Genomic DNA, 72,089 nt, shown 5'->3' on the forward strand with positions numbered 1-72,089 from the left:
TTTCTATGGGCCCTGTTATTTGTCTGAGCACCCATCTTATACTTTGTTCTGGTGTATTCCCCATGTATACCCTCTGAACAGAGCAGTGACCCCAGTGCCTTTTCAGTAATTTGGCCTCTGGCTTTGTCACCTTGGGAAAGGAGCCCAATGCAGTGCCAAGGAGCTTCCCTTCCCATAGGAGGAGGGACATGTTGCAGGCTTTCCCATGTTTGTCGCGTCTTTTGTGTAAGCTTGATTTTCACAGGTGTATTTGCATCGGGAAGGTCCAGTACTACAGATAAAGGTCAAATGCTTTTCAGTGGAAACTTTTCCCCAGAGACTGCAGCATCAAACTTTCCTGCATGAAAAAATACATCTTTCCTCACGGGAATATCCCGCACACAGAAGCACGATATTTTCGTCCTTTGCAATATAATGTAACTAAAGACATGCCACATCCGACACGAGGCCACAAAAGAGGGCTGCTTTATCTTATTCCCAGATTTTTAAGCTCACAGTGTTAGGAAATTCAGCCGCAAGAGAGGATTGCTCGGAAAACCACCTCTTGATGAACGGCATCTCAGTACTGCGACGGCCCCGAGACCGCGCGGTCGGGATGCTCCGTGGGGACTTACGCGTGGCCCCACTGCCCTCGCAGCCCCCCGGCCACCGCCCCGCCCCGGCCACCACCATCCCCCGCGCACCGGCGGCAGCGGCGACGCTCTGCCACCGCCCCGGCCCCGGGAGCCGCGCACCCGCGGGCTGCGCTGAGCTGAGCTGAGCTGAGCTGAGCTGTGCTGTGCCGTGCTGTGCTGTGCTGTGTTGAGCTGAGCTGAGCTGTGCTGAGCTGTGCTGTGCTGTGCTGTGCTGTGCTGTGCCGTGTTGAGCTGAGCTGTGCTGAGCTGAGCTGTGCTGAGCTGTGCTGAGCTGTGCTGAGCTGAGCTGTGCTGTGCCGTGCTGAGCTGTGCTGTGCTGTGCTGAGCTGTGCTGAGCTGAGCTGTGTTGAGCTGTGCTGTGCTGAGCTGTGATGTGCTGAGCTGTGCTGTGCTGAGCTGTGATGTGCTGAGCTGAGCTGTGCTGAGCTGAGCTGTGTTGAGCTGTGCTGTGCTGAGCTGAGCTGTGCTGAGCTGTGCTGTGCTGAGCTGAGCTGTGCTGAGCTGTGTTGAGCTGTGCTGTGCTGTGCTGAGCTGTGATGTGCTGTGCCGTGCTGTGTTGAGCTGCGCGGGGATCGGCGGCGCAGCGCGGCGGGCGCGCTCCCGAGCCGTGAGCGGGCGCGGGCCCGAGCGGGCGCGCGCAAGGCGGGGCCGCGCAGCAGGCAGCCCCCGGCCGGCTGGTGCCGTCTGCGAGCCGGGGCGTGGAGAGGAGGAGGGCGCGGGAGGGGGGCACGAGCATCCTCCAGGCCGAGGATCCGTTCGGCTTTCCGGGCTCCGTGCCGGCGGGCGGGAAGCGCTTCGGCTGCAGTACCGGCGAAGTACCTGCGGATCGGCTTTCGTCCTCCTCGCTGGCTTTTTTTAGTTTGGTGGTGCCTTTTTATTTTTTTTTCCCCAACCCTCCCTCAAACCCAGGGAGACGCTCCTGAAGTGGGGCGAGCGCTGATCTTACGTAAATGGTGCTGCTCCGGGGAGGGCATCTCCCCTGCCAGCCGCGGGCCAGGGGAGCACCCCCGGGCGCCGCTCGCCCTGCCTAGCGACCGGGCTCCTCGCTACCGCCCTGCCCGAGATCCGCACCGGCGGCGGCACCGGCGGGGGCGGGCGGTGAGCAGCAAGCCGGCAGCCCGCAGCCCCGTTCCCGGCGGGTTTCGGCGCCTCCGCGGACCGGCTGCGGGGATGATGCGGCGCGTTGGACCCCGCGGCGGGGAGGGCGCTATGTCAGAGAGATAACGCGCCTCCGCCAGCAGCCCGGGGGCAGTCTCGGTTCCAGCCCCCCCCCGGGACCTGGGAGCCCGGGAGCCGCTCGCATCTCGGCGGACGGACCGGCCGCGGCGGCGGGGCCGGGGAGCGGCGGGGCGAGGCCCGGCGGGGCGGGGAGCGGCGGCCGGCCGTGCCGGGGCACCCCGCCTCCGGGGGGCAAGCGGCCGGGAGGCTGAGGAGCGCAGGCAGCAGAGCCGGGGAGGAGGAGGAGGGCAGCGCCATGACTCATTTGCAGGCAGGTCTCTCCCCGGAGACTCTGGAGAAAGCCCGGCTGGAGCTTAACGAGAACCCCGACACCTTGCACCAGGACATCCAGGAGGTGCGGGACATGGTCATCACCCGGCCGGACATCGGCTTCCTCCGCACCGACGATGCCTTCATCCTGCGGTTTCTGCGGGCCAGGAAGTTTCAGCACTTCGAGGCGTTTCGCCTCCTGGCCCAATACTTCGAATATCGCCAGCAGAACCTGGACATGTTTAAGAGCTTCAAGGCCACAGACCCGGGCATCAAGCAAGCGCTGAAGGACGGTTTCCCCGGCGGGCTGGCCAACCTGGACCACTACGGCAGGAAGATTCTCGTCCTTTTTGCTGCCAACTGGGACCAGAGCAGGTAAAAGCAGAGCCACTCGCCCACCTCAACCACTTCTCCCACCCCGGCAATGCGTGGGAAAGCCGTGCCAGAGAAGAGGGAGAGAGGGTGGGCAGCAGGGACACACCCGGCGCTGCCACAGGGGGCTGGGCAGCAGCCTGGAAGGCAGAGGGAGAGAATAAAGAAGTAATAACGTTTTGTGGCTTAGGGCCTTTTCAACCAGCTCATCCTTTGGGGTGTGAATTTTGGGGAGGCAAGTAGACACTGCTGGGGTGCTCTTCTCAACTGTCTGCTAGCAGGTTTACACCCTTCTGCCTCCGCTCAGCTGAAGTGAGCTGGCACATAGATGATGTGCTTATCCCCCAGACAAAGGCTGATTGCACTCTTGGCTGGTCTTTCTGCTTCAGCAGACACGGAGCTGCTCAGGTGCCATGGGAGAAAGTGGGAGATGCTGTGTGTAGAACAGGAGTATCCATCATGCATTTTGAGCTGAAAAGTTTGCCTGTGCAGGTAGCTAAGACTCTGAATCCTTTCCCTCAGCTGAAGGAAGCTCTTCCTGAGCCACCTGGAAATGCCAGGATGGAAGTTTCTGTAACCACTTCTTTTTCTACGCATGCTGCTCCAAATGTCAATTCTCTGCATAATAAGATTGAAGTAAACAAAGCTTTGATAGCAAATTGAAGACTAGTCTCCAGAACAGTTTCTGATCTTTTTCTGGGGACTACTCTAGCCTGAAGATAATTTAGTAGAATGACCCAAGAGCTGTTTCCATCAAAGCCCTTTTTAGAAACTGGCTTAATATTATGTGACACTATTTGTTTATTCTAAATACATTGTGGGGGTGTCATACTCAGTTTCTCCTGCAGTCTAAAATTACATCCACAAAATGGCTTAATTTCAGTACATTTAAACTCTCTAAAACCTTCTTCTGCATGTACTGCATTGTTTTCTTTGGCTCCTAACCTGAGTGCGGGTTTAGGATCCGAAGCAGTTTTTAGTGAGAAGACTTAGAATCTTGTAAGTTGCCATCCTTGTTGTAGTCAACATAGTGCTGAGTGCTCAGGGCAGACACCCTCAGTTCATCTGCTTTGAAACTTTGGGGGGACTCAAACAGCTGTCAGTGTGGATAGAAAGGACAAAATCTGTGGGATATGCATGTTTAAGTTTGCCCTTTAAGTGTTTGTTTAGCTGTCCTCTTGTGGGCTGTGTGGATTGCCATGTCAGGGAGCATTCTCAGTGCTCCCTGCCCCCGTTGGTGTTACAGCTAGGGACAGGTCTCTGTCCAGAGGGATGCTGGCCCACCTTGGCTTCCCTCTCCTCCAGATATGGCAGCCACACCCACACTGTCTATGGGAGAAGTTTTCTGTCCTTGCTAATCCACGGATCAAGCCTAGGGACTAGGAGAAAGCTGTCTGGCGCAAATAAAAACGGCCCACAGCCAGGGTAGTGACTAGAAAGGGTGGATGAATATATGCACAGCTGGGGCCAGCGTCCTTTTCTCCTTTGCTTTTCTAGCAGATGGAGCATAAAGGCTGAGTGAAGAGCAGTGGTGATGAGGCTAAGGACTTGCTGAGTGTATTTCCTTCCCCAGATAAGGACTTTGCTTGTTTCCCACATAAGCAGCAGGTCAACTTTTTATTTTATAAACAACTCCACAAACTCTTAAAAATCCCTGAAGGAAGAGTTAGCAGAGAAATGGATGTTTAGGATTTTTATTAAGTTATATGTCTATGATGAAGAAGTTTCCTTGTTAAAGGTAGTGTGACCTACTGTATACTGTTGTTTCTTATAAACGAAAGGATCCTAAAGCTTTGTGTGACATTTGCTGTATCACTTGACTTGATCCTAGTCAAAATAATACCAAGAATTCAAGTGCAGAGATAAAGTAGCATTAAAAATAATAATTGCCATGTAGAAAGAATAGATTTATTTTCTTCTTGATGTTGGATATACTGGTATTTAAAGTACATGAGCTCAGCTGACACAGCAATAAATTTATTGTTTTTTTTCATTAATTCCTGTTGGTATGATTAATATTATTTATGCTGTGATGGTGAAGTGGCTGGGGTACACTAGAGTACTTAATGGACGTGTTTGCAATTGGTTGCCTACTGCTTTTGAGCACTGCATGCTCACGGCATGCCTCTCCTCCAGAGCGAGGGATTTGTTTTCACACAGACCACTCAAACAAAGCAGAGAGAGCTGAAGCCCAGCTGCGGGGAGTGGCTTGCTCCAAGGCACATGACAAGTCAGTGACACATCTGGGAATGGAGCTAGGTCACTTTCTTTTCTAATTAATTTAGTGCCTTCCATTATCTGATGCTCAGTGGCTGAACCTGAGGAGCATTGTGGAACTTATGCCATGGCTGCTATGCAATATGTCTCAAGCCTATGCCTTAACTGACTTGAGATCTTGCAGTACATAAACCAGTGCTCCTCTTACAGCAGCAATAGGAGGGTTACTTACTGAAGCCTGTCTTGTTAGGCCCTCTTTGTGTGCTTCACAAACTAACAGCAAGCCTCCACATTTATCATATATGTGCAACTTGTTATGGCCAGGATGTAACAATTAGAAATAAGAAGTTCCAATTTGTTATTTAAATGAATATCAGACATACTAGAGATAATTTATATAGCGCTGTCAGCCTATGACTTACATAGTTCCAATTAGAAAGAAAAGTGTGGGAGGCAAAATATTCCTGTCGTAAAACAACCCTGTGTACTAGATGTTAAATCATTAAATTAAAGCAGGGCCTGAAAACGGTACCAGATGTCCTGCCATCTGAACAACCCAATCAGACATGTATTTAAAACAAACAAACAAAAAAAGGAAAGGTGAAAGATAATGTGCTCAGCAGCCCCACAATTTTTCAGTGGGATGTAGCCTAACTCTCCACCCTGTCTGTGCTATGAGGAAAATGAAGGTCAGTGGCTTTCCTGCCAGGAAGCTGGATAGCACTCAGGGAGGGATCAGCCTTGTCTATTAGCCTCCAGATTGTTGATTCTTAGCTACATTTGGCTTGTAGGTGTCTATGTGCATTTGAAGACTCCCTTTTTCTTAATGTGTCCAGCTGGCGAAGTTTTTTTCAGTAAATAGTGCAATTAACTTCAGCTCTCAGCTGCAAGGGATCTGTTGTCATGCATGGTCTTATTTATGCTTCCTGGCACCTGGACACACATTCCCCAGGAATATCACTCCATTTTGATGCTATGTGTTTGAAACCTTTCCGGTATTAATTATCTCAGGTTTTTCCCCAGAAAGAGCATTAGAAAAGTGCAATGATGCCTAGTTCTGTCGATGTCACAGTGACCCAGTCAGCTCACACCATCCTCAGTGAATGTGGAAATCCCCTGCACTCATTTACTGCTGGCTCTGCTGTTGCATCAGACAGCTTACAGCAGGGCAAAGACGGAGTCCACCGGTTTGCTTTCAAAACCAGGCTTTCATGTGCACAAGCGCTGGAAACTTTTCCTCCTGTTAAAAGAAAATGTAACTTCTGTAGCTGTGAGGAGGCTGGTCAGCTCCTTAGCTCACCATGAACAACAGGCAAGATGGCAAGGTATTTTTCAAGCTCTGATGGAGGCAGTATGACAAAGTAAATAACAATGCTAATAGCAGTAACATATTAACAGTAAAATAACTGCTTAACAGAGTCAATTTTTTGTTTGGAAGTTACATCTTCCAAATGATCACTATTAATTAGTGTAAACACTGTTATTTTTTTTCTACAGTTACTCCTGCTGACTGATGCTGTTTTATTGTTTCCTAATTTCCCCCAGGTAACCCTATCTGCCTATCATCACCTGTATTTTGACTGAAGGGATTTTGGCTGGGCAGCTTTTTGATCAATGTAAAATTCAGATCAGTGAATCTTCATCTGTGGCTGTGACTGTTAGATACTGGGCTAATATGTAGCATAATGAATGGTACTAAATATTAATCTAAGAGATAAACTGGTAAAATATTTGAAACTATTTCTATTTTTTCTATGCATTTGTTTTAACAGTGCTTTTTGTTTTTAGAATAAGGTATCCTCAGGGCATGCTGTCACTATTTAAGCAGAATAGCCCTAAGAGAACTTTAAATCCCCTATCTCTTCATAATTCAAATCTGTATCCAAACTGACAAACCAAGGAGATGTGAAGCATCATTTTTAAGTACCTCTTGGTGTATTTTGAGAGCTCTTGTTTTGGTGAAATTCTAAAAATATTAAACCCAGACAATATCTTAGAGATGGGATGATGGCTCAGAGACTTAACCAGCTTTCCCTTTTAAATCACAGTGGCACAAGAGCTCATTTGACATAAGCCTTTTCTTGTCCAAATGGTGGGGAGTTTAAAACACAGATTATACGCTTTCTGTGTTTTGGACCTTCACGAGGCATATGGCTCCAATTTAGGCAAAGGAGACTTACCATTTATCTCTTCTAGTTCACATCCTGAGGGGCAGATTCATGCCATTCAGTCTTAATTCTCAACATTGCTTCAAAAATTTCTTTCTTTTAGGGAGGAGATGACAAATAGCCATAGAGATAGTAGGGCAACCCTGCTAAATCAGATTATCTGTTATTCAGGGCAAAAGTGAATTGACTGGAACCAGAATCTGGTTAAACAGAAGATATGGTGGATGCCACTCATCATCAAGAGCATAAAGTATGAAAACAGCTGACACAGCTGAGTTTGACGTGAGACATCTGTACCCTGATTTCTCCTTGTCTCTTCTCTTTATATTGGCCTGGTGGATATCACAGTGGATGCATACAAGAGGATGTGTAGACCACATAACTTAGAGGTAAAGGTGAAAGGTCCTGGTGAAGTATTACCAACAGTTGATAGCCATATCTGCCAGATGGTTTTTCCCAATAAATCCTTGGAAATACATTGAATCTGTTCATGTCCCACCAAACAAAAAAAAAAAACAAAAAACAAACAAAAAAAAAAAAAAAAAAAAAAAAAAAGAAAAAACAAAACCCAGAAAACTCATATAAGTTTTTGGTTTTTTTTGGTTTTTTTTGTTTTTTTGTAAAGGGGGAATTGCTGCCACTGTTAAATTACAAGTGAATAGGGTGCTCAGTAAATTGTTTGAGGTCTTTTTCGCTTGACAAATAAAAACCCCAGTGATGCATTTCCCTCCAAAACTCTGTCACTGTTGGGATAGAAATGGTAGCCAAAAGCTACCAAAGCATTTGAAAGATTCACTATCAGTGTGGCTGTTAACTTGTCACACCTTTTCAGGTTCTATTGCTTTCAAGTCAACCTGAATAAAAAATTTCAAGATGTAGCAGAGTGTGTCTTGCGCACCTGTCCCTCTTTCTGTCATTCTCGAATTAAGGCTCACATGAAAAAGGAACATTTAAGAGTGCATTATATATGTGATAACATATTTCCACCATTTGTTACACACATTAATAACTGGACTAAAAAACTTGTCCAAGTTTTCCAGTGAATTAAGCATGGTTCTATAAATGGAAGGCATTAAATACATTTAAATTAACTGTGAGTTCTTGATTATCCTAGCAATTAGTAATATCTTGCTAGCTACAATATGTCCCTTAAGAGTCTGTTTAAACAAGTGAATGCAACTGGATTTAGCCATAAATAAATTAGGATTTATTTATTCACAGCCTAAATTCCAGCCTCTACAGAACATGCACTGCAGCCCATTGGGTCCAGCACACCCTACATATCTGACAGCACTGGGGCCAGTCATTAAAAGACTGTGCCAGGGCAAAATGAGTGGCTTGCTTTTCCTTAAATACACGTTTTTACTTAGCACAGATTTGTAAGAATAAAACAGTACCATCTTCCCCTCAGACTGTACACCATAGTCTCTTCAAATTAAGGGCTAATATTTTCTTTTATTTTATTTTCCTTCAAATTAGAAAGGCAGGACCAAATATATTTTACACTCACTAGCTTGGCCTGTTTTTCTCACTTTTGACTCGTTGAATTTCTGTATCTATATAGAAAGTAATTTCAGTGTGAAATAAAAGCTTCAGCAACAAAATACAGAGCAATTTTTCACAACTTTTTTTTTACATAGGATTTTGATTTCCCTGAAGTCAGACGGGGTGGAGTGTATTTTATGGCAGAGCCTGTGCATCCTACTGCTGGCGCACACAGTAGTAGCAGTGAGGTGAAATGCTGGACAATATGGGGCTGGAGTGGATTAAAGATGAGTCTTTACACAATTAACTCTATGCTGTGTGAAAGCTTCCATGCAGTTTCTTCAATCATGTTTTTTTGGGTTTTTTTTTTTTTTTTATTTGCTTGGCCTGCGCAACTGATACTTTCAATACTTAGTGTTTTGTACCATCTAAGATTTCATCTGCCAAAACAGGTCTACATTTATGGATTGCCTTAGCATGTATTCACAGCAAAAGCTGCTTTAAATACTCGCTGATGGATTTGTCTGTCTTTTGTCTGTACTGTCCTTAAGTAAGGTATTGAAACCAAGAGAAGAGATCCAGTACAGAAGGAAGAATAGCTCCTATCTTTATCTAATTGCCCTGAAGGGTATTTGAGGTGGGAAGCTTGATTATTACTGACATGTCCCTGCATACTCCTGATGTAGCTTTTTAGACTTTAAGAATACTTTGGTTACGTCCCTCTGGCAGAAAGCGTTCTTGCTTGCTTTTAGCCAGACCTGTTTTGTGCAGGACTTCTGTCTTATTTTCAGTGACTAAACATAAATATTATTGTTGTTGTGGACTGTATTTCTTACACTAGCAGACCTATAATAGGAATTATGGTGGTGGTGAATATACCACAGATTTGTGGAGACCCATCCCTGTGAGTGCTATTTACTCTCTGTGGCAGCTGAAATCCTGTTCTCATTGCTGCCTGACAGTTTTCCTGTGGACTTAAATGAATTCAACACATAATTAGGTGCATTTCTGTTTACGTGTATACATCTTGTATTTAACACTTAGGTATATGTAAAAAAAGCATTTTATAGTCAGTCTTAGCTGACTGGCTTCATAAGTGAAGAATCTTTATGTCTGATGCACTGGATTTCTAGCAACCTTGTGCCACTGGGAAGCTCTTAATCCAAGGCATTTGATGTCTCCTTAAACTCCTTAGGGAGGACATTAGAGATGTACATCAGGAATTTGGGACCCTTATTATGGGACTGAATGTAGGGCTCTGCATTGTGGAGCCCTTCTGCAGAATGAGATCTTTTGAATGGGACAACCTAAATGTCAAGTAGGGTTGAGGCTAATTTTAGAGTTTCAACATTTTCAATGTCTATTCCTTGTGAGAACTGTAGTCAAAATCATCCTCAGACCAAGGCATTCCAAACTTCCTGTAAACCTTAGATCTCAGAAAAGTAAAGCATTAGAAAATAGATAATTCTCAGAAAAGTTCAAAGGAGAGGAGTGAATATGAAAAATAAAATAAAAAGAAGATGGAAAGATGTGAGGAGTCAGCTACAACAGATTAATTTCATTTGTTATTTCCTTTTGCAGATATTTTGAAAATACAGTTATGTCCACAACAGAACAGTGTACTCATTGTATTAAAGCAAGTTGAATTGAGTATTATTTAATGTAATTTCTGAGTAGGCACACATGTGCTTTGCTACACAGAATGGTGAAGAATTTTCTAGGGACTCACAATTTTGAAAACTTCTGTTTGATGCCATCATGGGGGGCATTTAAAGGGCCTTGCTTAAAAATATCTGTATACTGAATATTTACCTCTTTAATTTCTGGAATATTTGTATTTCTGGTAGTTTTCAGGTTTAACTTCCTAATGCTTCATTTGATATTGTGGTGTGGGCTGACAAATTTATGTCTGTTTTGGTAACTGTTTATAAAATCCTACAATCCTCGAATGGTTTGGGTTGGAAGGGACCTCAAAGTTAATCTAGTTGTAACTCTGCTGCCATGAGCAGGGGCACCTTAAATAGACAAGCACCTCAAAGCCCTATTGTGTGTTACTTTCTGCTTTCAAGATCCTTGAGTAATCAGCCTTCTGTAATTGTGAATTTAAGAGAAAAAAATAGACAGAGAGTGGGAAAAGGAGAGCATGTTGAAATTCCACATGATTTTAGTTGATAATTTTGTAGGACCTGTTCATTTGCTTAGAAAACTATAGGAGGAAACTTTGGATCTACGCCTCTGGTATTAGTCTTGTTTTTTGGTATCATTATGATTTTAGAAAAATACAGTTTGTGTAGAAGCTCTTATACAGACATGTAATTACCCATAAAGATACTAAAGCAGCTTAGGATATTACAGAAGAGTTCAAATTTGTTTTTGATGTGTTGATGCCTTGGGTTCTAGCTTTTATATTTTTCGGATTCTCTGCTGCTTGGTATGTAACTCTGAAACTTCATGTTAGGTGCTAGTGAGTTCTCTTCACAGGGCGGTTAGACAAAACAATCTCTTCCTAGCTAGAAGATCAAGGACAGCTGGTACCCAAAAGCATAAACAATGGTGAAGGGAAGGGGCAGTCAGGGGGCTGATATTTCATAACCTGAAGTTGTGGTTGGACAATTGACCCCAATACATAGATGAACCAGAACTTATAAAAGTGTAAAAACTTGTGACCGGGATCCATCTTGGGTTTGATTTGGGTGTAGCCCCAGCCAGGCTCTTCCACTGCCCAAGATGTATCCTTTCAATAAATACCTATATTATTCCTTTTGCTCTGTCTAGTCTCTGTTCCAGGTCAGCCTTTCCAGGTATCATGTTACATTCTTGTGGTTTGTTCTGGCTGGCTAATGGTCTATAGGTACATAATCCTGCCCCAGAAGATAAGCTCAACTAATTAAACTTTTGAGGATTTCCCAGCTTTAGGTGCTTCTGAGGACACATTTGCATGCTTTGATTCCAACTTTTGACAAAAGCTCTGTGGTTGTTGCTCCTTTCCTAACTGCATTTCCTCTTCCCATTCTCAGGTACACACTGGTGGATATTTTGCGTGCCATACTTCTTTCTTTAGAAGCCATGATTGAAGACCCTGAGCTGCAGGTGAATGGATTTGTTTTGATTATAGACTGGAGCAACTTCACCTTCAAGCAAGCCTCCAAGCTCACACCAAGCATGCTTAGATTAGCCATAGAGGGCCTTCAGGTAACATTATTATTTTCTTTCTTTTTCTCATTGTACTTCATTTTGCAGTTCATTACAAATATAGGTTGATAAAAAAGACCGAAACAAAACAAAATTCCAACAGCTTATGAATTGCAAGGCTATTAACACCTTAGGGTGTGGGTGTACAGGCAAGCTACTTGTGAGAAAAGTGTGAATTCAGTCAGCTAACTTCAGCATCTCCTGATGTGTAGGCTCCTTCCTTGCTATAAATATGAGGTAACTTTTTTGTCTTTATTCCAAAGTGACTGGCTTTCTGTAAATTCAGATGGTAGTTTCTGCAACAGGAAGTTAGAAGTAATCAGTTTATGTTGTTATGCACAGGGCTGATGACATAGGGGTTGCTGCTGCCATGCCATGGTGGTTTTTTTTATTATTCTTTTGGAGACAGGCTCTACATCATTTGTCATGAAAGTGTGGGGCCCTGTGATTAGACAGCTGGGATTATTTATTTACTCAAGGTTCAACATGTGCTTGGCTCTTTTTCTGGGTCAAGATTAATCTAAGCAGCAGCTTCTGGGACTGAGTACACAGTGATTTAAATTTCTTTCAGCTCATTGTAAATGCACTTTACACAGCACAGGCACATTGGTGAAAGGATACTGCATAACTTGCATCTGTTTCCTGTGGTATTTTATCCTTGTTAAAATGAGAAACTAAAATTGTTGAAGTGGTTGTTTTCTGCACAAGCCTGAGTTGCCATGTTAAAATATCTGTAATTCACTCCTGTGGCAGTGTGCCTTGATTTTAGAAGGACATATATTCTTCTTCTGTGATGTTTCTAACACTTATACATTTTTATTACTCATAAAGCGACATAACAGCCTTGCCTTTGAACTTTTTTTCACTGTGATAGTGTGATTTTTGAAGAAACTTGTATAGGAGTAATACGGAGTTTTGATCTAAGTGATGAAATGGCTCAACTAGTATTCAGCCTGCTGTTGCACACAGAAGGGTAGGGACATGAGAAAAAGATCTCAGTTCTCATTTTGTTGTGTTTCCTTATGCAACAGTGTGATTTCATTGTTGTCACAACTATATTAGAAGGCAGCAGTGAGACCTGTGCAGCAGTGCTGCATTTCCTTTTATTGCTTTCAAAGTTGTTTTCTTTTCTGTGCTTTTTTCAAAGTTAGCCATAGTTTTCTGATTTAGAGCACGAATAAATACTTCAGTAGTCTTTATTTTCAAGGGTGATGTTTCTTCTTGGCCATTATCCAGAGATGGTTATTTTGAGGAGAGCTGCAGTGAATTATTGCATCTTAAAATATGAGGGGTGACCTACCAAGCTTCAGGTGGGCTCTGAGACTCTGCATTTTTCTGCCATGGATTGGTTCATGACTGAACTGAGGAGAAGTCCATTGGCTTAGTTAACTTACCTGTTGCCTCAGCTTTGTAGTTTTGAATATTCAAAATCTGATGATTGCCAGCACCTAAAGCATCATTTTGTGGCCACTGCCTTCAGTGCTGTTTATTGCAGAGATGCAAAAGTGGGCATGAAATGCTCCAGAAGAGATAAGGAAAAGGCATTTTAATTACTGCCTTTTATTTTGGAGGAAAATGCATAGAGAAAACATCATTCTGAATGATGTAAAAGTAAAAAGTGCTTAGTCAGGTAGAATGAAAAAGAACAACTCACACACACTGTTTATTTATGATCTTTGTAAATACTTTCTATTTAATCAGAGAAATGAAATTTACTTTGGCTTATAAGATTTAACAGGGCTCAAGATGCTGAACTTTACCATTTGGAGAAATTAAATATTTGAGTTGCTTAGGTGGAAGAGGACAGTGAGAGTGGGATTGGTGACCACTGAGTTTGATGTTAACCAAATCCCTTTGCCTCCTGAATGAAATCTACTGAATTTGCATTATATTTGCTTACCTTCCACAGTGAACAGAATACTTACTATGCTATGTAGCAAAGACTATACTAACTATGGCATTTTTTGGCTTTTCACAATGGCTTAATGTTTAGGAAATTGCTCTTGAAAGTAATATTAAGTAAATATACAATTTTCTACTGTATAGAAGAATATGAGTTTTGGTATGTACTTTGTCTGCATATGTGTTAAACAGGAGTGTGAAAAGAATCAAACCCTAAACTTACTTGTATAAATTAGAAAAACTTCCTAGGAAGCTGTTTCCAGGAAAAGAGACTTCCGATTTCCGAGACTTCCATTTACAGGACAGTGATTATTTGTAATCTCATGTAAAATTCTGGCATACCCATCACAACAATGCTGTACCAAAAACATTGGTGCAGTATAGGTCAGTGCTGATTTGTAGGAGAAATGGTTTTGCTAGACAAGAAGAAAACTTCATGTGGAGATGGGAGCACTCGGCTGGGACTCTTGGTGCTCCAGTCCTTGCTCATACACTGACTGTGTGCTTTTGGAAAAAAGGAGCAACACTCTTCATTGCAGATGCTTGTGCCTACAACACGCCTGTTGCTCCTCATCAAGGAGAAGGAGGATTTGCTCTCAGAGCTCCTACACCTTCCCTAGGGTAAAGTCAGAAGGAAAACATTTTTTGAGAGCTGAAACACATGCCTCAACTTTAGGACTTTGTGTTGACTCTCCCTACTGTATTCAGTGTGTGGATGTTTGGGAGGGCCAGTCTTTAGGTACCCACTTTTCCCCATTTTTTGATTTCTGTAAGCAGTCACTGATTTTGGGCTTGTGAAGAAACTCATGTTACTCAGCAGCTGTGTTCCTGAAAGCAGGGAGTGCTACAGCATTGTGTGCTTCAATACTTGAGAGCCCTGATAAGGTCTCTTTCAAAAACTTTACAAAATTTTGCCTCCTTCACCAGTAATGGCTTGCAATCTGTGTGCTTCAGCTATTTTTCCCATAGAAGAGAGAATTTTTGAGAGCTCTGAAGAAAACCAGTCCTAAATTTCCATAGAAAGTGATGAACTCTGAGTGAAAAGCCCAAAATGCATCAGATGGTTTCTGTATAAATAACAATTAAATTGGCTGGAATTCATCTGGATGGAAGAAAAAAAACTGCAGAGGGAAAGTACAGAAATCTATAAATCCATAGAATCATAGGATAATTCAGATTGAAAAAGACCTCAGGAGCTTCACAAATCTAACTTCCTCCTTAAAGCAGGGTCCCTCGTGAGGTCAGACATGGATGGCTGGATAGAGTGGACAAGCTGCAGATGTTATTTGTTATTTACATTTTAAGAAATGGCTATCATCAGGTGATGCTAGGAGGAGGCCTGGCTCTTTATAAAACACCTTTGTACAACACCTGGGTGACTTGTGGAACTCTATGCCACGAGGATTTCTGGATGCTTAAATTTTAGCTATGTTTAGGGAAAATGAAAAGAGAAATGAACTGAGGATTAGCAAACATATAAAAACCAAATCAAAGTTCAGAATTCCTTAGGCTATACAAAGCTGGAGATTAGGTGGATGCTGAGTGGAAGTAATCACATATGTAGTTCAAGTTGCAGCTGCTCTAGGCTCTCTTCTTTTGGCCTCTGTTAAGGACAGGATATAAGGCTAGGAGGACTTCTGGCATGGTTTAATTAAGTCAAGTGTTGTATATTCCACTCGTCTTCCCCCATTCTGAAAACTTGCCTTTCATTTTACTGCTTCTGGCACTGCCCTAACCCTTGCTACCAAAACACCTAGCTGAGGACACTTGGGCAGAAAGAGAGAGGAGGTTCTGGGTATAGTTATTTTCTTGGTGATAGTCCTTTTTTACATAAGCCCCTATATGGACTTTATAGACTTTTTTTTTTTAATTATTAAGACAACATTGTTTTCATAAGGCAGGTGAAAACAGTTTCAAAGACTGAAAATTCAATTTGAAAATTATATTGAAAGTTGGGGTTATTGTTAATTCTGACAGACAGCTTTGGGGGTAATTATAATTGAGTTTTGCAAAATGGAACACTCTAGGTATGCATGAATCGCTTTAACTTACTAACTGATATTTAGTATTTTAAAACTTGGGCCACTAATTCCTTCTGAAATATTAATTTCTATTTAGTGCATAATAGTAGTTGCATGCATGACAGATTTTTCTTCCTGCGTGTTTTCACTCAGGCACATCCTTGTTCACTCAGGTACATCCTAATGCTTTGCGAAAGTGTTTTTGGTGGCTGAGTGTGAATGCTTTTGCTCTAGTTAAAAAGCTGGTGGAAGAGAGATGATGCACATTTAAATATGGAACTGAGCATATGTGGACAGTCAGCATTGTTGCAGAAGACAGAAGATTCTTGCTTCTGGGACAAGGGTGTTTGGGAGTAACAGTGGTAGTGTTATGGGGGACAAGGCAGGGCTTTTAACGCTGTCTTTTTTTTTTTTTTTTTTTTTTTTTTTTTTTTTTTTTTTTTTTTTTTGCGTAACAGAGGAAGGCTTTATAAGCTGAAACAAATTCACTCCTGTAAGAATGAAAGCAAACTGGGAAGTAAATGAAGGCAACATCCTTGCAGCTACAATTACTTTCAAAAACGTCTTTCACACAGCTGTTCTTGTGAGCTGTAAGAACAACATCCCCAATCAGATTTGCTGCAGCAAAGTGCAAGGTGGAAGTACCAGACACAGACCATGTACAGTCTGGTGATGAAAGTGACAGGACTTCCTACTCCCATTTTCTCTAAATGTGAACTCAGTGTCTTGCAGGGAATCTTGCTGAACATCAGGGCTGGTTCAACAAGCACAGAGAGTGCTTAAATTTTGCCCCCTGGTTCTGGACTGCATCTGTGCAACCAGCATGTTGCAGTGCCAAGGATTCCTAAGACAGGAACTTCCAGAACTAAGGATGCCTCCGAAAACAGCATCGTGACTCCATATAATTACATGGTCACATGCTCTGTGCCATGCATAAGATTGTTAATAATGAGCTGAAGGAACAGTTAGTACTAGCAGTGAGAAGCAGTGAGCTGAAAAACCACAAAATAGAGCTTTAAATGTTTCTTCATCCAGACTTAAAACCATACACCCCTTTCACTCAGTGCTTGAATTTTCCACCATTTTTTGAGAACAGGATCCTGACACTTTGCATATTGCTTAAGAGAATATTAAAAAGTAGCAGACTCAAGCTTTTAATGGAAGTATCTTCCATTTTCAGGAAGCCTAATAAATAATTTAATTTAGGGTTGTTTGTTTGTTTGTGGGGGCTTTTTTTTTTGGGGGGGGGTTATGTTTTTTTGGGTTTTTTTTAATCAAAGGATTAAGTTGTTTGTAATGCTAGTGTCCCCTGAGCCCAGGACTTCCCAGAGAACAGAGTGATGTCCTTGAAAACAGTGTAATTTCATACCAGTTCAACTCATGTTCTGTAGCAACAGCAGTTAAATGGGATATTTTTCCTCAGAGCTTGTTATTTTCAAGAGCTTACTTACACTTGGTTTTCCTCACTTGTAAAAAGGCCATAAAAATGCTTAGCAGCAATTTACTGTAGAAACAGGGTGGACTGGAAGTGATTGTTATTTCTAGCTCCTCACCTGCTGTCTGGATGGGCTTAACCTGCTGGGTGAGAAAGGACTTTATGACTAGAGCTCGAGTTCAGCTACAGGCAGGGATGTCTATATAGACACAGCCATTATTCAGTGTGGTTCCAGCTGTTAACCTGTTATCTGAAGACAGAATAATTAATTTCATTGCTAGAGTCTCTTATGATGCTCATTAAAAAATGTGGAATGCCTTTGGACTGTTGATTTATGTATTCCCACAAACACACTTTTAAGATGAGGGGATATCATCATCTTTTTTTATGTTTATTTTCCTATCCCCTACCGAGAATAATTCAACTGAAAGATTACTGTTAAGTGTTTTTTAATTTGGGGTGCCCACTGCGACAGGCTATGGTCTGATTTCCAGTCACTTTTTATATATTTGGACTCCACTGACATTTACTTTTGATCAGGAGGATTCAAGGCTTTAGATTTTTTGATCTTGAGCCCCCAAGCCAGGAGCCTGAGTTCTAGCATGGCTAGATTAAGCGCTTCTCATTGGGTTCTCTTCGAATGCACATAGTGCCACGTGGGCTGCCATCTCTGAAACAAATGAGAAGAAGCAGCAAACTAAACTACTCTTTCCCCTTACCCCCAGAAATTCTGCTCTGTGCCATCTTACTGAAAACTGCAAGGAAGCTTATTGGAGTTAAACACCCACCTTCCAAACACTGCTACTGGAGCTAGTGGAGTATCTGCCTGCTGTGGGTTGTCATCCTCCATGAGAACCTGAACAAGAAAGATGAGGGCACTTTGCCAGTGGTTTGCAGATATTTGCTGTAAGCAAGGCGTGATTAGTTGTGGGGAGCTTGGCTTTTGTTCAGGCACTTTGATCTAACTGGCACAGACTTTTCTGCTCTTTCCTCCTGCCCTTCTTGCTCTGAGCAGGCTTTGCCACAGTCCTGCTGTTTCCTCAGTTCCTCAGCCCTCTCCTGCTGACATTGTCTTGCTTTGTACTAGTCTTCACTAATGTGCTTTTTTCTGTCTCTATTCCAATGGCATCCTCCAAAACCTCAGTCAGCATAGATGACTTCATGGCACATTAAGTTCATCTTAGACTCCTTAGGATATTTCAGCCTTTTGTGATCTCACTGGCTAAATGATCTTGACATGTGCCTTCCAATCACCTTCAAACTTCCCATCTCCAGGTCTTCTCTTAACTGGTGTTCCCATTGCTCTTCATACTAGTCATGAAAGTAGCACTGGAGAGTGAGTTGTGGTCTGTTCGTATACCAAGTGAGTCCTTTAAGTACCAGGCTGTTAAGGAAACTCTGCTTTTAGTTCCTCACACTGGAGCTGGCCTGCTTGGTGCATGTGACTTGGTGCTCATGGGACCAGGCAGGAGACATTGAGAGCTTCTGAGGATGTTGCTGGAATGACATGCCATGATCTAGGAAAAGAAGAATTTTTTTTTTTAATCTGTTGTTTTCTTCTACTCAACAAAGTATATGTGGTTAGTGTGGAAACCAATGAAAATGCTCATAGTTGACATTTTTCCATCAGTTCTGTCAACAAAGAAAAATATCCAAATGAAATTACTGCATCCTGAGAGAAAAAAATAGAAGAGACTTGTACATGCTGGCTGCTTCTTTCTTGAGCTTTTGCTATTTTTCTGTTTTTCTTCTCTTTATCAGGAAACTGAATCTACGTGCATTTACTAAAGAGAGTGACTAAATTGCTCTGATTAGGCTGAAAAGCTAATACAATACTAAGGTGACACAAACATGAAGGGCTTGTAGCACAAACTCAGTACAGACAAATAATTCTTGTCACTGTGAACGACTTTCTGTTGTCTCTGGTGGACCACAGTTCAACAACTATATGGTTATAACAATTCCTCAGCTTCAAAATATCTCTTTGTTTTTGAAAGTGATTTTTCTCAGTGAAGGTCTAAATATGTCTCATTTCTTCAGTATCTTAAGGCCATAAAGGGAATAAATAGTAGTCTTCCTTGTAAGGTCATTCAGAAATAAAACTAATTTGTTGTAAATTGTAATGTTAGAGACAGAAGACATGTTTTAAGATCATAGTTCACCTTCCTGCTAAGGCAAGATTATCCTGTGCATTATATTTTCTAGTGCTTCTCACAGTTTAATTTAAAAGCTTGAAGGCAGGTCTGGCACATTCTTTGGAAACCTCTCTACGACTTCTTGCTCTTCAGATTTCCTCTCGGCATTAATCCTAATTTTTCTATTTCAAAATGTCAACTCCTATAAAACCCTTTGCTATTTCACTGTGTGCTGTTGGGTCCAAAGCAGGGATTGGTTTGTGACTCTCAGTAACCTATAGAAATGAATTGTTTTGATGCAGTACCTATCTGCAGCAGCAGTGATTTGGAATCACGACCTGGAGATGTTCCTCCTGACTTGTTTGGTACTGGAGATAGTGAGATGTGAAAATCTGTGGGATCCTCTTTATTTGGAGAGCCTAAATCTATTTCTTTATAGTGTTCAATTTGTCTGTGTTATCAATCTATTATATATATGCATTTCCCATTTTATTATTATATATATTTGTTAATTATATATATATATATATATATAATATATGCATTTCATTGTATACTCAAAAGTATACACTGGATCATTTTGTAATTATTTTCTGAAACCAGTCTGAAACCTTTATTTTCCATGATGCTAATAAATCCCCTGTGATCTTATTTGGCTGTACACAGTTGTCTTTATGTTACTGTCTTCAGCACTTACTGCCCATGCATATAGTGCCTCTGCCAGCAAAGCCTTACAGCACTCCATCCACAAAAGAATACAATGAGGGTTTTTTTTTTTGTGATTTTGGTTTATATTCCTTACAAGTGCTCACCTCCTTTGACAATTATATTTTATGAATACAATTTGCCTTTGGTTATAAGCAAAATTTTGACTTTGTTACAAGTGATTGCTGTGCAAGAAGAACACTGCTGTCATAATTCACTAATGTTTAAAAACAACTGTGGGAAAATTCTCTGGGGGAAGCACCATAAAAAATGTGAAATTATATGGCTGGTGATGGTTTCTCTCATCTCATGTTTCCTAATCATAAAACAATTTAGAAAATTCAACTTTTGTGTGTTTTAATGGGCATAACTGTTTAAATAAGTGGCATTTTAGTGTTCAGGAGCTGAAAGTTTAGATATACAACAAATGAAGAAATTTGTATTTCTGAAGAAAAAATTAAGTATTAATTCTTTCTAAAGTATCATACTCCAGTGTGGATGATACACTTTACAAAAGCTCCCTTCTTATTATGTGGAATATGAAAATAGTGCTTGTAATCTTTTCCAGTCTTTTCTGTAATGAAAAGGATTGGGTAGTAATGTTTTGTTTATACATAATGAATATCCAAACATGGATATGGACTGAAATCTGAGATGGCTGAACATATCATCCTTTTTGAGGAAAATAAATTTACATTCAATCAAAAAAAAAAAAAAGCCAAAAATCCCAACAATTTCACTCCAGTGCCTGACACTGAGAGAGCCTCATGTCAGCATCTCCCCCAGCACAGTTCTGGCAGTGCTGAGGTACTTGCTTGTTCTTTTGGGTTACATGTTACATTTTTCCTCACAGTATAGGTTTTTACTATGAAATATGTATTCCCATCCCTGATTTTATAGGACTGACTCTAATATCACACAGTGTCATTGGAAAATGCACTCTTTAATCAGTGATTAAATATTGTGTTTTCAGATGTATTTGTTATTTCCCTGCTCTTTTTAGTTGGTTCTCATGAATCCTTTATAGGTGTTAGAATCTTTTGGGGTAGGACTTCCTTTCTGAGAAGACCTGGATTTCAACCCTTGGCTACTTCCACCACTGAAGACATTTTCTGGAAGGAGAAAGTGCTTCTTATGTGCTTCAGAGGAGGGTCTCCCTAAAGGTGTGTTTCAGCTGCAGTTTTCATTAATTCTTACCTGACGTTGCGCTGAATGCGCCTTATTACCCACAAAAGCTTCTGAGTTTGTTGGGGCGTGCCTTAATATGGTGCTAAGGTATTTGACTGAAAGTATAATTTAGAGCACTGCCTCTTCTGGCTGAAGGCCACCATGGAAAGTATAAAGAATCTGGGGCAAATTATCAAGTACTGGTAGTCCTCCAGCATTCTCTTCAGAAAAGGCTTTGCAAGGTACAGCCAGTCTTCTGAAATCTGCAGTGGATCTTTCTGGTCTTCACGGAGCAACCTCATTGATTATGCTTCGGACACAGTGAGTCCATGTAGAAACACTAGATACATTCATTAATTCAAGTGCACTTATAAACCCAACCTTTGCAATAGGGATTTTCAACCTGCAGAAGAGTATATGGTGAAAATGTAGATTCTTTTTGTGAGGAAGATGGAAAATGTTTTGAAGGATAATGCTTTGCAGAGGGAAAAAGAGGATGCTAAGAATGTCAGGGGAAGACGGGATAATTACAAAAGGATAGAGCAAGGTGTTCAGCACAAGACAGACCTAAAACCTGCCCTTCCGTTTATATTTTGAAATGTTTCAAAAGAGACAATTATATTTCATAATTTACAGCTGTTATCAATCTCATTGAGTAAAATGTCATCTCTAAAACAAGTTTTTTAAAAGCTATACTGATGTACCATTGGAAAATAAAGATTAACGTTTTTGAAATCATGGCTGTCACACATCTGCTGCAGTAACTAACCCTTACCAGATAATCTAATTCTCCTCTAGTTTTAGTCAGTGAGCCCACCACCATTACATGGTGACTTTGAAAGGCACCAGACATGCCTTGAGACTGTGTTCTTCCACAAATTCTCAATTCATTTTCCTGAAGAATTATATGGGATAACTGCATACTTCCAGCAACATGTTTCCTTTATGAGGGGATGCAGTTAAACAGTTGTGCTAGATGAGGGATTATGTATCAATGAGAAGCTGCCTGAGGCTCTTAACCACTTATTTTCTTATCCTGTATTTTTCAGTGGTTTACAGATGCAGAACTGCAAGCTAGTTTGACATATGTTTTGGGCATTAGCTGAGATTTATTGGGTCATGCTTTATAAAGCATTTTGTTAGTAATATTGAACAATTGATTTTCTCTGGAAAACCCTAGGACGTCTTCATACTATTGCTATCAGTATGATCCAATTCTGTTCTCCAAAGAAATTCAGCAGGAGTGCAATTTAATGAGACCAGTGAAAGGAATCTGACTGCTCTATTTATAGCACACTAATTGATCAGGGTAGCCATGATAGGAGGAAACTTCAGAGAAAATCAATGCAGTATCAAATGAAAATAGCACACAGGCCTTTAAGGACAGCTGTGTGAAAGCCAGTTAAAAATGAATTTATTTGAAGATCCATGGGAGCATCTTGGACCATGTGTGTTCTTGCTTTAAGTTGTAGGAATGAAGTCAAACTAAGCAGCATCTTACATGCAAAGTGAGCCTTAATATGTATTTTTTTTCTTCATCCTCTTGATACTCTGTCCCATTAAATCTTCTTGGTGGATTGTTTTAGTTTTGTGGAGAGGCTGTAACTGTCTTCTTGTAAGAGCTTCCCTCTGACAGCTTTACCCTTCTTTTGTAATGAGGATGGCAGCCACACTGTGTAGGAGAACTGCAGAGCCTCTTGGCTGTGTGTCCAGCACTCAGGCACGGTTCCAGGTCTCATGGCTTTGACTTCAATGCAGAAAGAAGAGGGTCTGTCTACTTCCATTCTCATTCCTGTCATCAAAATACTTGTAATCATAGTAGATAAGTGAAGCATAACTATTTGTACTTATTGCTAGCGTTTCTTAAATCTGTGTAATCAAACTTTGCTTCCTCCCCTAATTGCATTTTTTCCTCATGAAATCTGCTAAAGTCCTGAAAAGCCCCCTATTCGCCATTCCTGAAAATTACGGATTTGTGGCAGATATTCTCCTTCACTGGGTGTATCTCCATGCTATGGGCTGATTGCCCATCAGTACATTGCTTTTGGGCTGCTGTAGGAGGATGAAGCAAGCAACAAATTACCATGAAGGCATTTTAGCAGTGACTTGTTTCAGAAAGAGTCAGAAGGGGACATATGTGTACTGGTTACTTTGAATGTGCATTTTGTTCCTGTGTTTGTACATAGACAAAAGTTTTACCTCTTCCCTAAAGGGTGGCAAACACATCAATGATTACTAGCAAAGCTGTCCAGGCTGTCAGTGTGTCTCCTCTCTTTCAATGCTTGAATGTCCTTGCAGTTGCATGAATAAAAAAATCTTGCTTTGTTTTAAGGCTTGTAGGATGCAGTATTTAGGTTTGCTTTCAGAGGAAGAATGCACATACTTTTTCTTTCAGTGGGATTATTATCACTTCATGACATCACGAAGTAGATGCATGAATAATTCTGTTTTTCTGCTGCTTCATAAGAAAGGAATAAATAGTCGACACCTTCCCTGAACAGTTAATTTCAGTGGGCTAATTTTATGTAGCACCAATAGCTAAGTGTATTAATGGTGCTACATCTTCTGTTCATTCAGTTTTGAGCATATGTAGTGGTGTGGAGTTGTGGCTTAATTAGGTAGATAAGTAATGTCAGAAATATTGTCAATTATCAATATGGTCTTCATCTTTCTTTAAGCCCCGACTGGGAATCCAGTTCCCAATGACATCAGCAGTTGCCGTGGTGAACTTTCATAAGCTAGTCTTTAATCTTTCATTAAATCACAGGCTAGGAAAGCAGACATGAAGACTGAGATGAAGAAATGTGCATCTGCAGCACTGATGTCTTCCCTGGAAAACAGGAAAGCCACACTTTTTTGTTTTTGGAAAAAAAAAAATATAATGTGCTGCATTGGTGAGCACCCTCTCTCAACCACGTTGTCTAAGCAACACCATGCAAGGAGAATTTGCAGAATGTAAATAGAGGTGAGATGTGTGGGGCTTGAGAGCAGCTGAAATCAAATATGACAGGGTCTGAATATGATGAATGACTCAGCTCTGTCATGTGCAAGGTTTGAGAATGGAGGTAAAGCTGTCAGGTTTAGAACCTCTTTTTCTTGATACATGGGGCTTTAGCTGGACATTTCTTAGAACAACACGCTACAAATTTAAGTTATTGTTCAGAAGGGCACTGGGGATATCTCCATGTGAGCTACCAGCACAGAAGTGGTGTCTGAACTCGCACTCAGACTGACACATGGGAAAAAAAGAATGGGACAGAGGGCAGAGCACTTCAGGGCCCTTGTGAAACAGGGTGGGACTTTCGAGAAACAACTCTGAGTTGGGAGGGCAAATGAAAACTCAGTTGTTACTGACAAGCCCCCAAGTGTTTGGTGTACTGAGACTGGAGGAGTAGAAATGTCTGTGTCATAAGTTACATAAAGATGCAATATAAAGCTTTTGATGTGGAAGAGCTCCCCAGAACAGCGTTTTGGGCCAATATGTAGCTGTCTCATTCTGTGCTATTTTGTCTAATAGGAGAAAATTATTCTTCCCCATGAAGCTTAATGCACTTATATCATTTACAGCATTGTGTCTCTAAGAATGCCAACATAGGAGCTGTTACTGCTACAGGTTTTCTCAGCAGTTCATTTCTGCCCAGGTCTTGGTCTACCAATGCAAAGCTCTCTCCCTGTTCTGTTTGTCCTAAATTAATCCTGCCTTCTGTGTGGGACCAGATGTTGAGCCAGTGCTTCCCTGTGTTTATTCACTCAGTGCCTGCTTTTGGGGAAAAGAAGTACAATAGCATTTTTTTCCCCCACAGTAGAAATGGGAAGCCACTGTTTTACACTTTGCAAATGGAAAAAAATATTAAAGAGGCAGGGACCAGACCTAAAATTGCTTTCTTCTATTTTGCAAATACAGTAACTGGAAAAAAAAAAAAAAACAAACAAAACACAAAAAAACCCAGAAAATATAAAAGCAGAATCTGGAGGATCTGGTTTGTTGGGGTTTTTTTTTACAGATTTTAAAGTTTGGATTGATTTTATTTAAGGTTATTAAGTCTTGCTCACAAATGTTTTATGCTTTCCCCGAGAGTTTTTTATTCCTGTATAGGTTTTTGATAATTTAAACTTAGTCAGAAGACTTATACTAAGCTGTAATTTATGTTGCTAGGCATTTTTACCCAAGGCCCTGCCTTCTCCCACAGAGGAGCACACAGGTGAAACTGCAGAATAGAGTTATCTTTGCCCAGGTTCCAAAAAGAGAGGTTGTCTGTGAGAGTACTCTGTTATGTTTTCCTACCAGCATCAAGTTCACACTTACGTCCTTGAAAAATACTATTTGCTTGGATGACAGCCTGTCACAGGGCTGGGACATAGGTTATTGCTGTGAGATGAGAGCCTTTTGGCGTTCTTCTGAGTCACTGGCACCATCTGTCCCTCTTCCTGAGGTAAGGCCAGGTGGGGCGAGCGGAGCCCTGACATGCTGTTCAGATTTTTATTTGGCATTCCCGACCTTGCATCAGTCGTAGTCCAATGGGGGGGTTGGTTTGGGATGACTTGCTTTGTTCCACGTTCTGCTGTGAAGCCTGGGCATAATCTGCTTTGACTCATGTATTGTATTACAGGAGGCATGTTTTGCTGCAGAGCAGATAGTTTCAGAATGAATGTTTTTGCCATTAGTGCATCATATCGGGCTAGGTGTTGCTTGCTTCTCTCACCCCTCCTTGTTCAGAACCTTGATCTTCTTTTCAACACCCAATAAAAGCTTAGAAGGGAATTCAGTCAGGATTCACATAGATCACAATTCTGGTCACGCAAATAGTGTCAGTCTAGTTTCCCTCCTTATTTTTATTAGGTGGGTGATGTGTTCCTGTCCTTTCTCTCGTGGTTGGTCCTTTCAATATGGACTGAAATACACAGCCCTGGGATCATCAAACCCATACTGATTAAAAAGACCTTAACGCTTAGAACAACTTCTAGGCAGGACAAAATGTGGCAGTAGGATATTAAAGATGACAGGGTCAGGCTCCCCACAACACTGTATGTGGAAAGACGTGGTGAGTGTAGGTCTTGCAGACACTGGTGTTAGAGGAGAACAGGACTTTACAGAGAAGCACAAGACTGAGTTTGCTGGCTGACTGCATTGTGAAGATTGCTGCAACACTAGAAAAAGTAAAAACAGTGAATTTGGGCTTAGTGCTGTTAGTGAGCTTTCAGGCAAGTAGTAATGATGGGTGAGGCTTGGCAGTGGGAGACATGAGCTGAGGTTATACATGTGTTGACACTGGAATGACACTGAAATGCTTGTAGGAAAAAGGAGTTCTCTAGGGATGATATTCAGTGTGAAGAGAGCAGGGAATTAGTGCTGAAGTCCGTGGGATGGTGCAAGGTGACCCACAGCACTGAAACCAACAGTAGGCATGGATCAGGGAGACTGGGAATAAGGCAGAGAGAATGGATAACACAGCAACTGAGGGCATCCCATTTCTTGAGTGTTAACTGTAAAATAGAAATGGGATGGACAGCAAGTTCTTTTAGAATGAAATGTACTGTAATGCTTTTATATGTTAATGAGAAGGAGCAGGAGGGGTGAAAATAGGATCTGTCACTGCAAGAAAATGTCATCAGGCATAGAGTTAGAGGAGTTGGTGCTGGAAAGTCAGATTTCCATGATGTTTCCCAGGTAACAGGTGAGTGTGTTGAGGCATGGAGATAACCAAACTGTGAAGTGAGTCTTAGGGATAGATGCTCATGTGTTCCATTTTTCTTGCCCTCATTTTTAGAGTTGTAAAATAGATCTTATTTCCCTTAGTGTTGTGTAACAGTGAGTCAAACCCAATCAAATTTTAACAATCAAATTTCTAGTTAGCACATTTAAAGTAATGAATGCAGCTCTCCATCCTTGCAGAAGAAGCTCTGTGGTTACCTGCAGTGAATGTGAAAGTGACTTTCACCAAAACTGACCCAAACCCTATTTCTTCTTGAGCTAGACAAGATGCTCCAGTGCAGGAGAACCAAACTTTCCCATCCATAATGCTGGTGTCTTTCTGTATCTTTATGTTTTCTCTTTATTTATTCTCTGTGCTCATCTTCATACTCCTGCAATCTCTGGTGCAGTCCCCTGTGCTTGTGAATCCCTGCAGCTTTGGAGAGTTGGCAGTGGTCCCCTGTCCATGGAGATCAGCAGAGTTGGTGTCAATTTGATGTGGATTTAAACAAAGCTAGGCCTGCCAGGTTGGACAGAGAGTTACTTGCTTGAATTTCAAAATTTTGACTTCTGGTTTGATTCTTGCTTCAGGCATTATTTTAGATCTCTCATTTGAAGAGAAGAATATCTTCCCTACCTGGCTGGAAGCCATGTCCAGGGTAATGTAGTATGATCCTCATTGGGAATACTTTTCATCTGCAGGAACTGTAGATGATGCACATACTTGTGCACATGCTTTGATAGTAAATAGCGTCTGTACTTGTTACTGTTTTATGTAGTACTGAAAAGCACATGCCAGTATGGTAGGTATGGATCAGGGGAGAATTATAGTTTGTGTGGACTATATAAAACTGTATACAGCCTGCTGCTATAGCAATTCATCTATTTTATAAACTTTGTGCTCTATTGGAATACACATTGTAAGGTCTTTGCACTGATGCTGAGTTACATTAAGCTAGCAACACTTGTTTAACAGTAGTGTTGTAGAAAAGATAATAATTTTTTTGCAAACACATTTACATCTGTATTTATGTTAGTATCAAAGAAAGCCAACACAATGAGGGGGAGTTTTATTTCAAAACTATAAAATGCTTGTAAATAAATTTTTTTCTCTGTGAAATACAAAATCACGCAAAGGTCTTTCTCACATTTTTTGTTTGCCATGAATTCAGCTTGTCTGTTAATCTAGCTCCTATTCCCACTGGGGTTGTGCTGTTCACCCTACTGATGATAGGGAATAAGTTGTTTTTGTTATATGCATATGAAGCCTCTTACATAGAAAAAAACCATTCAGTAGATACTCAGTAGTGGAGAACTGTTTTCCGACAGGTACCTTGTTTTGAAAAAGGAGAATCACATAGCCCAGATGAGTTACTCGTTAAGACTATCAGAAATAGTTATTACCATCAGCAATCCCTGTATGTGGATTTTATTTATTTTATATTTATCAGTTGTGTCCTCAGACTGGACTTGATTCTCACCTGATGCAGAGTCCAGCTCCTCAAAGGCAGTTACATTGCTGTAACTGAGGTTCTCCAAAACCCCTGCATGCTCTCACTAGATCTGCTGATCAGTGAACTCTGGCATCCTTCACTTGTTACTGATATTCAGACCTAGGCTCTTCTCCCTCACTTTTCCCATTTACCAAATGATGCAACTGATCCCAGGGTTCCTGGTTGAAACCTATGAGTTGCCTGTAGAATTAATTGGAATATGGACAGAACTTAATGTATTCATTATAACTTATCTCGAATATAAATGACAATACATTTCTCAGTGCTGTTGAAAAGAAACTGGGATGCTGAAGACCTGATGGCTAACCAAGTAATAATAATGATGCATTATTTTGCATGAAGAATTTTTTATATCTTGCAGCCATTTCTAGTCACCATTTCAGACTATACAGAATATGGACAATAGAAGTTTCAACAGCGATGATACAAACAGAAGCATTTGTTGTGATACTAAGTTTTGTACAAAAACCCCTAGTCAGTAGACATGACTGTTGTGGACAAAAATATCTCTCAGGACTCCTTAACATGTGTTTACACAATAGACTCATAGTGCTTGAGTAGCCACTCTGTTTAATTAATGGTATTTAAAAGGTTTAATCTGTGTAATGAATAGAATTTAAAAAATCCATAGCTAACATCTGGAAGTGAATATGTTTATTTTGTATGAGGCAAAATAATTTAAAATTGCTTCAAGTTTTCCTGAGTTTCTTGCTGGTTTATAATGGGCAACTGCCAGTGGACAAGATCTTTAAGAGAGTGTAACTATGTACTAATAAAACAGACATGCCCAGGGCTGCTCTCCTCTGCTGTAGTGGCTGTGTCCTGGCTATTATTATTATTGTTAACTTAAGCATATAGCTACATTCAAAGGTCATTTTTGGAAATGGGGCTTGATTTCTGTTTACCTTCCAAATTGTTTGGGAGAGGGAGGGTGGCTGTAGCTTACTCTAGCAGTTTTACAGTATAGAAAATTGACTTTCTCTTCCATAAATGCTTCTGGGTGCTGTTAATTGTGCAGTATAGATGCTGCTTGGAATTTTGTAGAATGTTATTTTGAGTACCTTGGTACTTCTTATGGTACATTTTATTAGGAAAAGGCCTGTCTCTCTAGTCAGAAATGATGTAGTACGCCTGATACAATGCAAGTCCACAGTGAGTTCAAGTGAGTGAGCTGTGTGTGAAGAATATTGCTTTGGAGATCTTTGGTGAGCCTGCACTCACCCCTGCAGGCTGATATGGCAGTACTGAAATGTCACAGAGCTGGTCGAGCTCATCAGACCCACTTGCTATAAACTCATAACAATTGTAGTGATGACACGATCACATCTTACATTGGATGAGTTGTTGTGTCTGGTGTTTTCCTGTTCCTGATGACACTTTGAGGCAGTTGAATTCTGCTGTAAAAATGTTGGAGTCAGCTGAAAGTATAGAGAGGATTTAGATAGGCAGAATGAGATTCCTCGAGTTGTTTGACCAAGTCATTGAGGTTAATGCTTCTCTGTCTACAATGGCACCGTGGGACTTTATACACCCAGAAATGGTCATGAACCTTCATTACTTTTGTCCTGCTGAAAGCTAGCAGCTCCAGTGAGCACACCAACTGTTTAGTTGTGCTGGAACTTTGAGGCAGAGTTGAGGTGGAGGAGAGGAACCAATTACTGAAATGCCAACAACCATTGGGCATCACTTTAGGCTCCACCTGGAGGTCATTCAGCATTTCTCACACTTTGCAGGTGAGGTCTGTCACAGTCACAGGACTGGGTGATGAAATTTACTGCAGTGTGACGGCTTAAAATAACAAAGCAGTCTGTTTGAATACTGAGGGTGTCTTGGGACACACAGGATTGTGCTTGTCTGTGATTTATTTCATCACATAACTGTCCATATCAGATCTGCATGAAATTCAATTTCTTATCCTGGCATAATCTTGTGCTGTGTATGATCACAGCAAGTAACAGAATGAAATCTTTTAGAATAGCTCCAAGATGCTGCATGCTTATCCACAAAAACAAAAGCTATACTTCTAAAAATTTAAACAGACACATTACAGCCTTTGATTCTAAAGCCTTTCTAAGAAGAATCACAAATTTTCCATAATGACTAAAAGAAAATGTTCATGTAAAATGTCTCCCTTCTAGACATTTTTTTATTTTAAAAGTATCAAACCGGTCAAAATTGAAGTGTTAATTTTGGAAAAGCTGCCAGCATTGAGTGGAGCATTCAGACACTTCACATCCCCATTTACCCCTAGGCTGTATCTGTTCTTGTCTCCAGGACAGACTGTTGTGCACTGTAGGAAAAAATATTTCAACCAAATAACATTGTCTCTGTAAGGAAATGGAATTTTAGAGCACTCAAACTACAGCTCCCAAAGCAGTAGCAATAGTGAGCAAGAATTCTGAGATAATTTTCCCCCGCTTTTTTTTTACATCTACCTTCCTTTCCTCCCTCCATCTGGTGAACTCAAATTCTAAGGTAGCTTTTGCATTTTGTATACTGACAGATTTAGCTGCTGTGTTCTTGTCACAAAACATTTAAATATTCAAACTGCTTTTAATTTTAGTGCTGAAAGACTGTAGTGGATACAATGATGCAGGAATTTGGGCCCAGAAAATGGAAGACTATTTTATGCTTCGGCTACATGTGAAGATTTATCAGCCAGGCTCCAAAATGAGCAGAGCTGACTGAAGTACTGCTTTAAATGATCTATTTCAGGATCTTTAAATGGCTAAGCATACAGCTGGTGTCTGATATCCAGAATGTGGCTTGAAGTGTTGTTTATTCAGCATGAGAACAGGTATTATACGTCTGTAGTACTGCACTGTACACATATATACACATCAGCAAATTTCTTTGTCTGAATTGCCAAAACTAAGGTTAGCAAAGAAACATGTTAAGAATTATCTTATGGTTATTCCAGGTTGGATTTAATTGCATTTAAGGGAATTTAAATTATTTATCTGTGTGTTTCTTATTTCCCTGTGTGCTGGCAGTAGGCAGCCTGTCCTCTCACTGCCAGCATCTGACTGATTAATTGGTCTCTTGCTTGATCTGTTTTCATTTTTGTTTATGTATAACTTATTCTAGTGCTTTCCCTTTTTAATATGGTAGCATCAAATTTGTTTAAGGTCTGTGAACTAACGTGGATTAAAAGTCAAGCAGCTGCAGCTCTAATACATAGTTGATCTACCAGTAGGGCACAAAGAACTGATTCTGGTTCCTAGAAAGGAAATGCCTTTTTTGTCCTATGCTGATAGTCTGAGCTCTTAAATCTATGTTAAAGTGAATAGGCTACTGGAAATTGCCAAATTATCCATGTTAATAATTTTTAAGAGATTAATTTGCTTTTTGAGGCATAATGATTTTTATACACAGACATAGACACACATGCAGTCTAACTCCTTATAGATTTCAATGCAGTTTTTGTTCATTGGCAATTGAAGATGTCTTATGGCTAGAAAATGTGGTGCATTTTGAGACTGTATCTGCATCCTGCTGTGTTCCCCAGCACTTCTTAATACCTAACGGGTATTTTGCTTGCCTAAATTATTTTTTTGTACAATTGCAGGAGCTTTGTGACATTGTCTCTACAGCAGCATCCATTTGTGAATGGGTAGGTTGGAAGAGGCCATGTCTGCTGATGTTAGCATTGGCTCTGATTTTATTTCAGTTTGTCCTGTGTTGCTGAGGAATGACTCTTGGCTGTTCAGTTAAGCGGAGGTAGAAGCTTGTTTCAGGTTTATTGTTTAATGTTTAATGATATCTTCACTGAAGTGAGGAGTTTTGTATTTTCAGCCTCCTTCTGAGGTACACACGGTGGTCACAGCAGGGGCCTTTACAGCAGCAGCAGGAGTGACGTGGATGACGGCTGCATGGTTGTGGCACTAATAGCATGGATGTTCCGGACAGCACGGCACGATGCCTAATGGATGGGGAGCAAGAGACAGCCAGCAGGGTGTCTCTGCCTTCCATTAAACCCACTCACACATGCCGTATGCCGTCATCCCTGTACTGGGGATTTAATTCTCTGGTTGGCATCAACCACTAGCGCTGGAGTGGCGGGAGCAAAGGAGAGCAGAAAATGTAAGCCATGATGTAGAAGAGGGTTTCAGATCACAGTGTGGCTAAATCAGAAAGGTAGACCAGGAAGGTGAGAGAAGGAGGATGTTTTTGCAGACATTCTTAGGCTTCCTGTAAAAAGTAGGTTACACTGGTCTAGTATTTTGCATTGCACTTAAGATCCTGCAATTTGAATAAGGTTTTAGCAGTAGAGCAATAAATATTTTGCAATCTCTAGTTTTAAACATCTGAAGATGTTACATATGCAGAAGTAATATCTTTGTAAATAATGCTATGTTTAGAAAAAAGACATACTTTCAAATGCAGCCACCCTATGTAATGTTGTTCGAGCTAAGAGCAGAGTAGCAAATTGACAGTCTCAAAATGGAAATTGAACTTCTTTTCTAGAGGTGTCGTTAATGAATGGAGTTAAGATTGTTGCTGACTCCCTGATCTATGAGATGCCTGTGTTGCCTCTGACATTTCTGAAAAGCTGGGCTCACTGGTGGGTGTCAGAACTGGGGAGGCAGCTCATTCCCAGCCTTTGGAAACTGAACTTGTTCAGTGTTGTGCAGGCAGTTGGGCAGTGGCTACGTTTTGTAATCCTGGTTTGAAGAGTGTGATGCATGAAATGTCAGGGTTTGCAGGTAAGGTAAGCCTTAGTTTAGGTGGAGAAAGTCAAGCACATTTTTGACAGTCACTTATTGAGTGACCTCAGCCAAGCCAAGAAGCTTAAGCAATTTCCATAGGGTAAATATTAACATCTACCAGCAAATAATTCTTAATTGCCTTTGAGAAGTCTATCATCACACTGGTTACTTCTGCTGGTGAAGAATTCAAAAAATAGCATAACTGTGATAAGTGGTTTGAAAAATACCAGGTAAAAAGACTATTTACCTCAGTGATTTTATATTTTTCATCAGTGTCTAACCTGTTTAGAGCTGTGTGCTCTTACATGGTTTCCTTATGTTCAATAGGACCCTTCTGTGTTTGATTGTTTGTTCCCATGGCCTCTGATCCTATCACTGGGCACCACTGAAAACAGCCTGGCTCCAGCTTCTTACACCCTCCCTTCAGGTGTTTATGCCCATTGCTGAGATTCCCCTGAGTTATCTCTCCTCCACATTGGACATTCCCAGATCTCTCAGTCTCTGTCCGTATGAGAGATGCTCCAATCCCTGAGTCATTTTCCGGGCCCTTTGCCAGACTGTGTCCAGTATGGCTCTGTCTGCTTTGTACTGGGAAGCCCAGCACTGGACACTGCATTCCAGACAGTTTCAGAGTTGAGTTCTTTTCTCTGTGGGTACCCATGTGATGTGAGCTGAGGTTACTGTTGTTTTCTCTTGCTGAGAATGCATTCACATTGGTTCCGCTTTTATCTTAGCAAGAAGACATCTGCATTCCTGGTTTTGATCTCCCAACTCCTTGTACATGAATTTTCAAGAGTTTCAAAAGTGTGATTTTATGAGAGATCCTACCATCACATTTCTTCATTACTGGCATATCCTGATAGCACAGCAAACACATTAGCCTTGTTCTAGATATGTATGGTAAAACATGCAGCTGTTTATTTTCCCAGTTGTCATGAATCTCTGGTTTTTACTGGAAGGTTTCCTCCATAGAAGCTAGCACAGAAAACACCCATGCTTATGTGGCTTTACAAAGACAGGGGGTTGATGTTTGAAGTTAGAATTCATGAACAGTGATCTGTGGTCCTCTAGAGTAATAACCTGAATGACAGTTCTCCCTCAAACAATATTGAAATTCCCTGGACTCCCAGGCATATATTGCATATGTGTACCACCAGCAGTCACTCAGGAGTGCAGAAGAGGGAAGCTGAAGTGGAGTTAGCATGTAGGAAATCATATCTTTTCAAGCACCTTTGAAAAGATAAAGTGTAGCTGAGCAGTTCGGACTAAGGCTTTCTTAAAAGCTGAAAGGCTGAAATAAATCTTCATTCTGTACTATGACAAAGATATTTGAACACTTTTTGGAACTGGAAATAGATTCGTCCTGTGGGGAACTGACCTCTTGAAACTATGTATGCTGTATAGTTCATGATACCTCTACTCTTAATAAAATATAATACTTATTAATGGATCTCAAGTCAGTTATTCAATTTCCTCAGTAATTTAAAGCTTAATTATGCTGCATTCTGGATCTCAGTGGCTGTTCTCAGCTGATTTTTCTTAAATCACTATCACTCCAATTTTACAGTTCAGTTCAGTTCTCAGGATTGTGATTTGCATGGAGTGACGGATTAAAATTGGATGGCCAAAATGATTACAGCTCTTAGTGCTTATTGCAGTGATGGAGATTGATTCCTCATAGTATGAGGAAACACATGGCTCATGAAATAACTCTTGAAACTCTATACTTTTCAGTTTATTGTATTGTTGTAAATTGAAACTTACAAAAGGCATTAATCCAGTTTTAATGCGTCTTGTCTGAAACAGAGTCTTGCATTTTCAGAGGAGCTTTGAATAATAAAATTGTAGGCACCAGTTTAGAAGTTCTTAATTTCCAGGGGACAAAAAGTGAATATTATGGTAGGAGAAATGGTATCTTTTCAACTCAGTGACTTAGTGGTACCAGATAGCTATGCAGTGCTATTTGAAACGTGCATTTTTGCCTCTGTGCAGGATCTTTCTTCACCTGATACATCTGCAGACCTATGCACCTCATTTCCTGGACAGGTTCAGATTAGCTTCTTGCAAATTTTGACAGAAGTCAGTCCTGAACTGGAAATCCTTAGGCTGGGTCTGGTCCTAGGAGATTGTCAGCTGGAATGATGTATGAAATTACATGGAAGATAAAAGATTTGGTATTTATTTACCCAATTTGACTTTAGATCTGCAAAATCGGTCTTGACATGTGACTATAAAACATGGGTCCTCTATACAAGAATACTTTATATTTCTCTTTCCTTGCCTTCCTGTGAAATTTTTGAAAAGGGGCTAGAGAGGTAATAAGATGAATGTTTTTCTCTTGTGTATCACAGTGGTGTCTTGATATCTCTCCCTGAATTACTTTTTTATTTAATCACTTCTGCTCCTCACTTTTGTCTTATTTCTATGGTTTCTGCCTTACCTTGTTTCTTTCAATCCTCATCTTAACATTATCCCAAAATATCCCTTCATTCCCAGGTGCTGTTTAACCTACTCATATTTGAAAGTGATCAGGTACAAGGAAGGGGGGCGGTCTCTGGTAGCTACTGATGCTCCTCTTTGAAATGACCTCAGGTCTGTGGGAAGCTTTCTGCATGATGAAAAGCATCCTGACAGTAATCCTGTGGTCAGCAGTTTGGCAGAGACCGGGGGCTGTTTGGACAGTCTCACTGACAAGAGGGTGACTTCAGGACAAGGGTGGCACAAGTTGGGATGCTGGTGTGGCATTTCAGCTCTTGCTATGCAGTCCCTGGCCAAAGACTTCTGCCTTCAGGAACTGGAGTATGGAATCCTTTATGAACAGTAATTTTCCACATTATTTTTGTTCCATCAGTATTATGAAAGTATTGCTACTGTGTTTATGCACAGCAGTTTGCAGTGTTTGTCTGTGATCTTAATCTAATAAGACATTCACAAGCTGCCTGGAAAACAAACTTTTTTTTTTCCTTATGGGAATTTCCATAGAGGAAATAACCATCTGATAATTGTCTGTTGTAAAGAATGGTTTTCATCACAGGATAGAAAACAGAATAGAAGAACCTACTTTTACCCTCTTACCCTTTTTCTGGCTTTGCTGATTTGGAAAATAGCATCAGGCTGTAAAAATGTTTGGGTTCCTATCCCCCTTTTTAATATCCCACATTCCAAATGAAGTGTTAGAAAAGAGGCAGTGCTGATAGTTGAAAACTGTATTGTCCTTGAAAAACAGATTTTTTCATTTCTTCTTTAAAATTAAAGCCTTCATTTTCAAGGTCTAAACTAAACAAACAGGCCAAGACCAGTGTTCTAAAGCACAAGTCCCCATTAAAACAAAGAAAAATTTCTAAATGAATTTCACAATTTCCAATTAAAACTTGGGAAAAAAAAGAGCCTAAAACCTACTGAGGGTAATTTGCAAAGAAATAAAGTACTTTCAAATTAAAATTAAGGTTTTACATTTTTTACATATTTTACGTATTTATTAATGCTTTCTTTATCAGGACCACCTAATTAAAAATTGAGAGTGATATAATCCCTTTATCCAAACAGTGAAAGCACAAAATCTATGTAGGTTTTAAATTTTATTATATTTATATATAAACATGCTGACACATATGGTCAAATTACTTTTAAATCCCACCTAATGAATTTAAACAATATATAATTTTTATGGGTAGCATATTGAAATGAAGGGTGGAACACTATTTGAAATTAAGACAGATACTCTAATAAAAAAATATTCTCACTGGATGGATACCATCTCTCTTCTCATTTCATTCAACTTAACATATTTCTGTATAAGCCGTAAGATAAAATGGCTAATAGAAATGAAAAGGACTGTCAAAAGTCAAATTGCTTCACTGGAAGCTTCTTAGCAAAATGACAACATCCAGTTCTAGATAATTAAATCTTATTTTGTAGGAATGTCACTGAATGATGTTAATCTGCCTTTAGGTACTGTGCTTTTGGTTGAACACAGTAACAAAAATTTATTTGGTCACTTTTTGTTTGTCTTAGAAATGGCTCAACATTGTATAATATGAAAAGCTCAGACTAGGAAAGAATAACAATTTAGTCTTACAGAGGGAAATCGCTAGTGCAGCTGTTTCAAGGGTCAAGCAAAATTTCACCACCTGAGATTTTGCTTTTTCTGAACCTTAAAGAGCCTTAACAGAGAGGTGCAGAGAGAAGGTCTTCTGTTGTTAGACAACCTGAAGCTTAGCTTATTCAGAATTTACTGATTCTCTCAAAATGAGTTAGGGTGCTGGCAGGTGCTGGTCCCTGCCAGGCTTGTTGCATGTTTGGTAATTCCAAGCTGTCTACCAGCTTCCAAACTAGTTGTGTTCCTGGTCAGCTTTCTCTCCCTTGTTTCGGTGTCACCATTGTCCTTTGTTTTGAAAGGTTCTCTCCTCATCTGTTATTTATTCTCCCTAGCGTGTTTAGCATCTGTTTCCTTAAAAAAAATCCAAACCAAATTCTTTTAGATGCCAAAGATTCACTTTCCAGTCTCCTAATCATCCAATCCTCACCACTGGTTCCAGTCACGTCTTGAGTACAGGTGATCAGTGTTGACATAAAAGTTGGTTTGTTTTGAGGCATTGCAAGGTCTCATGTCATGGATGGATTCTGGCAGGAAGTTTGGTATTAGGAATGCCTTGTTCTTTCCTAGCTATGGTGAAAGTTACAGTTTGGTAGCAAGACAGGTGTCCTTTCTTGATGCAGATGGCAGTGACCCTTGGTTCCTCTGGTAGTTCAGCTCTTGGATTGTAAGAATGTGAACTATTCCTTCTAGCCAGACCCTTTTCTTTCCATGAGTTTCCATAGTCTTCTCTTTAACATGCTAAAAATTAAGTTTAGTTGTGACGCATTTTGTAGCAGACAAAATGTTCCAGTTTCTTTCTAGTGGAGCTTTCCCATATAAAGATACTATTTTGGTTCATCATAGTATTTTTTTCCCCTGAAGCGCTTCACTTTTCAGAAAAGCTAAAGGAGGCCTAATGTATTATCTTCAGCAAGAAGTATTAAGTCACAGTTAAGACTGTAATAGTTTTGTATGCTTTCTTTGAACTTGATTTTTTTATGAAGATACAACTGTTGCAGTTTTGACTGTGTAACCTCTTGTTGTCTGCAGATCCTACAGCTGAATTCATCAGAGCACTCAAGTGCAGCCTTAAGTAAAGGGTGTGAGTGTATTCATTATGTTTGTCTAGACTGTCCACAAAAGCAGTTTCACTGCACATAAGGGCAGCAAACCCTCAGAAATAACCCCAGAGCACACATGCCCAAGCACTCTCTCAGTGTTAATATGTGGCAAGGTGTCCAGACAGTCAGCTGTAGATGTGCAGCATACTTGTAAGGCTCTGATGACAATGGGCAGCCAAAGCACCTTTGGGCACACAGTGGTCTCAGCAGTTTCTGACACTACAGTTCTAATATTTGTGCAAACAAATTTGATTACAGTCCTGAGTTCAGCTAGGAGGGCTGAAGAGATTTAAATGTAGGCATGATGCTCAAGGAGTGAAGAATGCTGTGGCCTTTAAGAAGTTCTTTGATTTTTTGCATTTGGTAAAGATAAAAAGCTGGGTCATTTTTAACAGTCCTTACACCATTAAGAAGACTCACATTGGTTTTCAGTAAAAATTTAGCACTTTCCTCTCACAAGTACTGTTGAAAATTTCATATACTGTTTCTGCTGTTACTACCTGTGCTGTAAGAGTTCCTGTTGGCCAAAGAGGAGCAGGGAAACCCTGAGAAGCCCTGTGAAGCCCTGAGAGCTGGCTCAGGTGATGGCCAAGCCCAGCATGGAGTAGAATTTGGTGTCTGGACAGTGGCAGCCTGGCTTCTTAGTATGCGCCAAGGGTGGTAGCAGGCAACAGCAGCTGGGTCCTTGGAGAGAAAGCTTGTAAAGATAGTTTATATAAACTATGTTTGTCAGAGAGGTTAAAATTGCCGCGTGTGAGTCCACAGAACCATTTCACAAGAGATGGAAACCCAGTGAGGGATTGTTCTGCAACGCTGCTGGTGCACTAGTAGTCCCCCAGTGCTGCAGACAGCAGGGTAGGGGTGTGTGCCTCTTCCTTGGCAGCCTATTGCTAATCGTCCTTTCAAGCCTCGTGTCAGGGGGGCTGTGGTCTCTGATGGTAGCTGCCTGCTTGTCTGTGTCTATGGCATGGCCGTGTTACAAACCGTACTCATCAGAGACAAGCAAAAGTTATGTTCTGCTGCTGAAACAGAGGTTACAGTGGATGTTAAGAGAAATCCACCCGCTGTGTATAAATAATTAGTTCTTTTTTGCAGTTTGGTAATACCCCGTCAGATTTATTACTTTTTCCAGTCAGGAGCCCAGCTCACTTCACAGTTGATCTCCGTTTCTTACTGTTTTCTGCCAAGAGATTCCTTTTACTTGGAATTAATGTGATTCATGGGTTACAGGCTCATCTGTTGAAGTACAGTATGTCTGCAGAGGCAGTTGTGACTGCCACCGTGCTTGTAACCTCATCTACATAAAACCCCAGAAGAATCAGTGTTTGGAAAGAAATTCCTGCCTGCTGTTTGTGTAGGATGACCATCTGCCTGGCAAATCCCCATGTGGAAATCAGGTGCATTTGAGAAGAGCAATACAACCTTCTGACACCTGTTTCTCTAGCAGATGTAGTTTCTTATTCTGCTTTTTTTATTTTTTCCGCAGATTCTTTTCAGGTTTGCTTTTGGATCTACTTTCAGCAGCTTTTGAATGCTAGTCTAAGCACTGTGTACAATGCAGGATCATTCTGACCAAATCACCTTTTCTCTTTTTTGGCACAATTTTTTTTGTAGTCCTAACTACACCTTAGGAAGTGCTTCTGAATCTGGGCACCTCAGTTCAGTCACAGAGACTGATAAATACCCATCTTCTTTAGTTCCAGAAAATGCCTTCAGAATTTCTGAGAAACACTGAAACTAAGATCAAGTGGCATCTTCTGTTTGAGGATCATTCCACATATATTTGTGATCCTCTGTGTAAATGGTTTCTAAGGTGCAGGAGAAGATGGTAGATGCATCAAAGCAGTACTTTTCAAGGATAATCCTTTTGTGTGCTGGGAATTTTGTATTTTTAAAAAGATATAGAGCATTCTGAGGCTACATTAGCATATAAATGCTGTTGGCACTCTGCTCTGAATCTGTGTTTGTACATGTCAGTTTGCCTATTGAGATCTTATTCACAAATTGTCCTCAGTTTCTGTGTGACTCTCAGCTCTGCTGAGATTTCTGCTGCTTTAAGTGTGTGGCTTTTTGTGCATGGTATGCATCATGGAGCACCAGATTTCTTTGCTAGAGAACCAGCTGTGATAATCCAAATAAATGCAACCTTCTGTAGATAAATTGTATCTCCTGTAAGTAAAGGTTAAAGTGTCATCCAGTGATTTATCCTTCCTAATGGATCTGTTGGATCACTGTGATACAAACATAATTTACTGCCTTTTGCAGATCATAGCTGTGTCCTCAGAAGGGTGTTTGTGGATTTGCAATACTGAACAGAGTGAATTACGTGTCAGATTATCAACCATCCTGTTTGACATTTAGTTAGTGGTGACAGGAATTGGGCATTTAGCAGAATGAGGCTTCTGCAGCAATCTTTCAGTAGGATTGTTTTCTTTCAAAGCTGCTGTTAATCAAAAGTTTCTGGAGAAAAGATGCAAAACAGACCATTGATTGCTTTGACTGCTGTGCTCTGGCCAGCCAGATGTGAGTGGGGTGTGTTGTGGTTGTCATCCTCACTGTAAATTGTTGTCAAGGTACTGCCTTCTTGATGGAAAATCCACCAAGTTGTTAAAATTTTGAGGGCAACAGGTACTTTGGTGTAAAGAGCCCCTGGGTCAGGTGTGCCTGACAGGATGTGAATGGATCCTTGGAGAGGAGTCAGTGATTCGTACTTCATTATTCCCACAGGTCTAAACACATTCACTGAATTACGGAGATTCTGTGGATATACAGGCAGTTGAACTTTTTAAAAATATATTCCTATCTGGAAACATTTAATGAAATATTTCCTTCCTGCAATTTCTGCCTTCCTTTTGTGGCAGTTCTTGATTGGCTGGAATAGTTTATAATTTTTTTCTTGGCCATTTTGTTGGTGTGTGCTGTATGACCCTATGCTTCAAGTGATGCTTTGCAGATTACATTGAAGCTACTGGGTGGTTCTGTAGGGCCTCCTTGCTTGTCTCCAGAGGAGGCAAAATACATCTCTTTGCACAAACCACTATGCCAGACCATTTGATTGCCTCCTTTTGAGTCTTTGATCCCAGTGGCACAGACCTGAAGTTGTCTTTATTGCATCCACATAGGAGGAGGAGAAGTGGAGGAAGAGGAGGAGGTGTAGCTGGAAAGGATGTCCTTGTTTGTTTTCTGCATGGTCAAATGGGAGCTGCTGCTGTGAGAAAACTGGTTGTGATCTAAGTGACTACCATGGCTGCCGATGCTGTGTCACCTGTTGATTTAAGCTTCAAATGAAAGCCATTAATTTAGTGAGTCTGTAAAACTAATAGAAGATTCTTCACTAAGAAGGTTCTGACATAAGCCATGAAAACAAAAGGGGACATGCATCAACTGCACCTGTTTACACCTCTTTCCTTCTTCCTCAATGGTGCAACTCTAGGAAACATAGGAGCTGGCTTATTGCATTGTTTGTGCATATGATCAACCAGGCAAAGACAAAATGAGGACAACACAAGGAATTTGGCCAATTGTATTCCAGGACAGAGTGGCTGCCCTCCTCAAAGTGCCAAACCCTCTGGCATATTCTCTCGCCTTAGAAATTGAAAATGCATATCAGAATCTTTTCCTAGTGTGTTATCTGCCCCTTGTGATTTTCAGCAAGTAAAAAAGAAAAGCCATTGCTTCATTACAGATATGCTATCCTTACATTTGAGTTCCCAGAAGGCCTCTGACTATGTGACAAGAATTACTGTCATGGATATTGCATAAGGGCTTATGCATAATGTTTAATGCAGTCTCAGTTTCATGAAATATGGATAATATTGGAGACATTTTGAAAAGTAGTTTAGATTTACACTTGCTTTTTAAGGTGGAGTTGAGGAACATTTTTAGTGACATTCTTTAATGGCATGGGGAAGAGTTGAGATTGTTACTATCAAATATGAATAAAATCCATAGAAAGGAAAAAGAGAAAAATACATTGCATAGATGGATTGTGAGCAAATAATAAACGTTTAAAGCATTCCTAGAGGTTAGAAGTGTGCCTTTATTTGAATAGCAAAGCTCTCTCAGCACACTTCCTCCACACTTCCTCTTACTTACTTACACTCCTTGGTGTGTTACTCCTTGGTGTGTTACTCCTTGGTGTGGAAGGTTAGAACTCAGCTGAGACGACACAGTTTTGAATAATCTTTCTTCTTGTTAAAGGTTTATTATTAAGATGAAGGCATTCGGGGGAAAAAAATGGTATTTGATGCATGTGCTACATATGTTGAGAATGGTATATATTTGTTTTTGTGACACACAGGACAGCTTTCCAGCTCGGTTTGGAGGAATACATTTCGTCAATCAGCCATGGTATATCCATGCGCTCTACACAGTTATCCGGCCCTTCCTAAAGGAGAAGACACGAAAAAGGGTAATCTTCTTTTTTTAATTGTCCATTTCCTGGCAGTTGTCATCAGCAGATGCATCATACTCTAATAAAGTAGATTAACATGAGATATCAGCTTGCTATTGGTGGAAAATGTTTAAATATATCTGTGTTGCAAAGGGTACCTTCAACTGGTTTAGAAACTTAGACAACATTATCCTTTAAGGACGCAGTCAAGCAGTGCACTTAAATGTATTTTAAAATGCAAGCATATGCTTGCTCCTGGAGGTTATATAAAAAAATATTACCAACATTACAGTTTCTATTAAGATTGTATTCAATTCCATTCTGTTTAATTTCTGTTAAAATTATTTGTGTCTTCCCTTTAAAAACAGAGTTAGTGACTACAAAGTCCTTTCCTAGTGTGATTTCCTTGACATTAGCATGAGCTAAAGTACCCAGCTGGCATCTAGTAGTATTAGTTTGCAAATACTAATTTGAATGAAAGCCAATAAAAGGGAATTTGTGTGCATGCATCTGTGCATAAGCATGAGCAGCCTCCGAGATGTTGCTGAATTTGTTCCATTTGCATCAGTGCAATTAAATTAGAGCTTGGAGGTGATAGAATATAGAATGATATTATTTCTGTAACAGGAACTTTGTCATCCAGGAAAACACAATCAACATCATCAATCAATGGCACTACAAAGAACATGATGATTTTTTTTTTCCTTTTTGTGGAATCAGCTCCCTAAGCAGCTCTGTATTTTTTTCTCCTCAAACACACTCTGCAAGGCCACAATGATCTTTGGTGTTGAGCTGTTTTTTACTGACAGATTATGCTTGAGAGGCCTCTGATATCTACAGATTTTGAACTATAGATCACAAAGCCTTTTATGTAATATCTGTTATAAATATGCAAATGAAGCCCCATTTTGCAGGATTCAGTTGCACTCTGTTGACTGCAGCTTCTGCAAAGAACATTGTAGTGCCAGAAATGTCTGAGGCCTTTTCAACTCAAGTGCTGCCTGTGCATAACTAGGGAGTAAAGTGCAGCTCATAGCAATGCTACAGCATTAAAAAAAAAGTGACAAGGCAGTTGAACATGAAGGCTTATCAGTTAGCATCAAAATTTTTATTTAGACACCTGAATCAATGGCATATAATTTCAGAAATGCTGACTTTTTACAACTGTTTTTGTCAGTACTGAATACCTATAAAAAGTAGTCAGGTGGTTAAATATTGATTTACAGTTCTAAACTTAGTGTCAAAATGTGAAAGTTATGACCAGCACATAAAAATTTAAAATCAGCTTTAAAAAAAAGTTAGATGCAGAACAAAATATTGGGGAAAAAAAACCCCAAACCTAAGAGGAATCTCTTTAGATATTTTTTACATCAGGCTTATTATTTATCTGTTGTTTTTATCCTGAATTATTATACATTTTTAAAATTTGTCATGTAAACTTGCAACTGATAGTTATATTCAGATAAATGCAGTACTAGGCTATATATAAAAACAATTGCTAAGAAGTGAAACATTTAGCTGTAAAGGCACCATAAAGCAACTAACTTTCACCATCAATAAATGTTCTTTCACAAAAGGATAAATTCTTTTCAGAGATGGAAGAAAATCACTGGTTTTGCATGGTCATATTAACTTTCCTGGGTCCACAGCTGACTGGAAGGTGGTCTGAAGGAAGCAATAAAAGACAAGCATGTAATTTGGTCTTTGTCTTTCTGCCTTTTGAATGTAATTCTTATAAATCATGCTAAGGCTATAGCTGCCCAGAGGAGTCACTGCAAGGTGAATTGGAACGTGAAAGATCTCTGAGGGGAAACACTAAACATGAACATTCATATCACGTCATGCTAATACACAGATATATTAATGTAAAGTATATATGAACATCAGTCTACCAAAACATTTATGGAAAATATCAGATAGTCCATCAGGTATTCCCTCAGTGTTGTAACAGTGATTATTTACTGTTATGAATTACTTCATGTATTGTCAAGTAGAAATGGTAGTTACTGGTATGACTACATTAAGGAAGAAAGTATTTCCAGCACTGTTATTATGCTGCACAGTTTATCTTATTTATAGAACTCATGGTTGCATACTGAAAGTCAACATATATTCCTTGTTGTATAAGGTGAATATTATTTTTGTTTATTACAATCCTAATTTATTCACTTAATTTACAGAACTAGGGAGAGCAACTGACAAGAGATTAATAAGGCAGTTTGTCTGTCTAATAGTCTGTCCATCTAGCGACCAAACACCAGTTCTTATCCCTCCTAAATTCCTTTCCCTGCATACATTTTAAGTTATTTATGCTTTAATAACTTTGGAGATTTATGAACACAGTATGACCATGCTTAAGGCAGAGGTGATGCGTGCCTTCCTCTGCATCTCTGTTAGCCCAACACAGCCAGAATGTTTAAATTGTACAATATCCTCCTAATAATGACAATGCCATTTGAGCTTTGATGTTTTTTGGTGATGCCCCTGTGTTTTTACCTGCATGCGTACATACAGATATTCCTGCATGGTAACAACCTCAACAGCCTGCATCAGCTCATACACCCTGAGATCCTGCCTTCAGAGTTTGGAGGAATGTTGCCCCCCTATGACATGGGGACGTGGGCAAGAACACTGCTTGACCATGAATATGATGATGACAGTGAATGCAATGTGGACTCCTACAACACTCCTGCAAAGGATATAGAAAAGGACCTCTCTCCCAAATCCATGAAAAGGTGAGTTAAAGGTTTTAGTGTCTTCTAGTATTGCCATAGGGTTAACATTTGCCTTCTTCCTCCTTTATGAAGCTGTAGGTAGTTCAGTCTGTTATATAGGAAGACAATAGGTTTCTTTTTCTTCCTTTCTTAAAAAGATCCTTCATTATTACCCATGTGAGTTGTGGACTCAGTGCAGCTGATCATTTCTTTGGTGCCATATAGGTTGTGTACATGGCACTGTCTTTAGGATAAGTTGCTATCTCACCTCAGCCTACAGTGTTTATTAGAGAAACAGTGCTAGCTGGAGTGAGCCTCTGTGTAGAGGGTAAATTTGGGCCAGTTATCTTTCTGAGTGGTGATGTTAGCTCTTATCCTCCTCCATCTCATAGCTCACTGCCTGCTATCTCCCAGCCTGTTGGTGCCAGGACATTTACAGCATCTGAACCATCAGTCCCAGTGACTGCATGCCTGAGAAAATATGAGGAGAGTCAGGACCAAAATAAATGCCAGTTGTTATAGTCTAGTCTGACAAACATCCTGGCATTCTGCTATTCTCCTCTTTGAAAAGGTACAATGTTATTGCTTGCTGCATTTACCATTCAGAATAAAGAATAGGAAGAGCTTAGTTATCTCTCCAGTAACTATGGAAGCAGTGAGGTCATTAACTTGGAGAGGGTGAATCTGATCCCAGCTTGCCAGGGCAGTAAGAGAGAAAAGGATAAAGATTTCAACTGTGATAGAAAAGGTAGCAGAAAGGGCAGCAAAAGTCAGAGTGCAGCTCATAAGGGGCAGGCCTAGCAAGGAATCAGAAAAGAACAAACAAGGCAGAAACCAACATATAAAGTAATTAAAATTAAGTTAGGATATGCTAGGCTGGGAACCCAGTTTCAGGAGACAGCATGCAATGAAAAAGGAAAAGAAGCTTTGGAAACAGATCAAACAGGATAAAATATTTTCAGATTTCTCATCCAGGAATATGATTTTGGCTGGAAAATATTGCCTAGACTGGGAAGGACAGTGTGGTTTAACAGGGAGATATTTTTGTGGAAGCAGAGGAGACAAAATAAGATTGCTATAGGAAATCAAAAGAGAAAAAAAGCAGTAAAGTTTAAGGAATTTGTGTTGGAAAAAAACTCCACTTTATTGAAAGTGGGAAATAGCAAGAAACTGGATAGAAATGAGCTAGGGTATGAAGCTAAGAAAGATTCTGAAACTATATGACAGGTGCTGGAATGGCTGCAAACCTGGTCTCAAATTCTCAGTGAGGGAGTTTTGGCCATAAATTCCCAGAGCCTCCAAAATCCCCAATGCCCAGATACATGAAACTAGAATTGTGTAACTGACACAGTTGATGGAGTAAATGGGACTGAGAGAAATAGCCAGAGGAGGGGAAAGGTGAGCAATACACATATATGATTTGCACATAACACAAGAACTACGAGGCAATAGAGAAGCTGTCTTAGACAGAAGGATGGAATTAAGGAACGGAAATGCAGAAGTCTTTCTGCTGCAAAATGATTTTGTGAGAGTAAATAAACTTCATCCAAGGGTGCAAGAAAAAAATTTTGTGAAGGCCCATGTCAAGTCCTTTAGGAGCAGCCCGTTTGGAGCTGTTTTCCAGATTGTCCCAGGCAAGCATATTATTAAGTGGAAAAACAGTGAGTTGACCACATTCTTAATTCTTTCTCAAATAATTTTTATGCTCATTTAACTTGTTCTTGAAAACTCTCTTCATACTGTATTACACTTCAGTGTAAGCTTCAAATTGACATTCTTTCAGTCTGGGTGAACAAACACAGTTGGAGACCTAGTGCAGAAAATAAACATGTTGAAATCTGTATCGGTATAATATTATGGTAAAATTTCTTCACCTTCTATGCATTATTTCTCAGTTAGCATGCCTCCAGCATCTGCTGGAATCCTTGTTCCTGCTGCTGGACGTGAAAAGTACTAAGTAGACTTACTGTGCTAATACCAAAACTGACAGAAAGTCCCAAGGCTTCAGTATATTAAGTGCACAGACACTGTTAAAACCCAAATAGAAAAGATAAAACAGATAATCTCTATTTCATTCGAAATGAAATTTAGCTTGTATTCAGCAACTGATGGGTTGTTTCTCTCACTTTAAACCCACAGTCAGTATGATATGTTAGTGCAGAAGATCTTTAACATATAAAAACCATGACTAAGGCAATTAAAAATGCTTAGCTTAGAACAAATTTCACAAGCATCTAGCAGATCTCCAACAATTACCTTGTTTAATTTGGCTTACCATTTTAAAATTAGTTTACTGTCCTGAAAGAATGTCCTTTTAAAAACAAAATCCTACTGAGAATTCATTTCTTTCTTATTTTTTGCCCCCAATGTGAACCACTGACATTCCTCCAGATCTTGAATTTTTGGTGAATTGGATAACCTCACCTTGAAAGGAAAGTTGACTGGTGGGGAGGAGGATGATGGAGATAAGGAGGAATTAATGCCACCTATAGCACAGACCTCTGGGGAGAACTTGTTTACGTGGTCTGGCTACATTGCAGCTGTGTCAGCAGTTGGGTTTAGCCTGTGGCTGTGCTCACCTGTGGCTGTCATCCTGAGGCACCCTCTTCTCACCTAACCCAGCAGTGCAGATGTCCCTGTTGATAAACTTAGCAGAGGAGCTGTGCTTTGGTTCCTCACCTCTGCAATGGGAGTTTGTAGTATAACTCTGTAGAGTAACTCTGGCCCAATGTGTTTTTCTCAGAATGTATTCAGTAATGTTTGTAAAGTTATTTGGGAGAGGTAGGTAGAAGAGAAGGAGCTATAGACTTAAACAAATGTTTTTCCTTTCACATAACTTCATTTGTGAATTGCTGCTGAATGGGATGAAGCATGACAGTAAATTTCAGTTTAAAACTGTGCACAAACTATTTCTCTTCCTTCTTCAAGGCATTTGGGCATCTGAGCTTACAAACCATAGATCAGGATTTGTGCAGTTCAATTTTCACACCTGCCTTGACACTGGGGGTTTTGGAGGCTCTGGGAATTTATGGCCAAAGCTTCCTCATTTGGGAATTGGAGGCTTTGCAGGCATTCCAGCTCCCCTTCAGTTTTCCCAGATGAGAACTGGAAATCCTGTCTGCTCAGTCATTGGCAGCCGAGGAAAAGGCTCAGTTTCAGCACTTAAATCCAGTTGGCAAACCTTTGAAGTTAATTTCCTTCCACAGCAATTTTTATCATGATGAACTGGATTTTCCATGAGTGCAGCTTCCCACCAGCAAATTTTTGATAAGCTTTGTATTGGCACAGTACCCTGTGAAGATTTTAATAAAGCTCTTTTAATTCAGTGGTTTCGTTTTCTGCCTGAGGAGCTGACTAGTGTTCAGGATGAGTATTATTGTACACTCTTAATCTAAAAAGTCTAAGTTATGCTTATAACAAGAGAGATGATCATATTTTTAAAGCAAATTTTCTTGATTTTTAATATTAGTATGAGAATGGGATAAATATAATTAGAAAATATCCTTGTGTTTAAAATTTTCACCTAGGCTTTAAGTCGTGTTTTTTCTTGTGTTTTTGTAAGTTTTCTTTAGATTTTTTTTGAGAAAGATCTCATCAGCCTCATTCATTGGTTTCACTGGATGATGCTAGTTTATAAGAGGGGTGGATTGACTCCATGTGGTTATCTTAGGAAAAGTTAGAATTTGTAAAGGTTTTTCTCTGCACTGATGCCCTCTAAATGGTCAAATCTGTAGCAATGCTGCAAGCACAGTGTGTTTCCACTGATCAAAAATACTTGCCTGCATTGAAGAGATGCACACATGCTCTTTAGTCATCTCGAATCTTCTTTACAGAAAGAAAGAGAAATAGGCATTTCCTGCATGAGGTTTTGTCACTAAAGGAAACATCTAACAAGGATTGCATTTACTGTGCCCCAGAAGTGGCTGCTTTTTGATGCGCTGAGCCATGGCTGATGTGAGATCTCATCTTAGCACTGCAGGCTTTTTTTTTCCAATGGAACATTTTGATTCTGCTTGAGACTTGGTTTTTCACTTTGTCCATCACACATGGCTGTTGCAGGGCACCAGTACCATACTATGCTTCTGGGCTGAGTCAGAGAATCTAGAGAAATTTTACAATCATCACTGAATTTACCCTGATCATCCTTCCCTGCCCTGTTCAGTTGAGCTGAAAAGTGAGTTTGACACATTTGTCCACTGCTCCAGAAATCCTGCTAACTATGGCATTATTCCTAGCTTTGGCTTAGGATCTCGTCCCGTTGAATTAAGATGCTGTTCAGAAAAGGAGCAACTTGTGCTTCCAGCTAACACATCCCGCTAATTGCAGTGTGTGATTAGCCAGCTGGGTGACTGAATTGTACCTTCTTTTCCAGCCCAGTGCTGTATAACCTTCTGGAGAGACAGTCTCTACAGAGCACAGCTTAGTTTGCTCTTGTGTGTGGAGGATACTCCCTGCTTCATGATTTCACCAAAGAGAAGATCCTATTTATTCCACCCTTTGCTCCTGTATTTACAGATCAGCACCAAGTCCTTTAAAGCCCTGTTATTCTTCCATGAGGGTATTTGCTGATGATTTGCAATGACCAGATGCCTGGGTAATGCTGAGCCCTTGTTTTTAAGCCCTGACAGAAATCAAAATAAACAAAAGAAAGCTGAGGTTTGCCCTCATTTGTCTTCATCTAGAAATGTCAAATAAACATGTTGTCCCTCTGCAGGTCTCAGTCAGTTGTGGATCCTGGGGTGCTGAAACGAATGGATAAGAATGAGGAAGAAAACATGCAGCCTTTGCTTTCACTTGACTAACAGCTTTTGAGCATTGGACATGAACTGAGGTGGAAGGCACTGCCTCTCAGCAACAAGCAAATCATTGGGAAAGAGTGTAACAGCTGGAATCCTATTTTACTCATGTTAATGTAGCATACTGGCAGCAGGTGTTACTATTCTGCCTGAATTCTGGATGCCCTTTGGTGAAAAAGAAGTGGAGAAAAAAAAAGAAAATTAAATAATAAAGAAAAGGAATCAATAATTTATTCTGTAAGTGCCAACTTGTTTGTAAATACAATATAATCCTCCAGTTTTACTTTGTAAGTTATGGTAAACAAGTGCTATGGAAATGAGTGACTATTAAATATGTCAGTGAAGTGCACCATAAAAAAAGAGAAGAAAATTCGTGTGTTCTCACATGCGCACACACACACACACACACACAGAGAAACATACTGAACAAAGAAAAATATCAAAGCCAATTAAATGTTGTCCTTCCCATAGGAAGCCAACTAGTACATTGACTACTGGATTTTTCTGCAATGCTCACATAGTGCTAAGATAAAGAGGGCATATAAGTACTTGGGAGATGCTGTAATCAGTGGAATGTTTCCTAACTGTACAAATTGGTTTCTAAAATAACACTGAGGTTTAGGATTGTGATTTAGCATAAACCATGTGCATTGTGAGAAAGATCACAGGTCAAAGATCTGGAATCAACTCTTGGATAGCTTTGTTGTTCAGCTGTATGGGTCTTTGAGGTTTCTTCCCTAACTTTTCATTTACACAAGTAACCTGGCTTGGTACCATAACCTGGGTGTTGTAATGTGGGACACATCAGGGTTACTTCTCTTGTATTTTGGGGCAGATCAAGAATTTTTCCAGAACTCTGTTCTCCCTTGGAGTGAGACATCAGTCTTCTAAATACAGTGTAATAACTGGTAAGTAAAGCCTGGCAGCAGAGGTTAATCACTGAATCCTGTGCACTGGGAGACCGGATGCATATATATATATATATTTATATATATATTTTTACCAATCTCTGACAAGCATACAAGGTGACATTGTTAGATAAGTATATTTCATTTAAGGTTTATACAAGAAATCATACCTATTCAATGTACTTAGATATATTATAGATTGTATATTGAGACACTGTCATTATTAATATAGTAAAACTTTCCATAGATCAACAGCATCCCACTCCAAGCAAGGATTAATATGAATAAGTTGTAGTCTCAGCCTATAGTTAGGACACCTTTGTTTTGGTTGTAGCATTACTGTATATACTGAACATGTGCCATAATAGAGAAATACATTTTACCTCAAAAAGGCAACAGGTTTTACTAGGAATTGTGTAAATCAGCTGAAACACAGGGGCTCTGTCATCTCTGTGTGCTGGCTGATGTGTGTGCAGCCTGTGGTATGCTGAGGCAAGAATGTAATTTCTTATTAGGATATACATCCACAGTCAGAGTGGGAAGACACACAGGGCGTCCATCAAGAAATCTGAATAATTAGAGGTATTCTAAGAACATGTTCAGGCAATACAGGGATTAATTAAAAAAACACTAACCACAGTGGAGGTGATAGCTCACGGCAACCCTGCCTCCGAAGTGCTAGTGTTTAAAACATTTCTTCCATCACTCCAGTGATCAGTGAAGTTTCAAAGTTATGGTTGTAGGTCGCCTGTTCTCATCCAGGATGATTACAGCTGTAAGATTTGATAGGCTGAGATGAGCTAAGAGCAGAGAGTGAAAACTTGAAAGTCTGTCATCTCGAGTTTAGCTGTAACTCCTGTGGTGGCAACTTCAGCGTTTCTCAGGGCTGAGACAACTGATTCTTCCAGCATCACCCTTGCTTAACCCAGGCAACACACAGATAAACCTTTCCTACTTCACAGGTCATTAGCAGCACTGATAAATAGTGTATGCACTAATGTACCAATCACCTTGCAGGAACTTGTTTGAACAACTCATTGCTTTTCTACTTCCCTAATTTTGTTTTCATGGTAGGTGTTAGGAAATGCTGAGAGGAAAGATATGGAGCCTGAATTTCTTATCAGTCTGTCCTACAAGTTGTCAGTAGTAGAAATTGTCCTATTACTACTTCTGTGGTTTGAGAGACTTGAGAAACAATGATCAGTTCTTATATGCTGTTTTATTCAGTTCTTTTTTTCACATTCCTTGTAAAATCATGCTGTATAAGTGAGATGTGTCTCCAATACTCTCATAAGTGCCATATTTGAATGTATGTTATATATTTCCACACTTCTGGTTAGTAGAATAGTCTGGTTAGTAGAATAGTATGTTGTCATAGTTATGATTTAAAAATTCTTATCAGATTAGACTAAAACATCAGTAGAAATTTTCTCCTTATAAGGGCTTCAGGATTTAGTCAGTACTCCACATGTATACAAGCTGTGACACAGTGGTGATCAAAATCTTCATGGATCCTTTTAGATACATGGGCCAGTGTGGTGTAAGACAGCAGAATGCTGATTTCAGAGTACACCACTTGTCTAATCAAAAAATGCAAATCTGTTCCACTGTATGAAGCTTAAAATTTGTTTAGAAGCTTATAAGTTTTTGTTCGAAAATCCTTATTTGTGCACTTTACTATAATTTTTGTAATATTTTCTGATGTCTGATTTCAATTTTAAGGTAATGAGTATTAATACATTCTTTCCAGAAAGTGAAAGTCGGATATATTATAATTTTGTGTAACTGGGACCTCATCTTTCAGCAAAAACAAAATTGCTTTTTCAATAAGATTCTGTCTGTTGAAGAGTTGGGCTACAGGTCTTCTTGGCTGCAGCTTTTATTTGACTGAAGCAAATTCTGACAGTGGTAATTGCGTTTGTGACATTGAAAAAGAATATGGAAATGGGTAAGAGAAATAAACATACTTTACCTGCTTTCAGTATTCTTTGAAGGCATTTCTCTTTTACATATCAGGGTATGTAAAGGGTTCCACCTTTCTTGTAGAAAATCTTTATATGCAGTTCAATTTTTATTAGATGAATTTGGACTGAAAACTTTTTCCAATATTTATTACCATAGGAATTGCAATCTAATTTTTATAACAGTATTGAAGTGCTAAAAACAGAATGCACATGCTTGGGAGGAGCTCCTCTTAATTTCTTACCTTTCTTGTGTATTGAGTAGAATAAAACCTTGTTGCAATTGTGCATGCCAATATGCATATAAAAATATCCTGCAATGTGAGGAACTTAGTGGAGAAACTGGATATACCTGTCCAACTACATAAATAAAAGGAGGATTGAAAAATGCAAAAAATTAATAATTTCGGGCATTTGATAAGATCTAAAAGTATCCTCTTAATTTTCCAAGACACAAATATTAAAAAATATATGGAAAAGTTATGGAAGCTTCCATGACCAAAACCTCCTTGTATTCAGAGATGTCAACAGACTCTTGGCTTTATAGAGACAGGTAATCAGACCCACTAAGCTCCAACAAATACACAGACTCCTTCCCAATAGGTATTAGTTGTAAAATAGTTTGAGATGTCTTTACAGAAATGTAAGTTCACTGTATAGCGTATTTAAAAATATGTTTTGCACTCTACAGACATGCTATGCCTAGTCACAAACAGAGCACAGAATTAAACAAAAGAAGAGTAAAGGGGGCCTCCTGAGGTCACTGATTTGTGGAGGAACAAATTCACTTAATTGTTGCTCTCGAATGTTTTAGCTCAGTCCCTTGCGTGGAATGCTCTTTGTATTATTTAATCACCGTCACAGCCAGGCCTAAGTGCATTACCTGACAGAATTGTAACCTGACAGTATTTTATTCATGCCTTTTATTATTTTCCTGTTCTCTTCAAGAAATTAAAGTTTGTCAAGCGTCATAAGAACTACCATTTAGCATTACTTGGAAAACGCTTTGCATATCCCTATTATTATATGGTTTCTGTTATGATTATCAGTGTACGTATTTGTCAAGTTTTTTTACAAAGTCATGTTTGAAAGAGCATGCAAGAGAGAAGAACCAAAATCAAGGAGGCTTCAGGATTTTATTTAGTATAATAAGATGGAATTTTAGGGGGATACTGAGTTTGGATTATATAATCTTTAATTGTGTCTGAGGAATGTCCTGCTGAGATATTGGCAGTGTTGGGTTCCAAGACAAATTTGGAAGATAAATATCACTGTGAAAGACAAGAGCAAAGGTCTCAAAAGATTGTACTGAGAAAAACACCTAATCACATGTCTAGCTGGATCAGGTCCCTCTAAAGAAAGGTATTTTGTAAGTAGCCTGTGTGTGTGTACTTCTGGTGCTGAGAATAGTTCTTTTGTCCACAAACTTCAAAACACTCTATGAAATTGAATAAATAATAGTTATCCCATTCTCAGGTAGTAAAACAGGAACACAGTGAGTTAGAGACATATCTCAGTGGAAGATATTTTTCTGTATGGAAAAGACACTTTGATCAATCAGTCTGATTTTAACTGAAGGAGAAAAAAATAATGCGTTCCTATTTTGTGTAAGAAGATCTTTTTGTTGATTCAATCATGCCTAGTTTCTTTAGAACACTTTACCATGAGACTTCACCTTTGAACCAGGGGTGGTCTACTTTCCTCTGGAGTTAAATCTGAATACACATTTAACCATTTCTGCTAAGGAAATGGCAAAAAAAAGTGTATGTTCTCCAAATGAAATGCCTTTCTTCTCTGTCTCTTGGGAAAAAAAAGGTAGTTTAATTCAAAGACCCCCCCAAAAACAAATTTGCCCCTAAAGAATTCTGTCAGGGACAAAACGAGATACTTATCTCCCATCAACTATACAAGGAGCATCACCACTTTGTTTATAGGCATGCTCAGGTGACCCCAAATGAAAGTGCAAGCGGGGTAGATAGAATCCTACATCCTGTATTGCCTTGTAACTTTGAATGATCCTGTGTCAAAAGTCTGTATTTAGCAGATTGACTTCAACATTCCCTTCAGTCTGGATTTCAGCTTTCAATTGTGCAGGAATTTTTTCTCCTATCAGCTTTTGGTATCTTGTTTCCTTCATAAGGGTCTGTTGGCACAAAAGGGCACTGACCCCTGTTGGATTGCACAATTTGCGAAGTGGTTTTATTGTTAAAAAATAACAACTAGTGCAGGGCTGTGCAGTGGTGAAGTTGAAACATGGGTCAGAAGTTCCCACTATTTTGTCACTCCTCCTCCTCCAGTGCTTTGTGTGTGTTAGCTGCTTTGATTGATAAAAGATGTATTAACATTTGCATGATGTGTATTTAAAAACAGAGAAAAAAGAGGTTTCTGCAGTGAGTTCAAAATCTGAATTGATCAGCTATTACTGTGGAATCCAGGGGATGGGGGGCACTGCAAGCAGGTGAAATAGAGAGACCGCCAAAGGAAGGCACTGATAATTCCTTATGGCACACATTTTGTTAAATTGTGGCCAAAGTATTTTGTCTGCAGAGACTGTGGTCAGCCCAATCTGTTCTCTCTGAATCAGTGGCTTACGAAAAGTCCTCTCTAATAAAGGTATGACTAAGCTTCTTTTTTCAAAGAATTCACTTCCAGAGAATTGACATATCTGTCAATTTACAGTAGACAAATGGCAGGAGTTAATTAGGATTTTTATTTGATATGGAAATGCTGCTGTGATTCCTTAAAGAGGCTGTCGCATCATCAGCAACAAACAGCAGTGCCTAAAGGCAGGCATCTCAAATCGGGTCCCTTGGTTAATAAAAATTTAAGAGTAGAAATAATCAAGGGAAGATATAGAAGATGATAAAACACAATAATTAAAAAATCAAAACAGAAGCAAGCTTGCAGTAGAAAGCTGTATGAGTGGCAAAAATAATGTGATAGATTTTGCATTAACGCTTCCAAGAAATTAATCAGTAGTCTATTATGAGTCGTCCCCCCCCCACATTATGAGCAGTTTCAATTTTTCACGTGGTCTACCAACTGTGGCCACGATGGAATTTCCCAAATCTTTTGAAAATGAGTTACCATGTAAAATAGTCGGTACTGTAGCTGAGCTTGTGAGCATGATTAAAGCAGTCAGCACTCGACAGCAGACCTTCACCTGTGGATGGGTCCCAGGGCTACGAGAAATGCTGTGTCCTGCCTGGCTGATGAAGTCATGGAAGGAGGGAATGAATAGAGCCCTATGTCGGTAAGGAAAGGTGGCAGGAGAGAGAACAGCATTAGGGATCTGGAGTGAACTGGTTAACCATTACAATTGTGAGAGAGGCTTTCACCTGCTCAGTAATATAAGAGAGGACTTACGAACCCCATGACGCATCTGTCATCAGGAAGGAGAGACAACATGTTTCTCACTTACCCACACAAATTCAGTTTCAATATATTTAAACCTGATGCATATGCTAAACCTGAAGTGCCTCTGCTGCTGCTGTTTCCATGGTGGCTCCCAGGATGTGGGTATCACGTAGCATGCAGAAGCTGAAAGGTTAGAGCCTCCCAACTTGTCCATAGGAAGAGAAGGGAGGGATGTATTCTTCAAAACCCTGCTGCAGAGAAAATTTTGTGGGAGAATTCAGTGCTTGCTCGAGTTACAGCCTCCCTTGCGCCAACATCAGTATATACTCTATGGAAAGCTGTGAGTGGAAATGGTGTGGGAATCTCCCCTGAGAACCTTGGTGTCTTGTGCTAATTATGCAGCCTTTGAGCTGTAGCTGGTGATCTGTGTCCCATGTCTTTAAACAGTGCTGCTGGTGATATTAATTGTAGCCATTAGTCACTCAGAGCAGAGATGATTTAAAGGAAACTGACAACTTTAAGCATTACACTTAATGCCTAAGAATATTAAATTGGTGATTGTTACAAGTAATGCCTAAGATTATAATAACTTAAAGACTTCCAGGGTTTGGTTGCATTGTATTCTTGATGGGTCTAAGTGTATTATCACTTTCCTGTGAGTAGGGTTGTCCTTGAGGCTCATGTGCATCTTTGATGCAGCAATGGCAGAAGGAATGAAATAGTAGAAAATGTCATTCTAAAGCTATGAATATATTCAGAGGGGCAGTTTTCGATTACCTGACACTATTAAAAAAATAGTTTTGCAGTTTGCTAGTATTCAACTTGAGAATAATGGCTCTTTTAAATAATTTGCTTCTATAGCTCTTTCACCTTATAGATGGCTGTGTGAAATGTGTTCTGCAAAACATTCCCAGCTTTTCAGCCCTTCTACCTTCTTGTGTTCATCAGCATCCTGTCCTCTGCATGTACTTTATTTTATGAATAACAGAAGAAAACTGTAGAAAGAACCCAAAACACTTATAATTTGCTCAATAGATCTTGAGGACCAGTATTTTAAATATTTCCCTTGTATAAATCTCTGGTTAAAAGGGTGAGATGGAAAATGAGACCAAGGCAAACCACATCATAGGGAAGTACAAAATGAAAGAGTCTGGCTAGGAGTGTAGATGAAACAAGTCTTGTGATTTAAGATGTTTCCTTCCTGACTGTCAGTTGTCACTCTTCATGTAGGAACTACTGCCCCAACATTTAATCAACAACATATTATGGAAGTACTCATGTCCCAGTGAAGGCTGTGCACAAACAATGTTAACTCTTTTGATTCTGCACTCATGAAAATACAAAACCACTAACATAACATATTGATATAGCTCTGTTATGAGAATAATGATGAACAGCTAGTCATGGTGACATCTAAAATTGCAGATTGGCAATCTGTGCCTTAAGGCTCTTGTGATCTGTAGTACTTGCATAGCAGTAACTAGTGAATAATGTTCTTTTTGCATGCAGCAATCTACTTTGGACCCTTATGGAAAATATTATACCACAGTATCAAAATTCAAAATTGAATTATATGACTAATGTACAAACAGTGCTTGTATCCTCAGGATAAAATTTGTTTGTTTTTGAGTTTAGTACTGTTAGGACTCAGGGGGTCTGAGATTTGTAAAGCCAGGACAAGTTTAATAATCATGTTCTTTCTCTGTAAAGTTTCAATAACTATTCTCTTTTCACAACATGCTGTCAGTTTGAATTTTATTCTTGGACCTAGTGAAATGGTTAATTTTTGTCTGTTGTGTTCTAACCTAAAGTCTGAAGATAAAGCAACTTTGTGAAACATCACTCTTTATATTGTATATTTAAATATCATCGGTTCTCTGTGATCAATGGGCTGCTTTGGAGAGTGCTACTACTTTAAATTATCATTGGTTATTGAGGAAGAATGACATTCTGTTAAATAAAATATGACCAAATGAAAATTAAAATACATATATATTTTTGTGTTTGTACATGGGAGTGTTTGTCTGGCTTCCTTGTGCTAAAACAGGTATGGAAGACATTAACAAGATGAACTGCATTTTTTTTACCTAGGTATTGAAAGAAAAATACTGAGTGGTATGTCAGCATGAAAGTCTGGTAAAACTGAATATCTCTTTCCACCCATCAGTAACTTTTGGAGAGTTAACATATTTCACATTTACAAAACCATTTTGAACTGTCACTTGGAAGTCTCTCTTATCTCACAGGTGAAGATCATGTAGAGATGTAACACAAGAATGGCTCATTTCCCCCTCCAAGATAATTCCTACTCTCCTGTCTCTAAGCTTTGTCTGTAGTGTGTTCCCTAGCATTGTCTCATGTTCATTGACTTTTCTTTTGATGCCACATCAGGGAGAGGTGGTATTAGCTCTTCACAGAGATGTCCCTTTCTTCAGGAAAATATTTCTGTTTTCAGGAGAGATTAACTAGGGTAGGATAGAGTAGCCTGTGTGACACTGGAGCACTGCAAGCCGAATGACCATATTTCATTCTAGATTTTGTTTTTCCCGTGGAAGGGGAGGCCCAGTAAATTACAGTAATGTGTTTATGTGCTTATTTAATGTCTGTTTAGACAGACTTTAGACATAGGGACACTTTTTCACCTCTTCAGTACATCTTCCATATATTTTCTTTCCATATCTTTCTAGTTTACACAGATTAAAAAACTAAAAATAGGCTGCAGTAGCTTCCTGTTTTACACATAAATTCAGTGGTGTATGCAGATGCATTTCTTATGCCAACAAGTTGTTAAAATGTTGACAGGTTCTCATCTATGTGGGAATGTAGTCCCTCAGCTCCCAGGTGCTGCAAGGTGGTGAACAGTATATAAGCCATTGATTGAGGCACAAGGGTGCATTTCATCATGGCATAACTGTACAAGCTACATGTCAATACAACTCTCTGCTCCCTTGGAAATCCCTCACTGACATCCCTCTGAGCAGAGTTGAAGCCCCTGTAATGGTGTGGCTTGCAATGCCAGTGTTCTGAGTTGTCACCACTACCCGTTTGTATGTTTCCAGGCTGCTTTTCCCTGCAAACAATGTGTGTGCACCTTTGGGGAGATTGTGTGCGTATGTCTGCTTGTCTCACCCACCTCCCATGTTGGACCCCCGACCAGAAGAGACCAGCCTGTGGGATGATGAGGGAGAGAGGGCCAGACCTGCCTTTGTTCTGGGGGAACTGAGAGGCAATGGGGACCTACAATGGGCTACACAGTCATTTCAGACATGTAGTACCTTAAAAGTAGGTAGGTGGGCAGAGGAATGCTTTTTGCTCCCTGTAGGCAGGAGTTCATACATGACCTCCAGTCAAAGGGATAATGTCAGTGTAACTCCTATCAGTGTAGTGACATGGCTAGGGGGACATGCAGGAGAATGGGAGTCTTTTCTGTGGAATTAATTACTTATCATGCTACCACAGCTCTGGTGCAGCCCACAGTAACGCTGTAGTGATGAAGATTAGAGGAGTGGATAGTGAAACTGAGACCTGTGCTAGTAATTTCAATAGTACTGGCACTGTTTACACAAATATCTGTCTGTGGAGCACAATAGAAACAAAGCTGAAAATTCTCTGTGTCAATAGCAAATAAAGTATTTTGTCACATTGCCTTCATGATTCTCAGCAGTGCTGTCTTCATTCCCATGAGCTGAGTAGTGGAGGAAGACAGCCCTTGGCCTTCTGGATGTGTACAGATGGTTGGCTAGTGAAAAGCCCTTCCAGTACCTGAACCTTGACCAACAGCATCATTTTCCCTCTGGACAGATTACCAGGCTGTCAAGAAATCCTCTTCCCATCATCAGCTTAACTGCTGAAACCCCTGGAGATTAGCTACTGAGAAAGTGCCTATGTAGCAAAAATGTGTCACACTGGTCAAAATGGAGATAATATTTTGTTTTACACTATCATTCTATTCAGATATACAACTTTGCAGCTTTTGTCACTAAATTTACAGAAAAAATATTAATGAAAAAATATTATTTAAATATAACTGTTTCAATTCTATTTCCAACAGTGGTAATGCTACAGAAAAGAGATAATCATATGGATTGATAGCATTAATTTTCATTTCAGTCTCTGAAAAGAAAAACATTCTTTTAACAGACATATAATTTCTTCATAATGGAGCAATGAAGTAAAAATGAGACTGATTTTAACTATATCCCAATCCTAGAATCACCAAATAAAGTCTAACCCTGATGAGGAAATAGGTGGGATGCTGATCTTAATGAGGGTTCTTTTTTAGATTTTCATGTACAAAACAAAATTTATAAAATTTGAATGTGATATACGAAGCCTCAAATTAGTTTCTAAATAAGCACAATAGTGGAAAATAACATATTCAAAGCTTTACAATTGTTTCTTTTTCTTTAATGCATATATCTTTTTACAGTTTAGGTTAAGTGACCACAAACCAAGAATATATCCTGAAATCTGAAAGCTCTCAGAATAAAGTATGAGGTACAACTATGCATTATATAATATCAACTGGATTTTTTTCTATTAAGGCTCTATATTATCATTATTAGATAATTTTAAAGTTCATGTAACAAAGACCTCAAAAAGAAACAAGACTTCTTGTTTGCAGAAAAAAAAAAGGAACGTGTACATGGCACATCACCATTTATCTTTTCTGATTTAATTTCTTGTTCATGTGACTTCCTTCTCTTCTTTAAAAAAAGCTGTAGCCCTGGATCTCAGCTCATGTGCTGCATCAAGTTGATGCACCCCTGTACAAGCAGGCTAAACCACAGCAGTCTCCTAATTTGTTTTAGTGTCATTAAAACCCTTTGACATATAGTATTTTTTTAAAAAAAAATAAAATTACAGACTAAAGTTAATAATGAAATAATGATGCTGCACTCAAGAGAATGTTTAAAAAAATGCTTGCAAACCTACCTGTACATAGTCTCTTAGAGAGATGTGTTTTGCAGTCACGTTAGGAAATGACAGTCTTCAACCTCCAGAATTAAAGACGGGGAGAGGAGCATAGCTTCTAGAATATGACTTTTTACAAGGGAAGGTAGTGTAAGGACAAGAGGGAATAGTTTAAAAGAGGAGAGATTTAGGTCAGATTTAAGCAAGAAATTCTTTACTCTGAGGATGGTGAGGATGCTCCATCCCTGGAAGTGCTCAAGGCCAGGCTGGATGGGGCTCTGAGCAACCTGGTCTGGAGGAAGGTGTCCCAGCTCATGGCAGAGGTGTTGGAACTAAACGATCTTTAAGGCTCCTTCTGACCCAAACCATTTTGTGATCCTAAGATTTAGCCTACTGGTAACTTCTCACTGTGATACATCTTCCTCATTATAAGAATTTAGTAAAATACGGAGGCAACTGCAGTGCAGTGTTGATTAATTAAAATTCAGTCATTAACTGAGATTGACCTGAAGTCACAGTTCCTGTGAGTAACATCCTCTGCCACTTGATGTTTGGTGGAGGATCTTGTTGAGAGTTTCAGGAAAGCTGGGAATGTGAACTGCTACTGTTGTTTTTTTTCCTCCATTAAGTTCTTCTCTCAAGTTCATTGCCTCTAAAATTCTCTGCTAATGTCCTGAATTATGAAAGGAAGCAGGTGCATCTACGAGAGAAGAATTTCTTTAATCTTCATTTATTGCTATTTTCCTGTCTTCCAGTTTTATTGATGATGAGGTGATTTGTGTGAGAGAGTTTTTCATGTGGTGTTTGGTGGGGGTTTTTTTGTTTTGTTTTTGTTTGGTTTTTGTTGTTGTTATTGTGGGGTTTTTTGTTGTTGTTTTTTAGTGGGTTTTTTTGTTTGTTTTTTGTTTGTTTTTTTGTTTTAGATTTGTGTTTTGGGTTTTTTTGGTTTGTTTGTTTGGGTTTTTTTTTTTTGGAAGGGAAGAAGATGAGTCCTTTTTTCTGTTTAAAAGTGACTCATCAAACGATGTTTTCACATTCCTACACCTACAAAAAAATTAATTTTGACTGACTGTTCCCCCCAGTTTATTATTCAAATATTTGCTGTTTTTAATGATTAAATACAAGCACCTTAGAAATGCATAATGATGCCAATTTCCTGCCTAGTTTCCCTTTCCTACAGGCATCTTAACAATGCAATATAAAGCCTAAGATGACAGCAATTTACACCTCTGCAGAGATAATAAAATGCAAATACTGTGGATAATCTTGAGCATTTTCCTCTGGAAAGAATTAATGTTACCCTGTCTTTATTCTCACACATGGAAAAAAACCAGCACTAATAAGATGGCCACTGTTTAATTATTTATTTATTTACATTTTAAAGCTCAGGTAAGAATTTATCTACCACAAAAGGCTATCAAGGAAAGCTGGGCATTGGTTGGGTGCCATATAACAAGAAGGCACCTGCCTGCTGCCTTTTACCACTGCTTGTTTGCAGAGTGACATTTGTGGGTTTCAGATTGCAGAAATAAGTTTGTATTTGGCTGAAGTAATTAAGTATTCATTTAATGGTTTGCATTTCAAATATGGAAACCTCTTCTTTAGAAATGGTACCTTATATGGGTTTTAGTTACCATGGGATTTTTGTCACATAGCTTCACTGAACAGAACTGCTTTACCCTAGGGAGAAAAGTATCAGTGCCATCAGAGAACTGATTTTGGAAAAGCAGAGAATAAAGCTGTTAGCCTTTGAGTTTCCCGAGGGACTTTTTATTTTGTGAGGAAAACTATCAGAGGCTAGTAGCAGTACTGGTATTGATTTTAATGTTCAAGTTTGCAGTCATTATTTTCAAGAGCATTTTGAATAAAATGGCCTGTCTTCGATTTTCCTTCTCAAAATGGCTTTGTTTTTCAAATTGACTTTCTGTCTGTTTATAACCTATAACTAAAACAAAGTATTTTGTTTTTGTTTTTTTTAAATCAAGCCTGATATTCTGATTATTAAAGCAATATCATGAGTCTGAACGATTAGCACTGCACTTTTTAAAGGCTGTTTTATCCTCATATCCATTTTGGTTCTGTGTTTCATTTGCTAAACTACCACAGTTTCTCATGGAAGAGAAGATCTTAAATTGAATGTACTCTGTTGCTTGATTCTGTCATATTAAGTCATAAGTTGCAAATGTATATTGGGTCCTTTAACAGATGAACTGAAATAAGATTAAAGAGCCTAAGAGGACACTGAAAGTTAGTTACTTCCTGATTTACTGAACTAGAAAAATAATCACGTCATTAACTCCCATCTTAAAATGGAGGATTAGTCTTCTGAAAACTATGGTTAATGCTTGCACCAGCTCTATAAATTTAAACAATGCACTCCTCAGCTTTATTGCCTCCATCCTCAGATAGCGAGGTCCATAATTCCAGGGCACAGATGATTAATGCCACCCTGTTTGGATTCCTGCATCTGTGTGATGAGTCAGGCTGCGTGGGAAGGGACAGTTTTAAGCCGTTGAATTTTTTCCATCTTTTTCTATTCTCCTGGGTGAGACTGGTCAGAATCAGTCCAAGAAGCTCTTTTCTAATGAAGATTTTGGATACAGAAAAGTTGAAACCATAAAACATTTCAATGTAATCTACATTTTTGAAGTAATTTTTAAAAACAGTTTGAATACATTTATTTTGATAAAATTATTCCTTTGATGACATGTTAAAACAATAGCATAAAATACTTCTGCTTCAGCTTGGATATTTTATTTTGTTAAAACCTTTGGTATTTTTATAATTCATTATAATATGAGGCAAGTATAGTTTAAGAATCCATATACTTTTCTTATGAACTAAACTTCATTTTTATCTTTTGTTTTGTTCACCATCTCTTGTTTGCTGTAGGTGCCTCTCAGAAAGGTCATGATTTGATCAATATGTGTCTCCAGTCCTTCAGAACCATATTCATCTGTTCAAAGATTTATTTTGGTTTTTTTTTTCTTTTCTCAGATTTCTCAATACGGTGGTAGACAAGGAGCCCATGTGTGTCAAGGTAGCAAAAATGACCACAGTGGGAAGGGGAAGGGGTAGATAAGAGAGAGGGAAAAGTGAAGATCTAGAGCAACAGTGATAGCAAGGAACTAAAGCATCAGGATAAATAATGCCGTGCTCAGAGTATTTATTCCAGCATGTAATGGTTCCCTTTCCTTTCTGATCAGCTCTCAACTGAAAATCAATTCACTTTAGCAGAGAGCACACCATGTTATTGTGTTATTTATTTTAAAAATGGTATTCTCTTTGCAGCACTGTTGACTAACACCAAAAGTCGGTCTAGAAAGTACAGTATTGCGCTTGCTTGCACAGAGAGAATATAATAAAACGAAAAATGGTTAATAGAGTGATAACCAAGATGATGTAATGGCATTTGCCATTTCAGTTCAGCCCTGAAAATAGCCAGTGGGGTTTGAAGTATGATAAAAGCCTAAAAACTCATGAGTGGCTTGGAGAAACTGAATAACCTGGGGTTTTCTTTCTTGCATGAGCAAAGACTCAACACACAAAATTATCAGGCTGCACATTCAGGATGCATAGGAAAAAATGAATCTTTATTCACCCTCTAATTAAAATATTTTCACCATTACCATAGAGCACTGCAGATGTTAAAATTATATATGACTTCCAAAAATATATTCATTAAAGGATTATTTATTTGGGGTCATTAAATACAAAAGGAGTGTGTCCACTGTCTCAGGGATATCTTGAGACACAGAGCTCCAAGTATTCTGACAGTTCACCAGGGGAACATCCATTCTGACTTGCACCATTCTCATGTCTTTCCTGGGCATCAGCTGCTAGATGATCACTACCAGGCAGACCTTTAGTCCTTCCCAGGATGGTTTTTCCTACCTTCACTAAAATAGTTTATATGGTACAGGCTTATTTAGTGTCCAACACTGTGATGGATTTGAGATTTACTACTTGTAAGAGCTGTCCTCTTTTGGGATTCTTCAAAGACTGTTATGCTGCAGGGGCTTGCTATCATTAAGATAGATGTGGGAAATTCACATTACCTGACTTAAGACATCTATATGTGAGGTAATCACCTAAATCCCTGCTCTGATCAATGGAGAAGAGAATTCATGGTTATTGTTATCTCCCCTAGGAGATAAGCTGTGCACTATGAAACACAGAACTTTCTGTAAGTGGAGCCAAGAGATTAACTCTCACTGCCTTTGACTGGCATCCACATTGGAGAAAATGTGAGGGGAGAACTGGTAAGAAAGGGAAGTAAGTAGAGAGTTGTATTCTGATTCTGCTTCCTCCCTTGTGGAACGCATTGCTAAAAAAGCAGAAAATGTGGCTTTTAAATATATTTTTTTTAAAGTAGAGATTTGTATATTTTCTGAAACCTGAGTGCAAGGGTGAGTCAGCTGGAAAATCTCTCTGGCATACAGACTTCAACAAGTTTTGGGGTCCACTAAGATGTTAAAGACATTTTTTGTTATCAAGAAAGATCCTATTCTTTGTTTGTGAGTGTCACATGTCTGCAAAATAAATTTGACTAGCAAAAGCATGTTAATGGTCTGATTGCTGTGCATTTTCTCCAAAATTCCCATTCTACAAATCAGAGGGCTAATTAGGAGTGAGAAAAATGCATTTAAATCACTCCTGGCCCTAAAAAGCTGTATAATGGAAATGTAACTACTTAAGAATAATATCAGATGGAAGGTGTACACAGAGCAGAGCATCTGAAGGGCAGCACGAGGAAGAGTAGGCTGCTACTGCTTAAATTCAGAGGAATTGGACTGTGTACTTCCTGGAGGTTGAATTCATTCACAATTGAATTGTATTAGATGTATGACATATTATTTTCAGCATTGTTTCTATGTTCAAGATAAAATTATCTTTCTGCCATATGGAAAGAAGTTTGTTACTCAGTGTTTTTCCTATCACCAATGAAAAACAATTTCCCAAATATCTGTGTCTACACTTACAATTATAACTGCACCTTTAAATATCTATATATTATTTTCAAAGTAGAAAGTCATTCTCTCTCAATTCCTCCTATGATATGTCATATTTCTTCATGATGACACTTAAATTGCTCACCACTCTTTCTTCAAACATATTAAATGTACCACAGTGCTTTAAAGGTACTCCATCTACCTTGAGCCAGGGTTCTTCATTTAATCTATGCTCCAAATGCTATGTTTTGTATAGTTAATCTGTAGGGAACTGCTTGCTGTTATGGTGTCCTAACTTAAAAATACAGCTGCTGGATACTTACATGAAGGAGAACATAGAAAAATAGCAGCTGACAAACAACTACTCTAGTCAAAATGGGTGGCATTTATTTGACCAACCTTCATTTACATGTGACCTAACTCTATACACCCTCATCAATAAAGAGGAGCAGTCACTTCTAAGGCACTACTCATCATATCCTAAAGCAGAAATCTTAGCTAGGGGAAGCTGTTGGTATAACTGGCAGAGGAGGCATAATGGTAACCTGAAACAGCCCATATGCTGCACAGTCGCAGTCCACAGGAAAAGAGAATTGTTTCTTTACAAGTTATTAAACAGTGGAAGAAGCTGTTTTTACACCTTTTATTTGTAATTAAGGAGTAGGTCTCTAAAGGACAATACTTCCTTAATAAAATGCCGTTAATAAGGCTTGTGTCATCAAAGATGCTCTGTTGCACACACATCTGACCTCTCCTTCACCTCCTTCAGAAGATGTATCAGCTCATGCTAGAAGTACTGAAATGTGCTTCAGCTGCTCTTCTGAGAGACAAGGCAAAAGGAATGGCCTGTGATATGGTAGGAAACCTTTCCACATTGTTCTTTATCATGGTGAATATTCAAGTCCACAAGAAGTATGAGTAATGTAAGTTTGGGCTTCTTCAACAACTGATCTGCATGGTGATGGATCAATAAGACATTGCAGTGTCTCTTAACAAATTGTGCCTCTTTACATTCAACACATACTGAACACCAAACTAGCTTATGAGATAGGTGTATACTACAGTTTGACGTTTTTCTTTCTTCCTTAAAAAATAAAAAAATCCAAAAATCATAGGGCCCTGTGCTGGATCTACGGACTCATTTCCTATGAATCCGGAGAATACTTCTTGTATGGTCTGCTCAATCTCTTCCTTGAAAAAATCAGCCTCTATTCAAACAGCAATGGGGATCCAAAGACTTCTCTCAAAGGATTCAGTCTAAGGTCTCACTGTCTTTTTGCCAAGGGGGTATCATAACCCAGATATGTACAGCAGTTTTAGGTGGAGCAGTTGGAACTTACAAGTTTAAATTAAAAATTTCTCTATTTTTCACAGACTAAAGAAAATCTCCAGAATTAGCACTGGTTACTCATTTGGGACTGTAGTTGCTGTAACTTGGTTGGGAGATGTCAATAACTCCAACCTTTACTCTGAGCAATGAATTTGTGCATTTGAGCACTAGCTGAACATTGACTCATTGGGAACAGGGAGTATAGGTCTGGTTGACCTACCAGTCAGCAAAGGAAGGATTGTTATATACTGCTGGCAGCATTCAGGAGAAAATTATTTTTTAACTAATTTCTTCTGTAATTTAAAAAGACGACTAACCTTGTATGTGGAGGATTTAAAGCAGGCAAAAGAGTAAAAGGGAAGTGAGAGAAGGGATGGCAGCAAAGTGTTTAATGTATTAGGTTGTCTATCTCGATGTGTCTGTTGGAGCTTTACTGTATCCAATGTTGGAAGCTGCTCTCAAATTTAATTGTACTTTAAGCAGCCATGCACCCTTTGCCATGGGGTATTGAAAGCAGCCAGAGGCATTGCGAGCTGTGCAGACACTGGAAGCTGGAGATGGACCAACATGTGTATGGTTCTCCTTCAAAAATGACAGGCTGTATAACCAGAGCCAAAGTCTGTGTATTGCTGGTGCATCTGAGTTTGGCTATTTTCTCCTGAATGACTGAGGGCAGTATCAGAAAATTTGAAAACCAAGTGAGGCCTGACAGTATCCATCTCAATAGGAATCAGAGCTCTCTGTGGCCCAAGTTTATTTCAGAATGGCAACTTGCTCCTCTTAACAATTTAAAAAAAGCCCTTCTCTCTGTCTTTCCATGAACTGTCTGAGCTTGGAATAGCTTGGAATAGCTCTTACCCTCTTGTACATGAGCTTATACTATGTTCTTCTGGCTCCAGCCATGAAATTGTCTATACAACTGAGTACATGTTGTTTCATTATACAGTCAAATTTCTGTGAAGTGTTGGATGGTAACAGTGTTTACTTATAAAGGTTTGAAGGATATTTTCTTGTTTGTTATGAGAATTCTGTGATAGGGCCACCTAAGACTAATGAATGAAAAAGAAATGGTGTCAATAGCAGTTAAAAGGTAATTTAAAGAATTAACAGCAGGAAAAGAGAATGCTGTACACAAACTACTTTGTACATTTCAGACCTTCTTTTTAAACAGAAGCAGGTGGTAGCTTTCCCATTGTGAATCCAATGTTTTTTACTGGAAATCAATCACTCCCTCCATGGGAACCCATTACAAACTTTAATAATAGCAATCTATTGCACCTCACTGAGGTTTTCCAGCAGTCTAATCTTCTGGACTTGTGTTTACCAATCATTTAAAATGGCTGGCTGCTCTAAAATACATTAATTGGTTGTAGTCCTACAGTGTTTAAAGTCTTGCAAAAAGACATTGTATATTGATTGTAGTCTTTCTCTGGGATTCTAGGGAGTCAACTTTGGAGTTGTTGTGTGATTTGGAGCTGGCTTGGTTTCATGCTAGAGGATTGGTGTGTTATTAATTAAAAAAAAAAAAAAAAACAACCGTAAATGTAAAGGAAGGACAAATTTATAGAATTTATGAGGCAGATCAGATTTAGGTGATTTTGGCACTTCAGATCACAGTTTCAGGCCCTCCTTTGAGAAGGTCTGCATTATTTTCCCGATCCCCTACGACACTGCAATCCTCTGCTTCCGACCACTGTCTCTTGTACTGTGTCTCCAAAACGGATTATTGAGAAGGGCAGGCTAGAGCTTGGGTCTTCAACTTGGATGGCATGGAGCTCCTTGAAGAACTGGGAGGCTATAAAGGACAACCCAAAACATCTCTTTTAAGGACTGACAGACATTCTATTTCCAGACATATCTTTAGTTTTCACTGTGATTATAACTTGCATGAACTTGCCTCTGTCTTTGGATGAGTAAACAAGGCACCCTTTCAGCTGGGTGGAGAAGGCCCTTCTCTTCTGTCTGCTTTAGGAAGAGAACAGGAGTGTGTGCTTAATGTAAGACATGTGTCTGCCTGCTCTCACATGTGGACTGGTCAGGAGTCAGATTTCTTTTCTGATGTAGAGATGACCTGAAGGCTCCTTCATGTCAAATTCAAGTGTATGAGAGAGAGTATAAAGGCTGACCATGTTATTGTATTTTTCAAAATTTGATATTTCAATATTTAAGATGGTATTTACTAAAAAGGTTTTAAACATTACATATTCATGCAGAAAGTAGGCATACTTTTGGTTGGGTACCTAAAAGTTTTGAAGATGGTATCTGGGCATTGGGCACAAGTTCCTTTACTAGCAAAGCAGGTACCAATTAGAAAAGTAATAAGACTAATTTGTCTAATGATGTATTTATTCATGAGTCTGAAATGTTAGTGTGAGCAGTCTAAACTAGTTAAGTGGGAAGTTTTAATATCAAAATCCTTATTAGATATTTCTGTGTTTTTAAAGCAGCTTGAATCTTAATCTTCAGTAGCACTGTGACTACAGCGATGGTGGATTTGTTTTTGATAACTTGTTTTATTCTTAATCAACAATAGTAGTTTATATATGCCTATTTCACCTATGTAATCTGATGAAGATATTGAGGAAGTGGAAAGTTGTCTTTATAGTATAAGCCTATAATGTGTTGCAGTAATGTGTTGTTTATGTTGTTTTTAGTAAGAAGAGAAACCTTGTGGTTCTGGATTTGTTATTGTTAGAATGCTTATTTGAAGATCTATAAGACTTTTACCTTATTGTTTTACTATCCAAACATAAATATTTTTAAATATCAAGAATGTGATGTCTGTGCAAAGATTTATCTTACTGAAAAAATTGCATATCTGATTTGTGCCTATCCAAATGTCCAAAAACATGCAGCCGTACATCAGGCCTCATTGGCAAGATAAATATTTGCATGTTTTTTGGTAAGAATGAAAAAAAGTTATCAGGCTGTGGGGGAGCATGGATATGGAGTTGAGTCTGCTGCTTCATCCTGCTGGGATGGGGCACTGGGCAGAGTTGATACCAAGTACAAAGGAGCAGGGGCAGAGGGAAAGGGGCTGCAAGCACAGCAATGCTTTGCTGCCCAGAGCTCACGGCACTCTCCTGCTCCTGAAACAACTCATAGGCTTTGTCAAAAGGATGTGACACAGGAAAATAGGATGTGATGAGCAACAGATCGTGAGCAAGGTTGCTGCTTGAGTGTGATAGATCGGCAATAGATAAAGTGTGATAGATAGGCAATTGTTGGAAATTTCTCCACCAGTACTCATGCTGGCCTCGCCAGTGTCTCATAACAAAGTACACTCTAGTCCCCAACCTCAGCTCCACTATTTGCATACTGACAGTGACTTCATTAGCCCCCTTTTACCTCATCACCACTCTGGAATCTCATGCTCAGTTACTAATTCTGTGTGGTTCTCACCAAGTCCCTGTTTCATACGCAATATTTAATTTCCCAGGCATGGTCCAGATGCTTTTGTTTAGAGATACTTGGCATTTAAAAAGATCCTTTGTTTGAGAAGGCCCAGACTGACAAGTTAGATGTCTACATCATTATTATCTGCTATTCTGACAATCTATGTGTCATCCACACATTTTACCAACAGTGATATTGTGTATTATTAGAGAGCATTAATAAAACATTATTGAATTAATCCCTGTACAGGGATCATGCTGATAGAATATTCCTCACTTCAGTATAACTCTCCATTGACAGCTGCATTTGGGCATCTGCCAATTAGTGCATTCTTAATCCATTTAATGTGTTCTCTACTGGTGTATAAGAGACTAATTTTGTAATAAGACTCACACGTGACACTAAATCAAACACCTCATGAAAGGCAGACTTTTTCAATTACTTTTGTCAAACAAGTTAGAAACCTCAGAAAAGAGAACCATAGCTACAGTCATCTTGGGGACTGAGTTACAGAATCTGAATCAAAATACCTTTTAAAGAGAAAGGTACTAAGATATTTATTTAAGGCTAATTTCACTGGGGTAATTTAGAATAATGACTGTGACCTCTAACCCAGGTGCAGTACACTTTCAGGTGAGTTCATGAAAAGTGAATAAGGTGTACCATCTCCAGGGGAAGGGAATGAATGCTCCCCTCTTTCTGGCAGTTTCCTCTCTGAATAGATTGTTCCTCAAATGAGTTATCATAGGTTGTGAGAGAGGCCTTAGTACACCTTGGTGTTCGAAAAAAAGAGTGAGAGCTTGAGTGGCTATGCAGGCCCCTGTTCCAGACATACTTTAAAAAAACCCAAAAAAACCACTGACTCTTCCTTATCTTCTGAAAGAAAGATGGCAGAGCAGGACAAGAAAGAGGTGCAAACCAGGATAAAGTGCCTAAATTCTTTCCTGCTCTACTTCCGTCCATCTCTGTTTCTGAATGATTAATTTAGATCTCTCCCAAGTCTGCCTTTGTGAAATCCATTTTTTATCTGCACAGGCTGCTGTCTATCACCGTGTGTGTGGAGCCCCCATTCTAAGTCTGGCAAGTGTAGGTTTCCACTGGTCAAGCTGTCATTTAGCACAGGACTCTGCTAGCATTAATATACTTTAAGTCTTCAGAGGGAGCTACATTATATTGCACATAGCAGCTCTTTGCCTTCCTGGCCCTACTGCCAGAAGAGAAAATAATGAACTCTAGGGTCTTCAACCTAAAGACAGACTTTCAGTGTATTAAGGTTTTTGTGCCTCTAAGTATCACTATTTGGTAATAGAAGGAAAATCCCCCTTCATTGTG

At 39.5% G+C, this 72,089-nt stretch overlaps 1 protein-coding gene across 1 annotated transcript; it reads left to right on the forward strand.

Moving 5' to 3' along the window:
* The first annotated feature begins 2,109 nt into the window (after positions 1-2,109).
* Positions 2,110-50,378, forward strand: CLVS2 (clavesin 2). Its single transcript, XM_062488771.1, has 5 exons — positions 2,110-2,498; positions 11,383-11,557; positions 42,337-42,447; positions 44,944-45,164; positions 49,858-50,378. Exons 1-5 carry the CDS (start codon positions 2,110-2,112, stop codon positions 49,943-49,945), a joined length of 984 nt encoding a protein of 327 aa, XP_062344755.1. The 3' UTR covers positions 49,946-50,378.
* Positions 50,379-72,089: the final 21,711 nt, after the last annotated feature.

Source organism: Cinclus cinclus, chromosome 3 (assembly GCF_963662255.1).
Source record: "Cinclus cinclus chromosome 3, bCinCin1.1, whole genome shotgun sequence".
NCBI lineage: Eukaryota > Metazoa > Chordata > Aves > Passeriformes > Cinclidae > Cinclus > Cinclus cinclus.

Coding starts and splice junctions, on each gene's coding strand:
- CLVS2 (XM_062488771.1), top strand. CDS start 2,110: ATGACTCATTTGCAGGCAGGTCTCTCCCCGGAGACTCTGGAGAAAGCC. Junction 2,499..11,382: donor GCCAACTGGGACCAGAGCAG/GTAAAAGCAGAG, acceptor TCCCATTCTCAG/GTACACACTGGTGGATATTT. Junction 42,448..44,943: donor AGGAGAAGACACGAAAAAGG/GTAATCTTCTTT, acceptor GCGTACATACAG/ATATTCCTGCATGGTAACAA.